Here is a 53803-nt window from a genome sequence, read left to right as displayed (position 1 = left end):
TTTTCTGTTACACAAATAGCGGGACCATTCTTAGTGGGTGGCAGGGTTCATTTTAAGGCCTTTGATCACTGCCAAAATATGCAGAGAATCTGTGTATAGAAAAATTGCTTGCAAAATAAAACATTGGAATCGATTCAAAGTCGTTTTAGACTGTGAAAAAGTTGTGATTCCAGTTGTGAAAAAAATTTATGTCTAAAACAACTTGCTTCTATCTTGAAAATCTTTAAATAAGAAATTCTCCTGTTTTCTGACAAAATTGTTTTATTCAATTTACTTAGCCTATTTGATTGAATCCTATTTTTGCATGTCAGCACCTTTATTAATTTCTTCTTCTTTTTACCAGAATTTTGTCGGAAAATCTAACTTTCTCGTCCTTCCTATGAATTTTCCGATCCACGCATTGTCTTGTGATAGAACATTTGTTGAAAACACGCAGAAACTGACAATAAAACAATGTAATAAGAGATTTCTTGAGAGCATAGTTGCGGACCGTATGCAATCAATCTCTATATACGGTTAGACTCGCCCCAGATTTTTTCGCCCAAGAAAATTTTATTCCTCCCCATTTATTGATGCAAGACTATCCTTACCCGTCTTTCGCATAATCACAACAATGTTTGTTTAATTTGTCAGCCAGTGAATGTCTCACTCTCTGGAAAACAAGTCTTATTCTGTTGTAAACTTTGAAGTCTAATTTGTTATTCCAAAGCAAAATAAGTGGAATTTTCCCTTTTTGAAAAAACGCACAAAACCTAGCTTGCCTATTAAAGCCTTGTAAAATAAAAAACGAAACGTAAAAAGCAAAGTGGCAGGGCCCCCTCCTTGCGCTAGCCTTGAATGTTGTCATACAAACTCACCCGAAGCCCTAGGGCCCAGGTTAGGCAAAACCAACCTTACTGGACAAGCCAACCTTTTTGTGGCTTTATACAGGACAGTCCATTTTCATCTACACAAACCTTTTATTGACAAGTATGACTGCAGTGAAACTCTAGGACAACTTCCTTACATTTCGTAACACACACGTTCAAATTTTTTTGCTAGCAGCTTATCGACGTTCCCACCAGAAGCGTTCGCTATTTATAAAAGGTTCAACAAGAAGTTCTTCGAAATAAGAAGCTTGACATATTCACAAACAATTGCCCTGCGGTGCTTTCATTCTCTAGCATGAATCAGACTTTTCATGGCAAAAACCACGATAAACATCAAGTACTCTCTTGTTTTTGATTTGAAAGAATACGGATATGATTTCCCAAGCTGTCCTTCATTGCAAAAGCAATCAATTTTCAATCTAAGTTTAACACAGTAGATATCTGATCTAATCAATCTCAAATTAACTTTTCATTGATACAATTTCCACGTTGTTAGTTTGGGATTACTGTTTGCGGTTTCTATTTCGGTATTGGTGAGTAATGTGAAATTTGGAAACAGCATCTTTATCGTATGGCAGCAAACTTGATTCAACGTCAATGCCCATCGCTGGGTATCGAGGGTTTCAGCAAAACCTGGCAGAGCAACAACGTGATAATATTTTGGGTATCAGCATACCGAATCGAGATTAAAACCCGTGGAAAGTGTAAGATTTGAAGTAAGCATGAGAAACAATCAGCCAAAGTTGGTACATGGGACACCAAAATACACAGGAAAACAAATAGCTTTTGGAAATGACAATACATCGAAATTAAAATAAGTCAGCTATATACATTATATTCAAAACTGCATCGAATGTTTACGAATGCGAATCCAAAATTAAGACACAAGCTCTCCTATCACTAAAACATTGAAAATTGCATCCAATTGCTACACAACAATGTGTCGTCTCTGTGCACTGATATACTCGTAAGCTCAAATGAAAATATCTAACATTGGAAAAGTTTATGTCGAAGAGTTAGGAGCTACACTTTTGTCCAGTGATCACGTGGAAGTCCTATTTAAAACATTGCAATATTCAGACCAGGGGTGTAGCGCTAGGGGGTCATATGGGGTTCGGGAGGTCTTATCCCTTTTGTTAATGCCAAACTCAGCCCATTTCTCCTTTTGCTATTGCTTTTGCGATAATTTACGTGAGATTATCACATTCTTTTCATAGCACAACACCCCTGCTTCAGACATGTAGGTTATCAAGATATATATTCCAATTGAGCATAGAAGTAGGACCAAAGGGTGCACAGATCGCAACTTCAAAAATGTTGCTCCTCCCCTACTTCTAAAATTCTTTCTACATCTATAATGAAATAGAAGAAAATAAGTAGGGCATAAAAAATGGAGTAGAACGAACCAAATATAATAGAAGGACTAGTCGCATGGTAGAAGAATCAGTTACTCGTTTCATTGCTAAATACTCTTCCAACTGAAAGGGGGTAGGAGATATACTCAACTATGTACCATACGGGGGGAGGGTTTATCCACTTAAATCACTTTTCATCCAAAACCATTAGATATCGCATTTATCAGGTATAGGAGGAAGTACATTGCATGCATTCTAGTAATCATTGGATCGATGACCCGAGGTAAAACGACGTGTCATGGTGCATTTCGTTCATCATTTATACCTATAATACAAGAATTTTCACTATCGGATGACTCCTTTACGTAAGTTGCGTTCGCGAGTGCCCCTTGGACATCTTTGCCATCGCGGCCTAAAACAATACTAATTCAGAAAACAGTATAATTTATATCTATGGATTGATTATGACATATGACATATGATTATATGGATTGGGGTTGGCAAGTCATACCGAGGTTGCAATTTGGTGTTTAGGCAAAGGAAATACTTTGAGTTCAGTTAAGACATCTTGAATTTTAGGGGAAATACGAGAGAAGCATGCCAAATATTGGAAAAGTGGTTGTGGAGGCATAATACAGCAACAAGAAAGGTTAAAACTACAGTTGAATCCCAGTAAGTCGGATCTCCAATGGGGAGACCGGGGCGGAGGCGAGGGGGGGGGGTTGTTGTTCAAGAAAAAGGTCTGACTAAGCGAATTTCCTGCTAGTCCCGGATACGACTTTTGATTTGAATAAGGTAGAAAAATCCAATGGTAATCGAAAATCAGTCCGATTTACTGAAAGTCCGAACTATCCAGGGTACAACGTAATGGGGTTCAACTGTATAGGTCTACGTTGATTAACCTAGAAACAATAGCGTTGCAATTATAGAGAAAATTGCAGCATGGTTAGAAATAATTCGGATAGAATTCACACTTCGAGTGACAGTTTTACCCGGGTTTGTCATTATATGTTGAAAAATAAGGGAAGCTTTAGGAAAATACAATGGACAAATTAAGATAGAGAAAGAAACGAAACTTCTTTAGGGAGTGAAATGTATAGACAACACCGTAACATGGACTAAGATAATATAGAACAACTAACAGAGAGGCAAAGTAGTGTGAATAAAGAAGAACGTTTGAAGGGAGGTTTGGATGAATGCCCAAACGATGTACAGGTGGATAGTGTGGGTAGGGCTGTTATCCTGTCATTTAATGAGGGCGAATAACAAAGGCAGTGCGTTGAGAACGTCTAGCAATAGTCCCACTTGCTACGTAGACTACACTACAAATAAGACGTGGAAAGCTTCCTGTTGCGCGAAGCGATCTCTACCGCGTTCTTACGTTAGAAGCTTTGATCTGACTTGCTTGCAATATCTTTGGCACGACCCAAAATGTTCGTTATCAATGTCCTTGGGGTTCTCGAACATCCTTCTTTTGTTGGAGACACTGTTGGAATAAACAATTCACTTTATTAGAGAACATACTTTTCAGACAGAATTCATGCACCCAAAGAAGTATTCTAACAAAACCTAAATTCGCCTTCTATACTACTGTTAAAACGCCTCACTGCTTATAGGGGTCATATAACTCATTAGGTAAATTTCAAATCATGGACAAATCTGTCATAACTGTTTGAAAATGCACTTGTTTATCGGCAAAAAGCTTAATCAAACAATGCAAACCATATCCCCAGGAAACTTAAAATCTAAGAACCTAAAGTGAAATAGATGTGGTCAACATTTAGTAATCACGTCCAAAAATGACAAAGCGAAACGTTGTTTGTGTTACGAGGTAGAGGGGAAAGCTCAATGCACGGCCGATTGAGTAATAACAGGCCTTAGTAGGCATCGAAGTTCAGAATGATTCCGTTAAACATTGCAGTGGCATAACGCAGTTTAGTGCACCTTAGTTTCATATCCAAGGGCCCCCGATCAAAAATGGCAACAAAGATATCCATGTTTTTAAGAGTTCGCTTAAGTTTACCTTGTTTTCAAAAGTCTTAAAAATTGTTCGAAATGAAACGCAGTTTCTCCCTAGTAAACGAGGAAAACTATCATCCTTTCATCTAGCTACTGTGTTTGACATCCTCTACACGCTTAGATGGGACCTAGACATCCATTAATAGGGGCTCATCTCCGTTTTTTCTCAAGGGCCCCAGGTGCCTTCGTTACCCCACTGGCACTTTCATTCAATTTCACCAAAAACGCAAGGGTAAATCACATTACAGGATTTAATTCTCTTTGGACGACAAGGTCAAATTGGATAAGCATAACTGTATTGTACACAAATTTTTAGCACAATTTACTATAAGGGTAATGAAAACCATATTTCGAGACAAACTTAAAATTGAAATCATGCCAATCAGTGTTACGCATACGAGGGGAAGAAAAAGTAAAAGTATCCTTTAGATTAGGTGAAACTGAATGAATTAGATTTGGTGAGACTAAATGACTAAGATTTGGTGGGACTTAATGATTTGGATTTGGTGAGACTAAATGACTAAGATTTGGTGAGACTTAATGATTTGGATTTGGTTAGACTAAATGACTAAGATTTTGTGAGACTTACTGACTTAGATTTAGTAAGACTGATTGACTTAGATTTTGTGAGACTTACTGACTTAGATTTGGTAAGACTGAATGAATTAGATTTGGTGAGACCAAATGACTAAGATTTGGTGAGACTTAATGATTTGGATTTGGTTAGACTAAATGACTAAGATTTTGTGAGACTTACTGACTTAGATTTAGTAAGACTGATTGACTTAGATTTTGTGAGACTTACTGACTTAGATTTGGTAAGACTGAATGAATTAGATTTGGTGAGACTAAATGACTAAGATTTGGTAAGACTGAATGAATTAGATTTGGTGAGACTAAATGACTAAGATTTGGTAAGACTGAATGACTTAGATTTGGTGAGACTAAATGACTAAGATTTGGTAAGACTGAATGACTTAGATTTTGTGAGACTTACTGACTTAGATTTAGTAAGACTGGATGACTAATGTTATCCCCTGTGGACAATAGTATTAAAATATGTGCATAAATCATATCTAGCCTCTATTCCAGTTAGCACGTGTTGTAAGTCAGTTTTTTGTATGTACGATTATGATGAAGATAAATATATTTTGAAGTCATTTTACGTCTCAATATTTGGTTTATTACACTGGTGACAGGAGCGTTTTGACCCACATCATTTTACAATGTCATCCTTTAACATAATTTTTTCAAAACTTGAGAAGTTCACCGGCGACGGGGACATAAATTTGCACCAATGGCTTCGTAACTTCGACAGATGTTGTGTTATTGCCGAGAAATCTGACGACCTCGTGGTTGGCCAAATTCTAATGCTTTGTGTTGATGGCCGTGCTAAAGCCATCTTGGATCAATTTGAAGATGAGAAAGGCAGTCCCCAGAAATACAGCGAGCTTAAGGAACAACTCACCGCGGTTTTCGATTCAGAAACCGATCGCGAAGCTCACATGACTGCATTCGAACGCTGCATTCAAAAGATCGATGAAAGTGAAGAAGAATTCATGACCCACCTTTTACAGTTATTCAGAGCCGCCAATCCAAAAGCCAAAACTGACATTATAAACCATGCGGTGAAACGCAAGTTTTTACAAGGGATTTCTGATACACTTCGCAGAAATATATTCATCTTTTGCACCAACCCGTATGATGACAAAATTACCCACCAAGATTTGCTCAAGGCTTGCCGCGATGCATCAGTTCATCTTTCCTTACCATCTGCGACAATCAACGGTGCTATTGTCACTGGACCTTCTGATGCTGTTTTAACTGCTGCAAATCCATCTGATACAACACTGGACGCCATTCTTGCCTTGTCCACCAAATTTGAGCAACAAAGTCAACTCACAATGCGGAAGCTTGATGAACAACAAGACCAAATCAATGCACTCAACCGTCAACTTCCGTTTAGGCCCTCACAGCAACTTCAACATCAGCATGGTGCCCCTGTTTTTTCTGCCCCGCAGAGCAACCGTCGGCAATCACGCAATGGTTTTCAACGCAATTTTGGCAGGGATTTTCAGCCTCGAAACGCAAGGCCAGACGGACGGCAACCTATTCAGTGCTATTTTTGCCACGGCTTAAATCATATCCAACGTGATTGCCTAGCTTACAAGCAGCAAGCTAATCTTCCTCAACAGTCGGGAAACTTTTGGGGCCCCCAGTAAAGGGTCATACTGGGAAAGCCGACAATGCTTCATTGACCCCCCAAAAAGAAGAATCACAATCTTTTCTGCAGAGAGAACCTAATTTGCTTTGGCTAACAGGAACATTACATGGACAGCAAATTCCAATGATGCTTGATTCTGGTGCCACCGTATGCTGTCTTGCCAAAAGATGTTTCACTGGCAGTCCTTACTTGCAAAACCTACCATTACAGGGTTATACTGGCCCAGGTTTGCTTGATGCAAATGGACAAATAATGAAACCCTTTGGTGTGATTAAAGCCCCTCTTGTAGTAGGGCATCCTGCTGTATCTCACATTGTTGAATTTATGATTATTGATGCATTGCCTTATTCTTGCATTCTCGGTTTGAGTTTTCTAAATAAATTTACCAAATGGGGCATTGACAACTCCAAGAAACTCCTTCATCTAGATCAATCCATGGTATTGGTATCTTCTCAGCCTTCTCTTCAAGATAACATTGCTTTCATAACACCGAACAAGTACACAATACCACCCGGACAATCATTGACTATTAAGACAGTTGCTAATGGGCCCTCCCTTCATGCATTCCGCCCAGTTTCAGAACCGACTGCACTGATTGATGGACATGCACCCTTTGAAGAACGTCTGCATGTAAAGGTTGTTCCGTACTTACACAAGGTTTCTCATCAACACTCATGTGTTCCCACCGTCCTTGTTAATACTTCTGCCGTCGCAAAGACCATCAAAAAGGGCACCAAGGTTGCTCTAGGGACGTATGACTTTGAAGAATTCTCTGTTCTTCCTAAAGACACAATTAATCTTCTCTCTACTCAGGACACAGATAATTCTACTCAAAACTCCGATCCTATTACGATTCTCACTTCACAGTTGACCCACTTGTCTCCCTCGCAGTTTCAACAAGCCAAGAATTTACTGATGGAATTTTCTGATGTCTTCTCTTTATCAAACACCAAAATTGGCAAAACCAACGTGACAGAATTTGACTTTGATTTGGCTCATTCGACACCCATTTCAATGCCTTTACGCAGAGTGCCACTTCATCAACAATCCATTGTCAAGGAACTTTTACAACACTATAAAGCTCATGGCCTAATTGAACATATTGATTCACCTTATCGTGCTGCTACAGTCCTTGTTGCCAAGAAGAATGTTTCAAATAGCTGTGATGTTACCGATCGTTTTCGACTTGTAGTTGACTATCGTTTTCTCAACCCTGCCATCAAAGATTCAGGTTGGCCTTCTCCATCCCTTCAACAATGTCTTGACTCTGTTCGCGGCTCTCAATATGTCAGCTCAATCGACTTCAACAGTGGCTACCACCAAATTCCGTGTGCTGATAGAATCAAACCGATCATTGCCTTTTCTCCTGGTTACGGTTTTGGTCAATGGACCTGGAACGTTATGCCTCAAGGTATCAAACCGGCCTCTTCTTTGTTCCAACGAACCATGGAACAAACATTTTCTGATTTAAGCGACTGTATTCTACCACCCTTCTACGATGATGTGGTTATTAAAGGATTAGATTTCACAGATCATCTCTCCAATGTTCGCAGTGTTTTAGCAAGAATTCGACAGTCTGGTCTCACTTTGAACGCCTTGAAATGCAAATTTTTCCAGACAAGTTTGCCGTATTTAGGTCATTTCATTGACAAGGGACACATTCGCCTTGACCCAGCTCGCATTCAGTCCATCACCGATTTTCCAGTGCCATCCAATGCTAAATCCTTGAAGGAATTTTTAGGCATGGCACAATTTTGTGATCGATTTGTTCCCCACTTCTCTGTTGTTGCTGCTCCTCTACACGAACTTGCAAAACCGACTTCAACGTTTGTCTGGACACCTGAAGCTCAAGCAGCCTTTGAAGCACTAAAGCAGCTTCTCTCTTCCGCACCAGTTTTACGAGCTCCTACAAGTACAGACTCTTTCATCCTAGAAGTCGATGCATCAGACAGAGGTGAAGGTGCATGTCTTAAAGCCCATAACACAAGTGATGGCAAAACATACATCGTCGCCTACGCCAGCAGAAAGTTCAATGAAACTGAATCAAGGTGGAACATTGTAGAGAAAGAGGCGCATGCTATAATTTTTGCTACCGAAAAATTTCGTCACTACCTTCTTGGTAAACCCTTTCTCTTGCGTACTGATAATCGCGTAACTTCATTCCTGCAATCCAAACGCAACCCTAAGAGTAGAAAATTGCTGAATTGGGCTTTGCAACTTTCAGAGTTCAATTATAAAATAGAACACATTCCATCCAAGAACAACGCCATAAGCGACTGTCTCAGTCGCATGCACAGTGTCAACTCAGTGGAAGAATTACAACCTAATATTACAGTGGCTGCAATCAGAGATTTCCAAACAAAAGATCAACACATCCAAGCAGCAATCGAGTACATGTCTTCTAATAAACGAAACTTCGATGTCTGCCGTCTAGGTTCCTTAAAACCATATCGCAATAAACTTTCTGTATCTGAGGATGGCATTTTGCAGTGGCACAACTGCACTGTAGTACCTGACGATTTACGTGGAACCGTCCTGAAACTTTGCCATGACCACCCATCCTCTGGTCATTTTGCTGTTGACAGAACTTGGTCTCGCCTTTGTGAACACTATTTCTGGCCCAATGCCAAACAGGATGTGATCAACTGGGTGAAAAGTTGCAAGATTTGTGCTTCTTTTAATCCACCCCCTCAAGGATACCACAAAGATCAGTTACAGCCAATACAGTCTACTGAACGATTCGAACTTGTTTGCTACGATCTAGCCGGACCTTTTCTGCCTGCATCTCAAGATGGTTTCAAGTATGCTCTTATCCTGGTCGACCACTTTACAAAATGGCCTGAAGTTGTTCCCCTCAAAGAGATATCGGCACCTACTATTGCTAGAGCGATTCACGACCAATGGATCTGTCGGTATGGGATTATGCAACGTTTGCACAGTGATGGTGCCTCAAATGTTCATGGCAATGTTATGCGGGAAGTCGCCAAAATCTTGGGTATAGGTAAATCCAAGTCTTCGCGTCTCCACCCACAAGGTGATGGCCTTTCTGAGGCAATGGTAAAACTAGTTAAGTCCTGTGTGCAGAAACAAATTGATCAACATGGCCGTAACTGGGACACGTTCTTGCAATCAGCTGTCTACGCCATTCGTTCAAGTGTTAATAATAGCACTAAAGTTACACCTGCTGAACTTATTCTTGGTGCTAAACTTTCTTTACCAACTGCGTTGCTGTTTAATAAATCACCACAGCAACAGATTCAACAGTCTGCTCCACACCATGTGAAACAGGCTCAAGCTTTTGCCAATGACATCGGTACGTGCCTTAAAAACTCCTTTACAAATGTTCGCAGTATCCTCAACCAGAGCAGAGAAAGAATGAAACAACAGTACGATAAGAAAACTACCCAACATCATTATAAGATCAATGATACTGTCATGTTATGGAACCCACCTCAGAAAAGGGGTATTTCACGTTGTTTTCAACCAAAGTGGTCGGGGCCTTGGACAATCACCCACTTGATAGGAGATCTGAATTGTAAGCTTGTTGACGCCAGTGGCAAAGCCAGTCCTACTATTCATGTCAATCAACTGAAGTATATACCTCCAAGATCAATCCACTTACTCAAAAAAGCAACTGACCCCCTACCTGCAAAGGAACCTCCTAAAAAAAAAGTCTGTGATATTTTTGCTGACCTAACCAATACCAAGACAACAAATCCCATTGATGATAGAGTACACGTTGAGGGTGCAAGAGGAGGAGGGAATACAGGGGACTTGAACCACGGAGAACAACCAGAAGATAATAACAACATGATCAACAGAAATTGGTGCAGAGTAGACATTGCAAACATACTACCAAACAGAACTCGTTCACATTCACTAACATAGGAAGAGAGATGGGGAGGGGGATAGTGTTATCCCCTGTGGACAATAGTATTAAAATATGTGCATAAATCATATCTAGCCTCTATTCCAGTTAGCACGTGTTGTAAGTCAGTTTTTTGTATGTACGATTATGATGAAGATAAATATATTTTGAAGTCATTTTACGTCTCAATATTTGGTTTATTACACTAAGATTTGGCAAGACTGGATGACTTAGAATTGGTAAGACTGAATGACTTCGAGTCGATAAGACTGGATGACTTACCTATGCTGGGTAAAACTGAATGACTAAGATTTGGCGAGACTGGATGACTTAGAATTGGTAATACTGAATGACTTCGAGTCGATAAGACTGGATGACTTAGATTTGGTAAAACTGAATGACTAAGATTTTGCGAGACTGGATGACTTAGAATTGGTAAGACTGAATGACTTAGAGTCGATAAGACTGTATGACTTACCTATGCTTGGTAAAGATGTGAGGTAGTCAGAAACGCTCTTCTTAAATTCTGACATTTTCTCTGTAAAATCTTGCACATATCGTGCCTGAAATCAAACACAGATCATACAACATGAACGGTGAACTGCACACTTTTTTAATAATTTTTGCTGAGCCTTAATGTTCTTAAATACTATTGATATTCCTATATAAAAAAGTATATACATTATCATGCTATAGACAGATATACAAAACCTTTTATCTTTCATTCTTGATACAATTTAAACAATGAACTCTAAAACTGTCTTGTCAGGGTCTATGATAATAAATGGAGACCACGCAGGCATGTCGTCTAACTAAGATTAGTGGGTTTCTATCAGCTTCAGCGACTTTTTCTAATGCCATCTGCAGCAAGATTTGAACATTTTTTTGACCAAAGTAATGTAGAAGAAAACTCAAATGAAAAACATACGCAAGCGATATAATCCAATTGATATTGTTTCAGCCGGTCGATAAAATCTTTAGGGTCCATTTTTGCTTCCATGAATTGTCGCTGTTCATCAGAAAGAAGCGAATGCTTCACATCCGGTGACACTTCCCCTGATTGATCCCTGCAAAAAAGAAACCATTTGAAATAACCTGTCATATGCAACGCGAAACCAAGCAAACATGTCTGGTGCTACCCTCAACCACTGTAAAAGTAACTATATTTCTAGACCAATGAAAGATGCGAAAAAAAGCGAAACGGGTGGAGTCACCCTACCTGCCCTAACGTTTATAGAATCGTTAGCCTCTAAGCGAAAAAGAGGCCTGCTTGTTTTAACAGAAACCCTCCTCCCCCATCCCCATCCACGCTTTGCGGTCAGAGTAAAAAGCGCAGGGCAGGGAAGGTCAATTACTATTTCTCCATCCGAAATTTGAAGATAATGTTATGGCGCCTTTAAAGTAGAAAGTTTTGCGAGGTAGCCAGTCAATTCTAGCTGCATACGAAAAGTTTACAGTTACAAGATAGTCAAAAAGTAATACTAAACATTATTGGATTGATTTGACACGTGATTCCTCTTGGGCATAGGCAGATAAAACCTTTGTATCGAGATAATTATGAATGGTACAATACAAAAAAGCGAGTCCCCCCCCCCCTTCCCCCCTCCTTCTTGCAGTCATCTAAAACTTGAAGCCCTTCTCTGCAAATGTATAGCAACAAATATTATACAGTTCAACCTCGTTCTCAACTTTTTCTGTTCTCTCATTGTCCTCCTTAAAACGTTGTGATTCTATTCGTCATTGTTTTAACATTTTTTGTGGTATTTTTTTAAGGTAGCAAAACTCAGATGAAAAATAGAGCTCTTGCTTTAGCATTACCTTTTCATTAAGGAACCCTATAGAATCCTAAAAATTCTTAAATATAGTCTAATCCCTTTCCTTCTTAATTAATATAGAGCGCCTAATGTATAAAAGATGATATTCTAGCTAACTGAAGAGAGAAATCGCACAAAGTTTATCAACAAACGAAGGTTCATTACCTATCTTGAGGCGGGTTCTGCGATTGAAAGTAGAATTAAAGCTGAGTTGAAAATAAATTTAGAATTTTAGAATATTTGCAAAGATGAAAAAGATTTGCACGGTTATTTAAACTTTATCTGGAAGATTCCTTTTCGCAAATTTCCAGAGCTGATCCTGTGAAGCCATGATTATGCGCCCAAAAGCAGGGATGACGTAAGTGAATAAATTGAGTGATGACGTAGCATCCTCATAAGAGCCATAATGCTTCATTCTAGTCCTGGCACACTAGATTCCTTCCTTTCCAAACTTAAGCAAGCACCCTCCCATTTGGAGCAACAACCCTTGCCAGAATACTTGAAAAACTTCCTCGAAAATTGTATCCGGCCTCTCCTACCTCCTTCAAACAATGTTGAATATTTTTATGCTATATAATATAAACATGGTTTGTGATCTGCAAAGTTGTGCTGCAATCAAATACGAATAAAAGTTTGCTAACCAACATTGTTTGAGGAGGGGCTAAGGGGAGGGGGTGCGGTGTTAGGAGTTCGTGCGTTGCCATAACTACAATAGACTTGCATCTCTTAGGAAGTGGATGCGACGTCTATGCTAAACCGAAAGGCACCAATGATCATAAACAGTGCTTTAGAAGCTTTCAAGATGATTAAAATGTGTCAATAGTGTCTGAAAGATAATGGATTAGCAACGCTACTTTCTCTTTCCATTCAAATGCTTACTTTATGCTCATGAGTCATAGATTAATTTTGAATGCACCCTTTCTTCAATTAAATACCAAATGCAGCTCCAAAGAAACCAATCAATGCTAAACTTCACTAAAACGTTTGATTCCTATTCTCAGTGTGTCGTCATCTCATAACTACTTGTAAACAACATTGAGACGGATGTGCCTACTCACGATTCAACTTCAGCCAGGCGACTTTGATACGATTCATAAAGAGCAACCCATTCCTCTTGTTCCTTCTTCAACCTGAAAAACCAAGATTAGCAAAGGTAAATCTGATTCGCTGCAAAAGAAGGATAAACCTGTTGTGACAAAAGGCGACTGTTATCCATCTGCCAAAAATAAAACAAGAATCAACCAAAAACCAGTGAGGTTTAATACTTGACAATGTATTAAACGTTGGAGATGAAAATGTGCTGTTTTTAGTTCATACATAATTAAGGCCTGGTTCAAACGTCGCACTTCTCATGTGTCGAACCTAACTCTGTTTGGAGCGACACTTGAGCATGTTTAGCGCGACTCCCGTTTCAAACGTCGAACTTAATCATGTCGCGCCAAATGGGTTTTAGGATTGTTACATGAAGTATCTTGGTTAAGGCACACAATCTCAAATATTTGTTTGAAACGCACCCTCAAAGAAAGAAATGAATTCTGGGAAGGAAAATAAATTAAATATAATTATGCATTGAGTTCGGTACATGACAAGTTCGACGCTTGAAACCGTGCCGTGCTAGAGCCGTGCAGCTCGGCAAGCTCTGCCGATCCAAACTAGTCTGCCGCTTCTAACTAAATCTGGCGTACCAAATTGATTCAAACGTCGCGCCCCTCATGTACCTAATTCTCGAGTTAGGTTCGGCACATGAGAAGCGCGACGTTTGAACCAGGCCTAACACGTAATAGTTATAGTTAATAATAGGGGTGGTTTCACGAAACAAAATCAATATGCATTGAGTTAAAGGAAAGCTCATGGACATCTGGGAGGGGGGGTGTGGTTCGAGGCTTTGACAAAACAATCCTTCGAGTCAACAAAATTTGAAATCAAACGTATTATCTACATTTCCTTGCAATAAAATAGTCTGAAATGTGCCAGCATGACATAAATATGCTGCGTAAACTATCAGATATCCATTCTTGATGGTACTCATCGTAAACACTGGGGCGTTGTGGGAGGTAAATTCTTTGGGTGCTAAAGCCAATTTTTCCTCTTAAAAATATAGAAAAAGTATCAAAATTTCCGCAGCCACCGTGACTTCTGTCTTCAAGCCACTACGTCTCTGATTAACCACAGAAATAACTTCGTTGACAACTCAGTCTATGATTTCTTTTGGTGTAATTTAAAATATCCTCTTATTTATAATACAAATACATGTAAGCACTGCAACAAATTAGCAGCAAATGGTTTAAGAAGTTAAATTACCCTATTATTTTCTGTAGTGTGAACAATGCCTCTGTTTGTATGTTTCTTATATAGTGTGTTTTGATTATTCTTTCTCAAAGTGACGTCACTGCCAGATTATAGTCAACTTTATAAGGGACAAAATAGATAAAACGTCTCAGAACATCAGCTAATCCTTTGGAAAAGACTCGCGAGCAAAAATAGTGGGCTGAATACCATCAACATTGAAACTACAAATTAAACAGCAAAATGCGTGAATTTCACACAAAAAATAAATACTGAAGTACTTACTCTTTAATTCGTTCCAGTGTTTCTACCCTAAAAAGGAAGAGACATGAATACAGTGGCTAACTATGGAAAACGTTTAAAAAAATATTGACAATGCTGAAGATTTATTATAAATGAATAGATTTTGAACGCAAATGTCATTCTTAGACCCGAAATGTATGGCGACCATGTGATCAAATGAAAGAAAAATAAAACCAAGTGTAATCGATGTCGTTGAATTTTTCCTGCAAACATGCTACTGAATGTGTCTCTGATGAGTGTGGCCTTTATTGGAGGGGGGTGCCTTTTAAAACCACACTCTTTTTTATAAGAACAATTTTATAAGAACACGAGCCTCAAAACTCAAAACTGGTCAAAAGTTAAGAACAAATTAAGAACAAGCTGAGGCTGAGCTTTTGCAAATTGCAATTTTGAACAACGTTTTTTCTCAAAATCGAGGATTTTTAGCGATGTGTGGGTGTTTTTTTGGTGAATATTCAAATTTGTCAGCAAATTAAGGCTGTCTCATTCACTTTGTTGGCAAATGAGGCCTGAACACCTACTTAGAGCGAAAAAGCTAGCAATAGCACTGCTTACACCCTCTTAATTTAAGAACAAATTAAGAACAATTCAGCCTCAGATTTTTGAAAAAAATAAACAACAGTCAGCCTGAACTTAAATTTACTGGTTCTTATAAAAAAAGAGTGTAGTCGTGTATAGACGGAAAAAAGGACCATCTAGTTTTAAAACTATAAGCTTTATAAATCATTTGTGCGAAATTCCCTCTCCCCCATATCTGCTTAATCTTTTACAGTTTGTAGTTTGTATTACAGATTATAGTATGTTTGGTATTTTCCCAGTTTATAGATTGTAGTCTATGCTATAATCTATCAGTTGATAATCCTCATTAAAAGATTCTATGCTCAAAGCAAAGCCATAGGGATGCAATGCATTCTCATCCACTCTGTGGTGTCACCCTTTAAATACTTGTTGCTTTTGTTAAATTCTAAATTGATTTGTAAAAAAGTCATGAATCATGGCTGCAAAAATATTGGAACACAGAAAATAGAGTTCTCAACCGATGACATCACAAAAATATATTTTTGAAAACTGTTTAATTTAGATCCCATAACCTGAAAGAGATCATGAAATACCTCTAAATGTGCAAAATCAGTCAAATGTATTTTGCATTGGCCTAGATATAGCCATACCAGCACAGGTTCTTTCCCCATCAAACCTCTGTTATTTCGCCTATAATCATAACTTTATGAACAGAGCCAAAATAACAAAGATTCGCTTGCACACTTCAAACCTTAATCACCAAATTTTTTGCATATTTAACTGGTCTTGCATAATTAGAAGCATTTCATCGTGTTCTTTTATGCTATATGGTTGAAATTTAAAAATTCTAAAAGTAGTTTATTGTGATGTCACACTTAAGAACTCTATTTCCACAACTGGCAGAAAAATAGCGAAACACAACAATTTAGATAAAGGTCTATAGCAGGGGATATATTGCGCTTGAAATTTTCAATTAGTTAAAGTTGAAAATGTAAATCGCATTGTGCAATATCTTCAGCTAGCAGAATATTTTCAGAAATTTTAATAGGTATCAAGAAATCAAAATTTTTGCAGCCATGCCCTGAAATCTGGGTAATTAGAAAAGCTTTCTATATAGTTACAACATTCTTGCCTCAGTCTCATCTCAGCCTTTATTCTTTCAGCAGCCTCTTCTTCAGTTTCATTCACAGGTTTTACCTAAAAAATCATTTCATGATTTTTTGATGCTTTTTACTTAAAAACTAAATTATTTTGAGCTCCTCATTGTAAAAACATGGATACAAAAAACTGGGAATTCTTGTCATTAATGCAACTAAAAAGAACCAATGAAAAAAATTTGATACAAATTTGCAACATACCCTAGCCTTTACCCTTAGATTTTTTATCCCTGGTTCCTTCAATTGGTTTTCATCTTCCATTGTGGTTTGTCTTGTCTCAGTGTCCTGTACCAATGGAACCTCGTTGTCATTCATTTCTGACTGCTCAATTTCAGAAACCATCTCTGTTATTTCCTCTGCCCCCTGTGAGCTTTCGTTTTTCTCTTCAATATGAATTTGATTTTCTTCTTGTTCTACCTTTGCTTCCAAAGTGTCTTCAGCTTGTTGGTTAGACGGACTTTTTTGCTCCTCCTGCTCTTTATTGAATTGTGCATCCTTTTGAAAGTTTTTTAGCATCACTGACTCAGCAATTGACCTCCGCTTGCTCGCTAATAACTTACTTTTTCTCCCCCTTCTTCTTGCAGAGCCTTCTTCACTTGATTTATCATTATCAAGGTTTTTCAAAATATCTTTCACACTTCTTAGCCTGTACTTAAACTGTCCTGCCTAGAAAAAAAACTTTTATTAACTCAAATGGGCAATAAATATTGTTTGCATTCTTAACAACTTCTTGTGATCAATTCCCTTTTTAATTCAATTTCTAATAACAATAAGAATAATAATAATTGAAAAACCATATTCATATAGGTAGACTTGTTCAGCAAAATAAATTTGCTGCTATCAACCAAGAATCTGTTAACCTAGTGCTCCTAAAATATATGTTTTACAATAGATACAATTCATAAGCTGTTTACGTCTTGCTAGTAATCTATCATTGCTTGTAATCAATAGAAAAAGTAATGATAAAGTCTAAGGAAAAAATGATAATACAAATCAGAGATAAACAGGACATTTTGGTTAAAAAGTAGTTCATTCTATTGACAGGTTCTAAAGGGAGCAGGTTCTGAACACCCCAGTCAGTTTTACATGTTCTAGTGAAGATAAAATCATGAAAATATTGGCCAGATACAAGTTACTTCCTGAAAAGGTAGCCATTCTCTAGGCACTGTATAGCAATCTAAGAAAATGCAAACATTAAAAGTACTCAATTACGATTTTCTGGAATTTTATTAAAAATTGCAACATCACCTTCAGCCTAACTACTATGAACAGCTTATATGTCATCATCTTAAAGGTTTGTCCAAAGAGAAACGTTTAATGACCTTCTCAAACACAAATAATGAATGGTCCATGGAGTAAAAAATCATTCTCATAAGAATATATTGGCTAGTTTTGCTTAGGGAGGCTTCCTTTTGCTGGCTTGCTGGCTTTACGAACTAATAAAGTCAATCTAAACTTTCAATCTCAAAACTTCAAGTTTACACTATAAACTATAACCTAAATAAATATAATTATAACTAATAAATTATGCATCAGTTTCATGGGATAAATACTTGAAAAAACTCAAAAGAGCTTTCAATTCTCTTGCCTGGCAAATTGTGTTACTGTCCTTTAGATAGCAAAACATCAGAAAAAGCTACCTAGAAAATGTTATGTCAAAAATAAACAAACCTTGATTTCATATTTGGCAATCTCTTTTTTCTCATTTTCTCTGAAAAAATAGAAGAAAAATAGAGATAAATACATGCATGGTTCAAGAGCTTATCATACTATTGATAAATTATATCTTTTTTACACAAATTAAGCTACAAGATGCCCTTAATTACTCAGCACTTCACTCAAATTGAATTTATTTTTCAAAGTGACAAGACAGTATGCAATATTGAATATATATCTATGCAATGAACACAGATTTCTATACTTCGCTCTATGAGAAAGAACAGAACAAATAACATCTTATCAATAACAATGTATCAGATTATAAGCTCTGCCTGTGTACATATTATGGTTTTAAAAACTTCCACTCTTTGCATGGCTACATGTAGCATATCCTTACAGTCTATTTAGTAAATCTTGATACTGTCTCTCTTGCCAGCTGAACCAGTGGGTGGCTCTGATCCATGAGGTGTTCCATTCAATGCTGTGACATACCCCTGACACATGTATCACAAAGAATTTAGGCTTTATAGTTGTTTTAATAAAAGTTTTTGTTAGCTTTCTCTAAATTGGGATAAAATGTATCCAGGTTGAAAAGTGATTGTTAGCCTTATTCTCATCAGGTTAATCAGTTTTAGAGAATTGTGAACAGACCAGAGCAGAGCTACTTTTTACACACCAGAGCTATGAGAGAAATCAGTATAATTTGCAGCATTAGTCTTGAACTTTTTTTGTAAATGTTGTTGTTCTAATTGGATCAAAAGTTTTCCATGTTTAGTCTCTCCACTAACCCTCTACTGAGTAAAAAGATGCCCAGATTGATCTACTCTGAAACCTGAACCTAAAACCTGAAACTCTGAGACATGTTTTTAAACTCATTCCCTTTCCAAGTGGGCTAGAGGATGAGAAAATCAAAAACAGATAACTTTAAGAGTTTTTCTTTGTCCCAGGCTTGTGGAGAGGCAAAATTATGCAAGGTTTGAATTTTACTCCCCCTCCCAAAAAAGTTAACAAAATTTTGCACATAGTAGCCATTTTGAACCCCAGTTAGAATTAAAAAGAGATCTAAAGTTTGGTCCATAAAACCACACTTTTCATATGTGCAGAATCTGAATATGCTATTAAATTCACCATAACTGTAAATCTAGCCTTCACAGTATCATTTGTGCATCCTGTTCTTTAATTGGATATACTTCTGAATTTTATTTTTTCTACTTCTTTTCAAATTAGGCAAAATTTGGCCAGGAGTATCTTGAGACATTGTACTTTATATAAAAAACTGTAAAACCTGACTTCACAAGTACCTTTTTGTATCTTATTCATATAATCCCTCAACTCCAGGGTGCATTACATGTAGCAAATCGAGAAGATCTTTGGCATGGAGTTATGTTATTTAGCATGATGTTGGTGTGAGATAAGCATCTGCCAGTGTGTGGCATGCACAACAATTTTGGTTAAATGTTGTAGTGATGTGGTCCAAAGCTTTTTCTGTGATTGTTTATGCAGTATAATGATTGCATATGAACCTTGGTGTACACATGGTCTATCTTTGGTGTACCTTCCATATGAGGTTTATATGGAATGCACCTGGGCCTCCCCTAGCTCAGCCACTGATTGATAAATTGCAAAATTTGACAACAACTGGCTTTATATATCAGTCCTAATGCAAAACATGTTTCAAGAACTCAGGCCTACAAGAATGCTCTCCTAATTTTTCTCATGTGCATTCTTAGTTTTATGTCAAAATCGAAGACGAGCCCATTTTCATAGTGTGTTGATGGTATTGGTTGGTTATGTTCAAACCTGTTATTGAGAATATGATAGCTTGGTTTGAATCTGATCTGAATAGAAATCTAAAACCGGCTACAGAGACAATTTAGGTTCAGATCATTTATGCTTGTTGGCTGTGTTGTGTTAGCTACGTTGAATGTTTTCTTATTCGATCATCATGTTTTGCTCATATTTTTGAACTACATAAAAACCTAGAAACGAGTGAGTGTGACAAAACATTAATCTACACTTAGGAAAAATATTACAATACTAAACTGCAGTTTATAGATTGTCAAAGGATTCAACAAATTTCTCTTTGTTGATCCATAAACGAGATAGAAGACTATCACAGACTGCAAACAGGCCTTCCCGTAGCCTAGACTAAACTAGTCTCAAAGAAGGTGCAATTTATATGGAACTCAAACATCAATGATTATAAAAGATTTGAAATAACTTACGTAAAGACCTTGACATTCTTTCTCTTTGAAACTTTGAAAGGTTTCCCAACACACGGGGACGTAATGCCTAGACGAGAAGAGGATCGGGTCGTTCGCCCAGCCATTTTGTTATTTTGGCGCCTTAACGGTACTCCATGTTAAACTCCGCGATTAATTTCCAAAACAATATTGAAGTGAATTGTTGGCTAAAATCCTGCTTGTGGGCGGCAACCTGTCCCTAATAGAACCGAAAATGAAAAAATTCCTTGAAAGCGGCTCTATCAAGAATATATTTTTTAATTGATTAGGAGCTATTTCTGGTTATATTGACTTACAAATAATAATTTTGGTCATCTTAGGGCTCAGTCTCTCAGAGCAGACTGTTTGTAAAAAATGCGTGATGCATTGATTATCGTAGTGCAATTACAATTTTCATATTTGCTCAAGGTAGGAAGATACTACTTCTTATAAAAAGAAGGTTGAAATGAACTTCTTTATTTGCACCTTAAAGAAGTCTATTTCGTCAAATTATTCTGCGTCCTTTGGAGGTTACATAGACGAATAGTAACATATATGTATTTTTGTACCAAGGTAGCGAACTAGCGTTGGAGCTAAATTTCTGCAATATGATTTGGAAATCCCGAAATATAAGAGATTTTTGGCAAGTGTTTAAAGAATCCTTTCGGGAACCTTTATATGACATCTTTCTTCCTCGATTTGCGCTTCAATTGCTAAATTATAATTGCTTGTTTTGTTTGAGAACGCACAAATCAAGGCTTGCCCAACACCCTCCTGCTCGCAGAAGTTATCCCCAACTCAACCCAAGATCTATCAAAAATTTTCTGTTTTGGCTTATAATGTAAATAAAGCCTAAAGCTTGATAAAGTCCTCATATTTAATTGTGTTGTTAAATTGACAGCAAAATTCAGCTCATAACATGTCGGATAGGCCAGTTAAGATAAATTAATACTCAAGTCTGCACGCTCTCTATAACATCTTTAAAAAAACCTAACTGTCTGACATCTTTTCCTTGAAAATGCTTCCTTGTTTTGTACTTCAAGTATAAAAAGCTTAAAGTTCACAATAATCGCCATGTGACCTAGTTTGAAACTGCATTGCTTCAACCTTACCTTATCAATGCCGCAGATCCTCGAATTGCTCCACCATCATTAAGCCCCCACTCTCGAATAAGCCCCACATCCTGACATATATCTTCCACCTACCTGACATGCCCACTTTTCAATAACCTTTACAAAACCTGAAGCATGTTGGAAACAAGAAAGCTAACATGTGCTCTTTAAATAAGATGGACATCAATGAAATGAATAAGCTGGTGTAACTCCCGGTTCATGGGCCGCTCATAAGCAAAGAAATGCACTGGACCCCCTTAGTCCACCTAGCAAACTGATTCTGACCAGGGATTGCGGAAGCAGGGGGCCTTTTTGGACTTTAACCCCCAAATAATTTCCAAAATGTACTTAAAATCATACCAAAATCGCCCTGCTCTTAGTCCTTAGCATGTTTAGTCCCCCAAGATGTTTTGGCCCCCTTCCTCAATCTGTAATTTGTTCCGCGGTCCTTGATTCTGACAGAAGCCAAAAAAGAGCTGGCAAAGTATTCTTGTATAGAAGCAGGTTTCCGAGTTTCACATTCATCGCCAGGTGGTCAAAACATTTGATACTTTACTATCATATTAGGCTAAAAAAGTACGAACGAGTTGAAGTCATCATATTTTCTAACGCACTGTTAGGCATTAGATGATGATAAATAAAACTAGTCTAGGCCTGTTAACCATGCATCGAACATTATGCAATGCTCATCATTAAACGAAGTAGAATATATCTCCTTGCTGCTCACATATTCTACCTTATTATCCAGAAAAGGCGTTTACTCGTCGCTTTAGAGAACATAACACACGAGATGTTAAACACTATGCAAAAATGACCACAATGATAGACCTTTTTCCACCTGATGGTCCGTCTGATCATGGCTGCTTCGCGAGGCAGCAGGATTTTTATTACCATGTTTTTTATGTCTCTGCTCAAGTTCAACTCATCCTCAAATGTTTTTAACCCAGCTGCCCCTAGTTAGGGCCCCCCATATTTTTGCGTGATGCATTTTTGGCCCTATTTTCATGCGTAAAATCGAAAAATCTCGATTTTTTATGCGTGATTTCGTGAATATAGATTTCTACGTGAAACATTTTCTTGTGTTATGTCGTGAAAAGGCTTTAACTACCCGTAAATTCATGAATGAAGGTTCGTCATAAACTAATAATAGTTGAATCTCGAATTATTATTTTGTTGAGTCACATCACACACGAGTCTCTATTAAAGTAGTGTTGTAGTCCTTCAAGCAGGATAATAGCTGATCTTACATTTATTGTTTGCGTGAGCGTGAAATCCAATTTTGCAATGCGTGAATGCGTGAAAGGTCAAAAATTGTGCATGAATGCGTGAATCTCAACCACTATGGGGGGGGCCTAGTTAACAAGACAAATTATCATTTTTACACCTTGTTATTGTGTTTGACATGCTTTACACCCTTGGATGCGACCTTCTTGCAGTCCATAAATAGGGGCCCGTCTCATTTGTTTCCTCAGATTCTGAAATATTTTTGACATTTCATAGAACACATAAAAAATCCACAAAAAAACAATAGGCAATAGCTTTGTAATGTTTAATAAACATTGTTTCTCGTAATAAAAATATACGAAACCTGCTCTAGGTCGGATTAAAATAGGTTTTTACTCGAAATTTTGACACAGCAAGATATTTCTGCAATTTATTGAAAATAGATGATAGAGAAATGCACTGTATTATTCTAGATATTAAGAAACGTCTTTCAAAGCAACTAACCAACGACATTGAAAATTCTATGTAAAAACTTAAAATGTGTACAAAAAATTCATAATATACCTTGATGCTTAGCAATATTTGATATTTAGGATATCGCTATAACGTAATAATGAAAATTCATGGAACAGTTTCCTGCAAAACTAGGCCAAAGTGCTATTCGAGGCCTGAAAGTTACTCAGCAATGGCCAAAAATGTCATAGTCTATCAACAGACTGCAATATCTATATAAGAGGCAAAATTATGTATTAGTATTGAATGATTAAACTTTGGGGAAAGATACTAAGACTTTGGCAAAATTGACTTTTGTGGCTCAAGGTTTTGCTCTCTAGGTAGTGAAAAATGGCCAACTTTGGTTGGACTTTGGCTGCTCAAAGGCGTACCTGACAGGGTGTGTGGGTGTATGGGAGTTGTCAACCCTTTCTCCTTATTTCTCATAAGTTTCTCGGGAAAAGTTTTAGATGGTCGGTAAATTCGCTAAAACTCTCTTTATCCATGTCTCCGTCTTCCAGCCTTTCATCACACTGCACCAAGCTCCGCCCGGTCTGAAGGGTTGAGATACAACTTTGATGCCTATATTACTTGACCCTGTTCGTGATGTAAAGCCTGAAGGGCCTATTTTGTAGTCCAGTCTCCATAAACCACTTTAAACAAGCAATAAGGCAAATTGGTATCCGCTCAACATGATTTTTAATCGAAAAGAGATTACCATACTAAAGGGTCATGGCACCAGCACTGCTGCAATGCCACTTTCGTAATTAAGCACCCTATGAGCTAAGTCGTATATTCTGTTATGTTCATCATTCTGCAATTAAGCTATGAATTGGGCACTGTTCTTTGAAAGTATGTTAAGGCAATACCCTTGTACTGCAGCTTAAGGGATCCTTTTCTCTATTAAAAAAAAGAAGAGGGGTGTAAACACGTTGTTCAAAAGCCTCTTCAGTCCACTGAGTGACGTTGCATAGCAAAATACACATCTATGCATGTGCACGAAGGCTAACACATGAATGCATAAGTACAAAACATAAATGCAAGGTCGTTTAAATCTTCCAATACCGTAGATATACCCCTAGTTAGGTGATCATGCGTCAGTTAATTGGCTATAAGTAGATTATTCTTAATAAGAGAAACTTTTGATCTGGCAGCATTATCAACATGGGTTATTTTGTCAACAAAGGCGTATCTGAATTAGTAAAGTTTTAACCTTAAACGATTTTGAGCCTTGATGATCAAGATGAATACGCAAGGACAAAATTGTGACTATAAATATGAAAATTGTTCAATTAAACTACTAGAATTGCGACATAAAACCTTTTTTAAGCTCTCACCATAACCTCTTAGTAAAGAGCTGAGTATTTAGTCTGCTGTCACATGTCTACAACTGGTCATTTCAAACTATCAAGACTATCACATCTTAGAAGGAGCACTTTAATAAAGTTACTAGATTCTCTCTGGGTTTTTATTTAATATTCGGTGGCAATTTTTTACTTCTTTCTAAATCTCAGTCTATAATAATGATTTTTCACGGAGACGCATATGAAGGAACTAGCAACGAAAATCAAGCATCTTAACTGTTGTTGTTGTCACAAAGTGGCTTTACTAAAATCTTTGTGAAACACAGGATGCAAAAAAAGATTTGCTAATGTTTACACCACGAATAAAAGTCCAAAATCCCTGTCTCACCCGGAATCTCCTTGCAGCTTCACGACGATTCATTTGATTGCTCAGGGGCCTAGTCTGCGTGCTCGATTATTTTCTTGATGACCACCTCCGGGAACTTGTGTCTCTGCGTTGCCTAAAAAAGGACGATCCTCGAATATTTTCCTGATGAAATTTTCTACTGAATTATGCGAAGACCGAGATACAACTTTCTCTTTTGGGGGAGGGGGGTGGGGGGCAGCCCTGTAATCATTATTTGAATTATACACATACCTTAACATCAATATGGTGAATTGACGTCCTTGGCCTCTCGTATGCATGGATTAGATTACTATAACATTTATAAACATTTCTCAATGTTCCTTACAGCCATAACAATATATACTGCCCAATGTAATTGTTTATCAATTGAAAAGTGAGCAAAAACCATTTCAAATTCAGCAAAAAGCTCGTAGACAGACATTATGTTTACGAGGTAGTGATAAACAGTAAGTATCCTGGAAAACACAATATTAGAAATAAGCTTGTAAATGATGCTTACCTGGGAATTTCGCTGCTACACAGATACCGTTGATTCAAACCAGCATCCCTCTGCCTTGCAGTTCCATTGACTCTGCACCACTGTTTGAAAAACCTTCTGGAAATATGACGCATTTGTAATTCTTGCCACTTGCTTGTCCATACAGCGTAATTGGCACAAACTCGACATCATGTTCCACATACAAACAAAGCTTATCGTACACATCAGTAAATTCGTGCTTCAAATGAATTCCATACTTTCTTAGGCCATATGAAACTTCACGACAGTAATAGCGCCTTGCCTCTGTTTCATTAACAAAGTGGTGATTTCGGCTTCTTGGTAAGTAAAAGACTTTGATTTCATAACTAGCATCAGGAGATGGCTCAATCACACCAGCACTATATGAACCACCTAATGGTATTTTTGAACATCTCAGTAAGGCACTGGTCTTAAAGCGAGATCGGGGGGACACAACGGCCTGGTTTTGCTTGCCAACAAAAACTGTCAAATTAACAACAAATTCATGCTCAGGATCATAATCAACTAATGTCTGTTGTAATAACACTTGGTGCTTTGTAATAATTCCCTCTCTCGTAACATCGCTTAAAGGAGCGTAAACTGGGTCCTTAACAAAGGCATTTGTCCCAGAAACAAGGAAGAATTTGGCAGCCATAGGTGATGTAAACGTTATGTGAACACACCCACGACCGTATTCTTGAAAACCTCCAACTGCTACTAATGATAGTCTGTTGTTTATTTCGCTATTTGTTTCGAAACGGCGAACCAACGCCTTGGTGTAGTAATTTATTCTCCCGTAATAACACGTTAGTTTATGCTCCTTCCAATCGGCCTTTCGACACTCTTTGCTGCAATAATAAGTGAAACACGAAACACAAGACGTAAATTGTGAACGCTGTGCCCATTCCGCATAATCAGTGTTTTTGCACGGTCCAAAAGCACAAGCTATCAATCGGCCTTGCGGCCTTTTAGATTCAGAATGTAAAGGAACGAAATACTCGCCTGACGAAGCATCGTCGTTTTCATGAAGCAGAAAGTCGTCGAAACTTGGAGAAAAGTTGCCAGGTCTTGATGAATTAGGCAAGAAGAAGTCTTCGTCTTCCAGTTCATATCCATCTAAAGCCATTCCAACGTCCATAGATGAGTCCGAAAAACAAGCAGTAAAATCACTGTAAACAGTTTCACAATCAGCAACATCATCATCGATTTCAGAAAGTCGAGGAGAACGAAGTGGTGAGAGAACTGGAGATCGAAAGGAAGAGCGTGACGACTGGCGCGATCCACTCCGAGGCGATCTAAAAGAGACTGGAGAACGAGGTGTACGAGGTGAATGTTTTGATAAAGAAATTGTCGATGAACCACCTGATGGGAACTTTGATAACCTGACTGGTGAACTTGGTCCGTCTGTTGGCTTATCTATCAAGTCCGGCAGCGATCTGTGGGCCTTTTTCCTCTGATCATAGCTCCCAGTACTCTTACGAAACGGAGACTCCCTGACGTATCTTGGTGGTGACGTGGGTACTGACTGAAACTTCTGCACCGAAGGAGCATTGTTTTTGTTTTTGGGTGTTAAGTCTCGGAGGCTAGCAGCTCTGCGTTTTTGTTGTGGTGATATCTTTAACTCGCGTATTATTGGTGACGGCATTGACCTAAAATCTGTCACATCTTTACTTGGCTTTATCACTGTTTCTCTAGCCTGGTTGTGCTGTGGAGTACTAGTTGTGGGTGTGGCCACATTGAGTTTTGCACGTAGATTTCCATAGGATGCATCTTTCAGCCTTTCCATACTCAAAGACCATGGAGAATCTTCATAAACATTCAGTGCTTTAGGCCATAACCTATTTTCTGTGCCATATGTTTCCCAGCCATTTTGCTTTATCTCTAACGACTGTTCGCTGTTTTGAAGAAAAACTTCAACTCTACTGTTGTTGTCCATAGACCCAAGTGATTGTGCTCGTGATTTTTCTTCAAGTGGCTCAGCTTTCAATACTGATTTAGGAACACTGTTTCTTTGCGCTCTATTTCTTCTGTTTCTCACAGCAGAATTTGCCATGCTTATCAAGCCGTTAACGTCCTCTGGCGAAAAAAACTCAGACGCAATCTGCTCCTCTACACTGTTGACAACTTTCTCTTCTGAACTGACATTAAAATTCTCCTCCATTTTATGTTCCTCCTCCACAACGCGTTGGTGGACACGTGGAATTGCGACTTCTTCTGGACTCAAGATTTTCGTGGTATCTTTGCTGTTGATAGCTTTCAACAAAGACTCATAATCTTCCTGTCTTCTTGAAATAATATCGGTTTTATTCCTTGACTCTATTCTTTCCAAATGTATCTCAGCTTCTTCTTGCACTGCATTATGGTACAAATCTTGTTGGTGCTCCTCCTCAACATCAATACTTTTCGATTTATGCAAAGAGCAACGACTAAGAGAAAGACTGTTTAGAGAATATCGACTTCGTGTGTAGTCTGACAGCGAAGTGTCAGTTATATCAGTAAAAGCATCACTATCATTACCTTCATCGTCTGATGTGAAAGGGGATTTCCCCTTTTTCAACTGCCTGCTCATCTCGTATTCCTTTAGAATTACAATGGCATCCTGCTCCTTCTCAGTAACAACTAAATCCTTTACATAATCATCATAATCATCATCTTCAAAATTTATCAAGTATCGTAGCTGTGTAAGGAAATCAACATGCCTGCTTTGTAGTGAAGAATACCTTTTCTTCCGGATATCATTTTCCTCGTTGTTTTCCATAGCTATACCCTTCGATCTTGCAATCTTTTGTAGGAGTCTCGACTGATCCTCTGCATCCATGTCATCTATTGAAAGTCTGTCCTCAGACTGCAAAGAATTTTGTCTTTCCTCTAGCCATTTACGTAACCTTCTATCTTTTCTAAACGAATTCCTTGAGCGTGACTGCTTACTTTCTGCTTGCTCTTGACTTTTCTGCCTTTGTAACTTATCAGCACAATTGCAGCATTCTCCTACTGGCGACTTCTCCTGTAACTCCTTTCCACAAGACGCACAAGCATTACCCCCGTCATGGAAGAGACTATCCAGGCTTTCACAAGATCCTTTTAGGGGGGTTTTCAATAACAAATCAATGTCACTTACTTTTGTTGAACTTTTTCCCTGTGCCTCGTTTCCGTTACATTGTTCATACCAAAAATGTTCCTCTGACTTTTCTCTAGCTTTATTGATTTCATTCTTACTCGCCGCTTCTAATTCTGCCTGGTCATGGCTTTCGCTCAAAACCACAGTTAGGCCATAGATACTCGTCCTTTTGACTTCTTGTTCTTGAGAAATTGATAACTCCGGCTCACAAACTGTCTCGATAACACGTTCAGCCTGTTGTGGGATGTTTTTTTGTGCATCTTCTATACCACCATTTCTGTAAAAATCAAGCGTAGGTTCAAATTTTCCATTCTTTTTTCCCACATCGCCAGGAATGGCATTTTGTTTAAGTTGACTATCAATCGCTGAATCTTTCCACACATCAGATATCACCGGATTATTCCTCTCTGAATCTTCGGTTGTATTGATAATACCTAATTCTATTGTTTTGCCAACCTCAACATTGTTCGAAGTATTTAAATCCCGCTTTGTCTTTTCATTTTGTCTTAAAACCAAATCCTTTGTTGCATTCTCCACAGCATTTGTCGTACTTGATCGCGTCTCTATCTCATCGACAGCAAGTGATGTAGGCCTCACAATAGATTTGCTTGGTCGAACAATTGTTTCACGGTCCTCTATTCTCCGTTTATTGTTATTATCATCTATCAATCCAACAGCTTTATTTCGGTTTTGCAAATTCCTTAGATTCTCAGCTATATCCATAGACTTAGCATTCCGTACACGTAAACTTTGTTTATGAATTGTCTTTGTTTCTATAACCAATTTCCTCGATTCCTTTGGTCTACTTTCAAATTTTCCTATCAACGTCGCAACAGATCCACTTTTGTCATCATAATTGCTCCTTGATGCCAAAATTGTGGTACTTTTCGCTTTACGAATATCTGAAACATTCCCATTAGTGGCCCAAGCTCCCTTCTTGCCCACGTGGTTTTCGACAGTCTCTTTCCGCACAATATCGGCCCGTGAACTCTTTTCATTTATATCAGAAGTGTCATTGTTGTTATCAGAAATTGAACGTGGTCCTAAAAATTCAAGCGATTTGATCAACTCATCAAGGTTTGTCTCTTTAATCGATTTTCTCTCCAAATTGGTTGCAATAACAATCTTCGGCTTCTTTCGAGATATCTCTGCACTCTTTGCTCTCCTAAGTGTGCCATAGTCACTATACGTCGAGGGACCTTCTTCTAAACAAACCGAAGAAGGGCGATTTCTGTAAAACCATGCCATTGGTTCTGAATGCCCTTCAGGTAGGCAACTCAAAGATCTTGAGCGAAGTTTCACGGCCACAGATTCCTCCGGTTTTGTTTCCGCTAATAAGAGCTTCGTGTCCACATCTTCAATCAAAATCTCATTGTTTTCGAATACTTCGTCCCCTGTGTCATAAACATTGATACAGATTTCTGGAGAAGAATCACTTTGATTTCCCAATGATGTCGATTGCTCGCCATCTGAATGAATATTTTGATCTTCGCGATTCACTCCTTCGTTTTTATCGCAATCAAAACAGATATTCGTATTCACACCAGTAATAAGGTTGTTGCTTTTCACAGATTGGATTAAACTATTACAGTCCGCTCCATTTAATCCGTGTCTAGATTCTTCAGATACCTCCCAATCAATATTTCCAACAGGCTTGTTTTGCTCCTCCACAGTAGTGTCAATTTTTCCAGGATTTACTTCGGAATTTGTGCCATACTCTTTTTCGTTCCAAGTTACTGCGTTTGGACATGATTCCTGTTCTGCATCTATGATTTGCACAGCAACTGGCTCTAACACCACATCATTCACACATGTTTCTACTTTCAAATCGTCGTTAGAAACAGGCTTAGGATAAACACCACCATTAATGTCAGCAACATCCTTTGTAGTTTCATGAAAATCTCTATCATTGGCTGGGACAAAGTCAACTGACTCCGCCAAAACATGATCAGCAGCACTCTCGATACAATTCGACTTCACGTAAAATTCGAACTGATCTTTAATTAGAGTAGAGAGTTTCGGAACTGTCGAATCAGTCTCAATATTCCCATCTTTTTTGTTTACAAATTCATCTAAAAGTTTTCCATCAACAACATCAGACAGTTTTTCGTGATATATTTTTTTGGTATCATTACTCTGCTCAGGGCCACGAAAAACAATATTTCCTTCCTTAGCACTAGGCGAATTATTCTTAGATTTCGGCACATTGAGGGTAATTTCAATTTTACGATCGACAGTAATTATTGGCGAGAATCTTGTGTTCTTATAATTGATAACAGTATATTCGCCATGATTTTGAACTGATATCCCCTTTAGTAAATAATTCGAAACAGGCATGGCAAGGGTGCCTTTTTTCAGTCCAACACTCTGTCCCTGACCCATGTCTGTTTTTATCCCCTCACCATTAAAATCTCCAGGTACTTTTGACAAAGTTTCAAAACAATTGTCGCGTAAATCAACCGAGTCAGTTTGATTTCTTTCAAAATTTGTTTGTAAATTTCCAGGAATAGTCAATTCAGAATCGATGTTATTTTTGAGAAGTTCAGACTTTTCTTTAAGATCAGTTTGGCTTAATCCCTGCGAATTCAGCAATCTTTGAAAAAACTCGTTTTCGAAATATTCATACTTGCGTTCAAAAGGCACATCAAAACAAAGTTTACTTACTGGTAGCAGGCATTTTTCAAATGAACGGCTGCGTTTAGGGGTCGCATCAGACTGCAGGTCTCCTTCTGAATTTCTTTTTAATTTCTTCCAACGTTGCTCCTCATCTGTCAACGACGCAGAACTCCTCAGGTTTGAAAGTGAGCTACTTGTGCTGTCAAGCTGCCCTTTTTCCCCCTCCAGACATTCTTCAGTGCTTTCCAAACTTGTTGAAGATCCACTAAAATCCTCCGCATCAACAGCTGCCAACGATGTTAGAAACACAAAGTCATCAAAGCCTCGTGTTGATTCCCATGCATATTTTGGCTTTGTTTTGTTGTAATGTTGACTGTGAAATTCCTTTAGACTTTCAGTACTGATGGCAGGCAGTGTAGTTTCATTAAGATTTTTGTTTTTGTTGCCATTGTTTACAATCTCCACGCCGTCCACTATTATTTGCGGTTTACAAGCGCTGCTACTAACAACTTGCTTCACGACAAAATCGGCTTTCTCGTGATAGCAATTTGCAAAACAACCAGGTAATTTTATCAATCCCTCCCCACGTTTGCAGTCTTTTGTAGATTTGCTGCTACTAAACACAATCTCTTCACGCAGTTTGCTGTTTTCCTTTGCTGCGCACCAACTTTCATGAATCACAGCCGATTGAAAATCCGCTCTCAGTTTAAGCCTTTCAGCATAAATTTGAGCGTATTTAGCGACATTATCGTGAAAACAATGAAATTCCAAAGGGTTGTTATTGAAAACATCAACGAAACCTGCAGGGTTTAGTAACGACTTTCGAAAATAAGACAGAAAACTAAGACCTTCTGGAAAACTGGACAACGCCAAAGAGATTTCCCGCCAATTCAGCTTTATAACACTGACCACATCTCCATCAATTTTAACAGCAGCAATCGTAGAAATTGCATTAGTATCATTTCTGTTCGCGGCATTCGGCAATGCTACAGCCAAACATTCACATGACACTTCTTCATCACAGGATAATTCCTCAACCTCTTCAACAGTTTCCAAGATTTCCACACCAACTTGTAAACCAGGCCCTTCTTTAGTTTCTTTTGATTCACAATTTACTTCAAGTATGACGTCACTTGCGGCATGATTCTCAAATTTTGGCTGTATTGGAGAAGCTTCGAAGCACTCTTCATTATCAGTAGACACAAGAGGCTCGTAAGGGACGTCGTCGTAACTACTCGAAGATTCGCTTGTTTCAACAGTTTTTCCTTCGCTGAATTTGCTCAGATTTATGTCATCTAAATCACATCTATTTAGTCGATATTCTTCAGTCTCAGTCTCGTTTTCATCAAAAGCTTCAAGATCTCCATTTTCTCCTTGAACTTCAGCATACTCCCCCGCAGACACCATAGCTTCAAAACTAAAATTTTCTGGCATTTCTTCACAGATGGAAACATTTACACTTTCTTCAAACAATTCTTGTACATCATTCTTATTACCATCATTTTGTTGCATATCGACAGAGATTTTGCATCCATAGGCCTCCTCTGAGTTATTGTTATCATTCTCTGTACTAGAAAACTCACCAAACTCAATTTCTTCAAATGCCCCCTGTGCAAGAATCTTATCAACTCCCTCAGATTCTTCTTCAAATTTTCCATGATGACCTGTGTCTGTGTTTTCTTCGTGAATTGCAAACATATCTGCTTCCTCGCAAGCTGTCCTGCACTCCTCATCCTCCTCCTCCACAGAACCGATCCCCTCACTTTCATCACCTGATGATATCAAATTATCCTGTGGGAATTTTCCTGAATTTTTATCACTTTTTTGCAGTTCTTGCTCATTTTCATGGATATGCTTATATTCATCGTCAAAAAACAACTCTTCTTTAATCTCCTCACTGAAATATCCTTCGTGCTCCTTCACAGAGGTATCGTTCACAACCAACTGTACCATTTTATCAAAGTCTGCAGTGTCATTGCCTTCAGCAATCTCTTTTACAAAATCTTGTTCCTTGCCATGGATTTCATCTGCAAGGTTAATCGGAGGTTGAAGTACTGAATTTTCATTCCTTGTATCAAGTTTCACACTAAGACCTTCTGAAAGTTTACCACCAGCATTACTGCCACCCCAAATATCACTTACATTGCAGTCAATATAGTCCATATTTGAGTCATCACATACATTTTCATTAAATCCATCTCTCACTTCACTGCTAGTATCTTCAGAATCACTTGATACCCCGATTACTTTGTTCTCGTCTTCAGCTGCTTTATTGCCAAGTACTAGTACGCGCATATTTATGTATTCTTCCCTTGAGCAAAAATTTAAGTCAAGTTTTTCTTCACAAACATCACTATAACCATCTGGAAATTCACTGTTAACATCAGTGCTAAAACTGCAACATTCAGACATTTCGTTGACGTTGTCAGCAATTTCCTTGAAATCTACACGTGTTTCACTGTAGCCGACACTTATATCATCGTCCAAATACATTTTGTAACAGCTAGCCTCGCTTTCATTATCGCTAATCTCGCCTGGGATCCCAATCCATTTTGCAACTTCCCGCGCATTTGGCCTGCAAGTCTGCTCCGTAATATGAGAAGCATGTTTACAAATTCCATTATTTGATTCAAAATTGGTTTGTTTTTCAACAGCAGCAGGTGCAGATTCGTCAGCTTTTTCACAAGGAAAGATTTCGTTTCCTTCCCAAGCATCGATGCTGTTGACTAGCTCAGAGATTCCATGATTCTCGACTTCTTTCTTCTCAGACACAGGATTTACAGCACTATGATTAAAATCATTTTTAACTTTCTCAGCCACCAAATCAAAGTCCCCCTTATTCTTGACTGTAATGCTGTCAACAGGCTCATCGAGTTTCTCCATATTCATTGACCGTAGATCAACCAGGTAACCAGAGACTGCGCTTTCACTTTCAAAAGGCATATCTTTTAAAACAGCCGTATCAGTTACAAAACCATTTTGACGCCCATTGCCTTCATCACAAATCTTCACACCAAGGTCTCCATAACTAACTGCATGATTTCGTTCCGTAGTTTCCAGCTCCATAACTAAGTTATCATCAAATTCACGGACACCAAAATCAGCTAGATCTGATCCCTCACACTCAATAGGCACCATCTTCTCTAATTCAAGGGGACTTTCTAACGACCCTGATTTCAACCTCGGTACAGAGCCACCATTATTAGCGACATGTTCGTCTTTAGCACACCATATAAAGTTTTCTCCAACATAATTTGATTTCTGAACTTCGTTTGAAGCCCCAGAATTGATATCAACATCACTATCGTCACCTATTACAATAACAGGTACATCTTTGTTAACTACACTTTCTACACTATACGGTGATCGATCTTCTCTAATATCACAAGTTTCACTTAAAGCTTCATCATTAATTACTTCACTAAAAATATCATCTTGTGTTGAGGGTGTCTCCAACTGAAGTTCGCTTACAAACCCAATTTCTATTTCTTTCTCCACTTTTTCCCATGTTTTATCAACCTCAACCTTACGATATTTCAGTTCAAAATTAATATCCTGGTCTTCATTAAAAACAGCTGATAAATCACTGCTACCAATACCCAAACCTTTATTTAACAAAGAATCACAAACATTATTATCCTCAGGCAGTACAGAGCCGCTTTTGACATTTGTACTCTGTTTACAATCTCCAACTTCTCGAGCAATTTCACACGATGCAAATTCTTCGCAGGTTAGTGTCGCACGAGGGTCTGAAGACTGTTGTCCGTCAGTCATTCGATCCGTTTGTGTTTCTCTGTCTGTGCACAGAATTTCACTGTGCGTACCGAAATCCGTGGAAGCTGGCTCAAGATCCAGATCGAATGCCTCATTTTCGTCGGCATGCTCAAAAATTCCACTCGAATCCTCTGCATCTCCTTTTTCCTGATTATCTCTGTCGCTATCTGCTGGATCATCTGCGTGATTTCTGAAATGAACCCAAGCTCCAACTAAACCTAAATACGTAAACATGATAACCCATACGTGGAATACATAAGCAGGGCTAATATAACCGAACAGCGTAGCTGGTTCCCATAAAAGTGAAGGCCATTCCGCGTCCAGCTCCATTTTTAAAATCGAATCGAGGATACTCAAATGAGCAGGTTGTCGTGGCTTTGAGCATACCAAACATGATCATGGCGAACTAATCCATTATTGATATTTCAACCACATAGCTTGTCAATCACGGCCAAGCATTTTGTGGTCAATTCACTGAACTTCATAAAATGGTGATGTGTCTTGACTAGGCCGTATCAAATCGCATCACCGACAGACAATGCCCGCCCTATGAAAACAAAAGTATCCCCCATTAGCTTATTTTATTTTCCTGTCGAACTGAAGCGGCAAACACAAGAATCAATATCAAATTAAATCAACAAACAGCAATTCTTTGTCTTTATGTCACGCATATCATCAAGTATTAACATATCGCGGTCGAATTTCAACGCTTATAAATGTATCCACTGTTCAATAAATATTTCAGGATTTTATAACATGCACGGCTAAAGGTTCATTATTTTTCAACAGTCTTTGTTTAGATGCTTCTTCACAACGGATGACCTGTCACTTTAATAACCCATCGTCCAGGTAAATAAAATTTCACGCAAAGAGGCAAAACAGAATTTGAGTCTGTCGTCAAATAAATACTCGGGAGGTGCTGTGAAGGAAAATCCGAGCGCTTGCAGAGTAAAAATTGAAGAGGAAAATGGGAATAAAGAGAAACTTTTCCTTTTCCCTCTTTATTTCTTTTCCGCAGACATCTTCCCATTTCTCAACTTGGATTTTCCCTTACAACAGTGGACATTTCTCCGTGGATTTAGCCATAGATATGGATTACGCATAAAAATAGACCTAGGGAAAATCTACAAAATGATGACTTCGGATTTACTTTTAAACAGGAAAGGGCTGCGTGCATAGGAGGTGCTATATGGGATGTGGGGAATGTTATACCACACAAAAGTAATGTATCTGCTAATTATTCGGCATTTTAAACTGCTTGCGGCACTTGTTATGCGGTGCATTGGAGGGGGAGGGGGGGGGGGGCGACGAGAGGCTGTCGGAGGCCATAGGTACATATACAAGAAAAGATCTCCTTGCGAGAAAAGCGAGCATTTTTTTGCAACCACATCCTTTTGATTAGCTAAAATACATTTCAGAACATTTCTTTTTAGTCATTTTTTTGCAATCGTTTAAAAAAGCATGCCTTAAAAATGGTAAAATGCTTTAAAATTTAAAGCATTTTACCATTTTTATGGCACGCTTTTATTAGATTGATTAATTCCAATCTTAAAATGGTATTCATTACTTTTTGAGGCACTATAGACCTCGACTATTCCTTGAGAACTTTAGCAACAAAATGATTCATCACACTATTCTTTTCTTCTATCTTTTTTCTTTTATATTTGTTTTTTTAAAAACACATTTGTGCAAAAAAGTGGGGCTGAAGCCCCCCAGCCCCCCTCTGGCACCGCCCAGGATTCTGTTTAATGATAGAATGAAGAAAATGTTGTGTTATCAGAGAAAGTCTTAAGGAAAACCTATAACCTTAAATGACAACTGAACATTTTTCTTAAATGTTTTTAAATTACAAATTTAAAATAGTAATTAAAAAATTGTTTTCACTGTCAGTAATAAATTTGCTCAAGAATCTCAAAACAATAGCATTGAGTCTAAAATGACGTTCGTTGAGACGTAGGCAGATCTTCAAAAATTGCTAAAGGGGGAGAGTCTCTTCAATACTCGACATCAGAGTATGCCTTCATTCTACTTAATTGTAAAATCTTCTTCTCGGCCAGGGGCGTAACTTGGCCAATAGGTTTGGGGGGGGGTGAAAAGGGTTTCTGCCCTGCAAAACTGAGTGGTGCCCTGCAGACCTCGTAGCAACGGTTTGTCTATAGGTTACTAGTGAAAGCTTTACCAGTGTACACTGGTCTTTACCAAGGACAAACTTCTACGCAATAAAAACAAACTTGAAACTTCATTGCCTATGAAATATTTATTTCTCTACTTGAGCGTAAATTGTTTTTTTTATATTCACTTCATTTAGTGTTGGTTTGCAAAATACTAGCTAATAAACAGCTAATGGGGAGAGGGTACATGATGTAGACAGCGCAACGAAATTTAGCCCAGTGGGGCTAAAAATCAAGTTTAGTGAGGTAGGAGGACCCACCATGGTTGGGTCTGACGTGAAGAAAATTTTTGAAATTATACCTTGTAAAAGGGCTAAAAAGCATCTTTCAGACAAAAATTTAGCAAAATACTATTGTCACTTTGGTCAAGATAAGAATTTTTTTATCATTCTTTCTATTACTTTTTAACAGTGCATGAACTAAAAAACATAATAAATCGTTAAGATACCGATTTTGTTTCATCTGATTGCTAACTTTTTCACGTATATTTTTATTATTTTTCTTTTATTTGCATTAATTCAGTAAATCACTTTCTGTATCATTGCAATGTTTTAATTTTGGATCTGTAACATGGCTTTCTCGAGACAAGAAACTGCACATTTCTGTTCAGGAAATAAAATTTCCTTCTGCCTCTGCCCCTCCACTGGGCCTTCAGCCTCTTATTCCCCTCCAGTGACGCTGTGCTTGTCATGAAAATAATTTACAACTCAAATTAATTTGCATGGACTCAACCTTGCCCTCATAAACATATGCATCAATCATTGCATCCATTGGCTATGACTTTCGGTAAGACATGCTTTCGCTTTGCAAATAACGGAGCTTTTCCTTACATACCTGTTCCGTTCTCTAAAATGCAATGTACCTTATCTTAACCTTATCTTGTACCCTTTCATAACCTTATCTTGGAAAGCCGTAGTACCTCTGGAAATGAGATGCGAAGTATTGAAACTTTTAGGGCTAGGCATTTGAGTATATGAAGACAAGAAAGCATTCTGTCTTGGTTTAAATTTCTGTAAAGAACCTTGCCCATTTCTTTGTTTTTCCTCGTGTTTTTTGAAAATTGAAACTATTCGAGCGAAACAACGTTTGGACAAAACCAGATCTTGGTAAGCTAACAGTTTAGCTTTGATTGTTTCCGCCTTTAATAAAGAATGCCCCAAAACTTGCAAGAAAGCACTACTGATTTTTTGCTTGAATTCTGGATTTGCACAACAATAATTCTGGGGCATTCAGAAAGATATTCGTTTCACCCCCGTATTGACTTGCATTTATTTTATATTATGGTTCAAATCAACGATTGCAATTCATACAAACAAGAACATCATGATCATAACTTTTAAAGTTAGTATGTTTACTTCCAGAGCTTTTCCCGACACCTTCGTCTTAACCCAAACATCAGTTTTGCAGAGGTTCCCTTTCCAGTGCAAATTATGAAACGTAACGGGAAAAACTTTACTTTCCCATGTGTTCATATATACTTATTAAATTCAAGTTAATTTTCACAATGAGAAAAGCAAATGGACCCAAGAACGCATCTTGAATGGAGATTTAAAAAGCCTTTGTTTAGTTGATAGAAAAAATTGATGTTTTATTAAAATATGCAAATTTTTAAATTAATATTTTTTCATCAAATCACGACTTAACTTGAAACAATTTATAGTCAAAACGCAATTTGAAAATGCATGTCTTGATAATATTATATAAAAGTACTTGGTAGAGAAAATCAAGACGTGCCACTTATGGAGTTTTGAATTCTTTGCCCCTCTGATTGATGGGATATTTTACAAGGTTGTGTTTTCAGCTCCTTGAATAACCTCTTTATGTTGTCAATGAAAAAAGCCAGGCCCGGGAAGCCTCCACTCAAGGAGGGCACCGAGAAAAGGGGCAAAACAATAGTTTAATGAAACAATCCTAAATTGTGCAAGGGCAAGAGGTAGGTGTCCTTTTGTGGGGCAGCAATAGGAGAAATAAGAGAAAGAGCAGAACAATTATAATCTTAATTCGGACGGTTCTGAATGGAATCGAATCAGGCCCACGGTATTTGCGGCGATACGGTAATGGAATAAGGCGAAAAAAATATATTTGGGGCCAAACTCAGAAATCCTGAAATTAACAATTAAGTTTATTTTAGAAACATAATGCCTTAGCTAACTTATCTACGTAGACCATGTAAATGTCCCCTTTTCCCAGCCTTCTACCATTTTCTTTTATTACAATGGCTTAATCCTTGTTTGTGGTTATGTTTATGTAATTCTATTGCTGCTCGTTTTTTCCTATTGTTTATTTCTAAATGAATTGGCAATGGGGGGTAGTTGTGCTATTTTGTTTCATAGGGTACGGCCTTTGTTTTTCATTGGTCATTTCATAATATTGATAAAAACTAAGCTTATAGTTCTCAACCCTGGATCGATTGAAGAAAGCCCAGGGAAAGGTTGGCACGGCTAAAAATCCTAGCAATATGATTTGAAAACCTTGGTCATAGAGTCATCAGAGAAGAAGTTCAAAATAATATGTACGGTAAAAGCATTCGACCAAATAAAAGATGTATTTAAAGACGTTTTTGAAACAGTGGCGCTCCTAGCAATCTTCTTAACTGCATACTGTTGATCTTGTGACGAAATATGCCCGGTCTTGCAAAACTACCAACAGAACCCACCCAGACCCGTTCCAATGAAACCTGGGTCTGAAAGGCAACTATGAGGAACAATATAAATTCTGAGAGCATGCTCGATTTGTACGTACTAGCAAATGCATTTATTGATATTTTGACTGTATACGAGCATGTACACGTGGAAAATTAAAAAATGGTAGCAAATGGCGATATGTGGAGCCAAAATGATGTTTACGGTTGGAGAAAGGCGATGAAAAGCTCCACTAAAAGCGATTTTTTCTTTGATTTCCTGGTTTTCAAATCACAGTGATAGGATTTTGAGCCCTGCCAGCCTTTCTCTGGGCTTTCTTCAATCGATCCAAGGTTGAGAACTATGAGCTTAGTCTTAATCAATATTATGAAACATCAACTGCATCAAGGTCATCAGCTCCAGATGCACACACAGTAACGAAGTTGTGATATGTGCACGGGCCGGCCTTGGCCGAGTACACTCTTTTTTATAAGAACCAGTAAATTTAAGTTCAGGCAGACTGGTCTTAATTTCTTCGAAAATCTGAGGCTGGATTGTTGTTAATCTAATAGGGTGTAAGCAGTGCGAGTGCTAGCTTTTTCGCCCTAGGGTGGTGTACAGGCGTCATTTGCCAACAAAGTGAGTGAGACAGCCTTAATTAGCTGACAAATCAGAATATTAACCAAATAAGCACCCACACATCGCTAAAAATCCTCGATTTTGAGAAAAAACATTGTTATATTTGCATTTTGCAGAAGCTCAGCATCAGCTTGTTCTTAATTTGTTCATAACTTTTGACCACTTTTGAGGCTCGTGTTCTTATAAAATCGTTCTTATAAAAAAAGAGTGTTGTTGATCTGAAATTTAGTTTCCCAAGCCCCCAATTTTACTTTTGCCCACATAAACAAGTTAAAAAAAGTAATAATGCAATAATAATAAAAAGTGACTTACATAAACCAAACCAGTGAACTTCCCTTCTCGCTACAAGTTAGCCTGATAGCGCCTGGATTTTCTATGTTTTGCCCCTAGTCACGCAGTACTTCCTCCAACTAACGACATTTGGCTGCAATTGGGCCAGTGGCTAAGTTGTTCCTCACATTCTGGCTTGACGCGAACGCTCACAGAAACATGATACATGGAAAGAAATCTCAATTTGTACGTGTTAAAGCTCCTAGGATGTGGTTGCTGGTCAGAAGAAAATAGTGAATCTAAATCCTCACACTAGACAAGGTTACCCTTCCGTTGATCTTTTAATGGTATTCGCGGTAATACGCCGTCAACCAGGTCGTACTTCTTTGAGCTAAGGGATTTTAAATATCATGAAAATACATGGCAGATCTCGCCAATTTTTTAAGGCATCCAGTTACAGTTTCTTCTTTACCGAGGACATCATGCGAAAGTTGGGGGAAAAAGGGCCTATTGATATGCTTTAAGCGACTACGTTGTTACTGGAAAAGTGTTCCTTCTTTGAGCACGTTTTGAAAAATATAAATTACAAACAGTACCTTAGGTACCAGAGCCACATAAATTCGAGCAGAAAAAAATCTACAAAAATTCGAGGGCTCCTATCTTCTATTTCTTCGCACAAAACTTTGTGGCTCCGGTACCCAAGATATAGAAACAGTTAATTTATCGAGTAAACCAGGGTTGGGGGAGGCGCATATGGCTGTAGAGTCCTTAGGATGGCAACATGCAGATTTAAAGTTCTGGGGTATGTTCACAAAAATTACAAGGAAGCTCGGCCTATTTTGAAGATTTGAAAATTTTGATTTCTTTCTTTGTGCTTCGATTAAAACAGTTATTGGGTACCATATTACATGGTATAATTTTTGGGTTCAGAAATCGAGTTAAAGTGGTTTGTAAATAAATTGTCGCTATCATTTTATATATGTTTTATTTGAGGGCTTCCAGTTAGTTCCGAAGCAAGCAGAAAATCTCTCACGATGGAGATTTTCCATGGAGTAGAAACCACTGTATACATACGATACGAGATAAACAGCTCGATATTGAGCTCACGTAGGTTGCCTTTTATACTATTCTTTTTCGAAGCATTTTGAGAAATCACTATTAAAGCCGGTGTAAAAACAATTGAAACCAAAATATTACATCTAGCCTCGATGCTGATGCCTAACATCAACACCCCATCTCAAATATCAAGTTTATTCTCATTTTCCTAGTACAAATTCGAACAACCTGTCAACTTTTAAACTTTCTCTTCAAAGTAGAATGAATGCTGAAAATAAACAATCCTTATTTCTCAGTTGATTTAAACCTCTCACAATCTAAACGGCCATATTCGAAGTTTACTTTGCAAAGCATAGCATAGCCCTCAAACAAATTCGGTCTCCTACGGCTTTAATAAAAAGGAAGGAAAACATCAACTCACGTTACGTTGTCTTCCAGCCATAATCATGGCAACTGAATTCTAAATTCTCGAATCATAACATAGGTAGGCTTATCTACGCAAGAATACTCAAAGATCAAAACAATTCTATTCGATTTCCACTGAAATCTATTGTCTTGAGTTAATAAACAAAAGGCCTTAAAGCCGTTTAGAAAACAATGCATTCAATGGAAAACGAAAGATTAACAAGTCAAAAAAGCAACAATATATGGTTAAAACAATAATGCATTACAACAAGTATTTGAAATTATCTTATCGTTTTATTTTTAAAAAAGGGAGTACGGCGACTCCTTCCCCCCTATAACCTTATACCTTAGACCGATCAATAAATAAGAGTTCATCAACCTATATGGAATTGCAAAATTCAAACATCGCGATCCCATAAATTCACTTGCTTCCTTGTTTCATTTCTTCCTTACGCCGTTTCTTTGCTTCGTGAAGAGATTTTGTGGACGATTTCGCCTGGAAAAAGGAAAATTGTCTAAAGTACTTATAAATTTGTATAAACTGTTTGCATTCAACAATGCTTTAAATAAAGTCAAAACCAAATTGCAGCACTCAGACAAACGGTACTCTTTGGCAACTATTACAAATAATTTCCACATTTTGGGTTAAAAGCTATCGAACTGACATTTTTTGACTGCAGGTATAAAGTTTCACTTTCACAAGGAGATTTTGATTGAGATTGAGACTTGCTAATTGCCAGGGACGACAGGGAAGTCGGAACCGGGGATGTTTTGGAAAAATGATCAGAAGTGCCCCCTATAAATCTTTTGGAAAAGTGACCCCTTTCCTAAAAAAATTTCCCCTTACTACCTCTGCCCTTCCAACATTCAAATGTTTTACCAAACGCTATTCTGTTATGAGGTAATATTCTTACATTAATTATATTCTTACACCGTATTATAATAAAGTGTATCGGAGACCTTATCATGAGTAGCTGCTATTCTGTCATAACTTGTCATAGACTTTTCTTTTTAATGTCATCAATAGACATTTTATATTGTCTTGCCTATCCCTAATGTTGACACACCTTTTTCTAATCAAAGCACAAGGCACTTGAGGTTTCAGCAATGGATCATATGGTACTTCCTTCAAGATTGGCTGGCAACTTCCCACCACTTGTCAGAAAGTTGGTGAGCGAGAAAGGCTCAAATCAGCAATTAGCTGATTCAAAACATACGCCATAATTAATTTTAAATTATTTTAAAAGCTTAGTTTTCCTTTAGTTTCCGGGGCCTGCCCCCATATACTGAGCTTGCTCTAACAACCTTTGAACTCCCATCATTCCAATTTTTACCACCTCAACAAATCAAATAAAGGCAGGCTGTTATAAAATAACTCCTTACCTTTTCCACCATTGTTACAAGGTCTCCTTTCTTGGCCAGAATTTTCAGTAGCTCCATTATGAATGGTAAATAGTTATGCTTTCGACGCACATTCTCAATCTGTGAAAAAAGTGAACAACAGGGTTACTTGTATTAGATTTTATTTGCTTGCATTGAAAAGCAGGCGCAAGAGACCACCTCAACTGGAGTTGCTGCTGCCAACGGAGCAACGAAACATTCAATCAAGGCAGGGATCATGTATCCTGTTCATGAATTAGTCTGTTTCTCTATTGATATTTAAAGTAAAGAACTAGAGATTTAAAGTTTTTGAACGCTTCAGAAATATGAGGTAGACAGAAAACAATCCTTTATCTATTCTCAACTAGTTCACAAATTCAACGTGCGATATCACGTGCGATATGCATTACTACTGTAACCCCAAACACACAGCTGTAACACGGCTGAAAATCGCGAGAAAGGCCAATGGAAACAAAGAAAACGTCCTACGTCCAAGCCAAGTGTTGTTTTAATTTCCTTACAGAAGAAATTCATTGCTGGGTAGAATCCGAAGGAAGGGTGTACATTTTCCAAAGGTTTATTGAACGTAACCTACGCACGATAGCGAAGGATGGGTAGATTTAGCACAGTATGGGTTGCTAATAAAGCAGGCACTGAACATCATCAGCAAGACTACATCGTTCGTTACTAACCATTGCACTTAACGCTTCACTACAGATAATATATTGACGCAAACACTAGCAAAAATGAAGCTCATTCTAAGTGATAAACATAAACCTATATCAAGTTGCTCAGCAAAGATCGACCACAAATTAACACTGGTTAGTGTCAATATGAACTTGCATAGTAAAGTTAATAGGAATAAATTAGCAATCACCATTTGTTCAGGGTTCTGATATGTCTTGATTTATATCTGTTATGTCTTGATTCTGTTATAATCGTGCAAGCTTCAACCAGCTTGTCACTAAAGCTCAAATGCTTAAGAATTTACAAAAAAGGTCTATCCCCTTATTCTTATTCTAAGATACAAAAGTACAGTAATTTCCGTGCTGATCAAGTGTCTTACCTAAAAGGGCTGTCACAAAAGGACTGTCATTTAAGGCAGTGAATAAATAGGTGTGAAGGTAAAGCGAAGCCTGGGTTTACCGTATATCTTCTAAGAAGCACATACACACCTCAAAGCAATCCCAAAACGCACCCATCCATTTAAAGCTACAATAGCAGACAAAGTTGTTGCAAAAGAGAGCAACTATTGCAATTTTCTTCTTTACGTTGCCCCTGTAAATTCTGATCCCCTGTAAATTCGAATTGGCTTAAGATATCTTCTGTTTAAATCGTGTTGAGTTTGATATGAAATTCTTTGCCATCTCTATATATTTTGAGCTATGTGGCGCAACCCCCCCACCCCCCTCCCCCCTCATAAGCGTCCATCCAAAAGTTATTTGGAAATAGAGACTGGGCACCAATTAGAGGAAACAGGGTGTCTGTAAAAAAGTCTGCTTATATAAACTATAATATAAACTCACTTTATAGCGGAGCATTTTGTCTTCCTCGTTGGTAATAAGAGACTGGAATCGCACAATCTCCGCATCCATGCCTTGTAGCAGCTTTGATAGTTCTTCAGGGGAATGTCGGCCCTCTAAACCCACTGCCTCGGGTGGCTAAATAAGGAAATACGAGCAATTAAATTAGCAGAGCATTTACATGAATACTCTACTAGGATCATAAAAGATGGAGATTATTAATATTAAAGTAGAATTACATATTTCAGGTTAATATAAAACATATAGTTTAAATAAGTTTGATGTATCACAGAGTTTACATCACATAAATATTGCTGTGAATCAACATTGCTCATAGGGGAGAATGAGGCCAGACATTTGGAATTTCTGTTTGTGCTGCAACACTTGGCCGCGATCAGCTGTGATGTAAAAAATCTTCTCTCTATGCCATGTAGCTTAAAGAAATAATTCTTCCATCTACTGTTTTATCTATTGTTTTACCTGTCTTCATACGACTCTCTAATACCACCTGGCTAAATTCAGTTCTACCATCGGCACTAGGAAAGTGTGCCTATAGGCAACTCCATCCAGATCCACCACTCCAGATCTCGAAGTATCAAATGGCGTCTCCTTGTACAAAATTGCGATTTATGCAAAATACCGCCTCTTTTCAGAGAAGTTTGGCAATTAGTAATACCTCAAAACCGAATCTATGAGTTGCTTACCAAGTTTATCAGCTCATTCTTTTTGTTATGAAGCCTATCGATTTCTCTCAGGTATAAATGCTTTCTGTCTGATACCACAGCCATTAAATTAAAATGTATTTCCTCAGCAGAGTACCTAAAGAAAATCGAGAGTTGCATTGCATAAAAAGCTGGTTCTCGTAACCAACTACTCGTAGATACCTTCTTAAAATATACTATTCCAAAACAGCCCGAAAGAGTTGAAAATAGCATACAATAATAAAGTTCTTTCCGCCTGATACTTTATATCAAAGTAAAAATTTGATAATATAGTTAGCAAATGAATTGAGTACCAGAATGGAATGAATTAGTTTGATAGTTAGAAACACGACGTTTCGAGCATGTACTAGTTATCAAGTGAATCGTCGTGAATTATCAAACTAGTTAATTCGCTAACTATAGTATCATTCTTATGAAGTACGACAAGCAACGAACATATTTAATTGTATTTTTAGGAATCAAAGTCACGTGAGAGGGAAAATGGTGCATCTGATTGGCTCCATAGAATATCATGCTAGCGACTGAGCTAGCAGAGATACAATGATCATTTAATGGCAGTTTCTTAGGGCAGATTTTTACAAAAACATCAAAATGTACCTGTATGTTTCATCTAAAACATAGAAAGCGAATACAACATTACAGATCAAACAACATTCAACTTATGTTACTGAAAACACTGAATTTCAAGATTTTCCAGCTAGTGGAACAAACGATCTCAACATCTGCAATATTTGATATTTACCCATATACTTCTGTCTGTACTGTAAGACAAAGTCATGTTCTGCTAATTTCAGAGACTGATAAAAATACTATCCCTGAAGATATTTTATTTCAAAGATGGGACAACAAGAACTTACTTTTGCATTCTGCCTTCTATAATTGGTTTGCAGATTTTCAACCACCCTTCGTGTGTGCAAGCTCCTGCAAAAACAAGCTTTATTCAAAATTCTGATGATAACATTGATTAACATTGTCAAATGTTGTCTAGCTTTGAAATACAACCACGATTAAGCAAGAATAAAACATGATCAACAAAAGGAAAAAATGCCAAAATTCAGTGGACGATGAATAGCAAAAAGTTATGTATTCTGTAAATTATAATTATGTTATTTACAAAATATGACCTGAGCTGATGAAAGACCTGATTGGCTTGTTAGCAATGTTCTTTTAACACTTAACACTAAAAATAAAGCAACCATATGCAGATCACTGTTCCTTCACTTTGAAGGAAACAAAAGATTTCTGCAAGATGAAAGCTACAATCGATATCACTCAATGATAGAGGGCAGTGAAATTTTAAAAGACATTTAGAACAACGAAAACAAATGGTACAAGCCGGAAATGAATTAAAAAATACATACCATGATCAATTGGTCCCTCTTTTAAGCCATCTAATTCATATAATCTTCCTTGAATAGGCACAAAGGCAACAAAATGGTACACGTCATCATCTTTCTCCTTCTTGGTGTTGTCAAATTCAAACATAGCTTGCCTGAAAGAGTGGTAAAATCAAATTAATCATGGCTTGGCATCATTTGACACAAAATATAACAGGTAAGTTCAGAATTTTGTTTCTCCCTCAATGAAAACTGAAAACTTTGAATCAAAATTTTCTCAAGGCCATAACAAGAATATGTAAACTTGACAATTTTAGGTTACACTGGTAAGATAACTGAGTGTAGTCAAATTTGCAAAAGTTTGAAATTATTCCTATTTACAAGAGAATAATTTAGTGACAGCATCATAAAAATCCAATCAAGCTGGGAGGTATAATCTGGAACAAAACAATTGAATGCATCTAAATGTCTAAAATTGGTTTAAGAATGGTATCAATAAGGCCAGGATGCTTGGCCTGCTGGTCACCTGGACTTCATTAGCAGGGTGTTTGTGGTCCTTTGAACAAAATGAAATGGTACAAAGATATAAACCTGCATTTGTGTTGGTTCAACAGATTTTGGCCCATTTCTGCCTATTTTTGCCTTTATTTTTCATTCAAAAACATTTTGCAACTTCAAAAGATTGCATTAGCTACATCTTCATGCAATGAAGCAAGCCATATTTTCTATCATGTGTAGCTTTTAAATGCATAGCTCTAGTGACAAACCTGGTAATTAATACCAAAAGAAAAGCCCTATTCGCAAGCAAAAGACTCAATCTCAAGTTTCATCTGTTGATTTTCCCACAAAATCATAGTACTTTTAGTTTAATATGTTTCTGCTTTTCTAAGCTATTTCAAAACTAATGAATAGATAAATGATTATTGCTAATAACAATTTTACCTTGCAAAACTGTTATGAACTTGCTTGATGCTATCAGAATTGGTTATAGATAGGCCAGTCAGTGAGGCATCAAACTGTGTTGTAAACTCTTTAAAAGTTGTAAGTGTTTCACCAAGGCGAACATCTGGATGATTGGAATTCAAAAGAACACTTAGAATTGCCTGTGTTGCACATGCATTGTTGATAACCTTAGACAAAAAGAAAATCTATCAAATTTCATGTACATTGAATGAAATTACAAAATAAGCCAACAAGCCAACAAGTCATAAATAAATAAATAAATAAATAAATAAATAAATAAATAAATAAATAAATAAATAAATAAATAAATAAATAAATAAATAAATAAATAAATAAATAAATAAATAAATAAATAAATAAATAAATAAATAAATAAATAAATAAATAAATAAATAAATAAATAAATAAATAAATAAATAAATAAATAAATAAATAAATAAATAATATTTGGATCTTATCAAAATTATGATAGAAATCCATTTTTCAGAGTTGCAGCTCATATGCAATTTGTTTTAATTATGTTTGCTATAACAGAATTTACTTCATTAATATCAAATTATTGCATACAATCGGTTAAGCCAATCATTATAAAACAGTTCTGTAGAAGCAGACTTCCTGAGTCCCTTGAGCCCCAGTTGTAGCTTTGCACTGTGTGTTCCCTGTGTTTAGGGTTTGCTTTAAGTTGTAGTTTGTTAGCAAAACATGGCATTTATCAAGCTTTTTATTTAATTAAGAATCCATTTATATCTATGGCCATCTTCTCTTATAATACTACACAACTGACAAATTAAAGAACACTATATAAAAACTATGAATAAACATACTTAAAAATATATCCCAAGGTCCTTAAAAAACAGTGGAAATGGATGTTGTGAAATCAAAATTGTTGATCAACATCATGCTGATCAACAGTCAATCAGACTAAAATTTGGCCAAAAACTACTTATGTCAATCAATGACTATTTTGTTATGGGGTTGAAGAAAAGGAGCCTTTCCAATGCCGTCTTTGAAACCAGTTAAAGTAATTTGCAAAGGTGGGTGATCTAAAAACAACAAGGGTTGATATTTTTTGTGTGAGAAGGAAGAACCGTTGGATAGGCTGTCCGCCGGATTCTGTGAATCTTGCAATGAGTGTTGTTATGAAGTTATACAAGAACAAAGCAATACGACGACGAGAATCCAATGTTACGAGATGAAATTTTCAAAATAAATTAAATTTAAAGAATTTGATATTTTTTGCTGAGGAATTACTTTATCCCTTGGTAGCTGAAAAGAGACACTACATCAGATTATATTGCTTGTATACTTTGCTAGGAGGATGTGATTTTTATTATGTTATTCTGCACTTCTAATGGATAGTAGGCTCAATTTCTACATATAGATTTCTTTGCTTGTTGCAAATGTAAGCTTTTATCCTAGACCTAGCTCAAACCCTTTAAGGTGTTTGTTTTGCTTCGTAAGCAGCACATAAAGGATTCTGATGCAGACTCATTAACTGAAAATTTTTAACATTAATGCTCTATTTGCTTTTCAAACTTGTTTTTAAATTTTAATCCTACAATTAGTCTCAATGTTACTTTTCTTTACTTTAAATTTTCTTAAAAGGATTTGCTGCAGTGTGTTTATGAAATGACCAGCATCTTTCTGAGCATGTAAATCGAATCACCAGCTCTATCTAAAATCATGGTATTCACTGTGATATAATTACAATCATGCCAAGATGTCTAGTTGATCAACATTTCATCTGTTGTTGCTAGAGCTTTGCTAGAACTGTTGCCTTTTCCTTTTGTCATTAGGAGATTCAGTATGAAAAAGTCAAAGGATTCACCTGTCTTGCAAAAAATATTGACTCTAGTCTTGAATCTTTAACAATTGAGCCCTCAGTTTCCTCACCTGGCCTCCATTTGAACAGAAAAATCAACCCATGGACTGGCCTAAATGAAACAGAATTTAAATTTCACGGGCCTTAACAAAAAAAACAGATAGAGTGATAACAAAATAATTGCACTTTTGCGGGACAAGAATCATCATATTCTTTAGAAAGGAGTATATTTGCTGGGATTCCACAAAAGAGGTTTAAACATTGGAAATAAGTTTTGGGACAACTTACTATTATTTCAAGGTATTTGATAAATAGAAATTTTACTGTTCAAAGTGTTTTATGTCAGGGCTATTTCAGCTTTAGACGAAGGAGCTAAAAAACCTTTGCAAGTATATCTTTACTTCTTATTAAATACATTCCTTGCAAAAAGCACAGCTATGTTTAATTAGTTCAACAATAATTGAAAAAGAGATCATCAATGAAGATAACTGCACTTATGGTTTACTTCAAGTTACGATGTTAAACAAATAAGTTTACTTCGAATTACCATGTTAAAGAAATATACAGAACCTTAAAAGATCTAAAGTGTGATCATCAAGTGACCAAAGCTCTTCAACTTGCACACCAGTGCATCCTATGAAACAATTTACAAAACATTAATATGTCAAAAGACAGGCAATGTCATAATACCAAAGACAAACAAATATCTTCTAAGGAAAACCTTACAATTACATAAAAACTACATTTAATATTATCATCGATATCATCCTAGGTCATTCATTTCTACTATATCAGCAGGAAAAGGTGTTAATCACTAATTAGAACCATGTCCATAACAACCATGAGCATCTATTAACAGGGGTGAGCTCATACCAGCGTTGTCACAAAATCATATCAACCAACTTAACCAGCCTTCAGGCCATTCCCGGAGACGAGGTCTATAGCTGACGCCTGCCCAAACCCAACGCAAAAAAGCTTTGTGAGGGATTTTCTTCACCCGCTCAGTTGTTTATAACAATGCTCTCATTGAATTCTTTTGGTCTCACTCCCCAATGTTTTAACTACTTACCGCTATATACAAGGGTATTTATGAATAACGTTGTGTCAAATAATGAGATATATGGTTTTTATAAATATTGTTATAAAAAGAAATGTCCATTTCGTTTGACATCCAATGTTAACAACTTTAGTATTACCTGTTAAAACTAGCAATGGAATAGGAAATGAGTGTGCAGGAAAGGAAAAACAGATAGCGTAAAATAGCAAAAATGAGAGTTGTTACATGACACTGTAAAGTAAGAAATTTGTGTTACAAATACACTCATATTCTAATAAGAAACATGCTACAAGAAACAGAAACTGGGCAATCAGAAAAAAATTAACAAACTTTCAGAAATAATTTGTTTTTGCTCTTTGACTCTTCAACTGGGTGAGAGATAAATGGTTGTTATTTGTCAAAAAAAAGAACCAATCATTCACCCTTTCTGAAATCTCTCGTTACTTTCAATCCACATTTCTGCTTCTCTTTATGCTTTGAGGTTTTTGTGTATGTTATATGCCAATTTTTATCATGTTATTTTTTCGCTCTTCCATGCTGTTTTCAGATTAAGAAACTCTTAAGAAAGAATGAGTATTGGAATTTGCTATACCGTTTAGGAACTGGAGTACTTAAAGTTGACCTTCATTTCATATAGAAAAAGTGTATTTCGGTTTTTCTTTCTTGAATTTTTAATGCAAATAAATTTAATCTTCTATTATCCTTTAAATAACAATGTACTGCTCTTTATCTTTTTAAATAAAGATGAGTTTTGTTGGGTACTACTCAATAAATCTGTGTTTCTACATAAAACATTGCTATTTTCCAAAAAACCAGATATCGCTTTTGTCATTTTAAGGAGTAGTAATGCACACAAAACAACTGTCTTCTTAAGATAAATCATGTTTACAAGTTGACAAAATAATATATTTTTTGGCTTGTATTCAACAAATTCTGCCAGGGCTAAATAGCCCACACAGCCAAACCAGCAGAGGTCTTTTTTAGCCTGCCTGCTTTTTACTCCTGGAGAGGCCTGCAACATGTCATATTATTTGTTCTTTTACTTGAGGGTATATACCAAGGCAAATTTATATAGTTTCCTTTTCAAGCTTATTCTTTGTGCCTGTAGTATGAAAAAAATTTGCCCTTTTTCCAAAGAAAAAAACAAAAGAAAGAACCCATTAGGTGAAAGTGTAAGTATCACAAAGTTTGAATCTCATTTCTTTGAATTAATGGGTTGAATCAATATTTTTATGCATCAAAAGATTACAAACATGTTGAATCCCTCTGAAGACCCACATTAAAAAGCTACAAAGTGCTGCATCTGTAACAACCTTAGCACAACTCTAAATCTATCATTTTGACTTAAACATTTGCATACAAAAATTTGCACTGAATTAGTTCAATTGTTGAAATAAAAGTGCTGGCATCTGGAAAACTATAGCCAAAACAAAGTAACACAGCCATGTACCGGGGCCTATGGGTATGCTTTAAATTGACCTAAAAAGCTTAAGCTGAAGTTACAACTTGGGTTTGATTAAAGGGTAGCAAGAAACATTACTGAATCACTTGTAGATAAACTTTGAAACCCAGGCATTCAAATTATTATTTTTATGAGCAGGGGTACGGATTATTTGCATAGCAACACCCTTAGTTACGAAGCCTTCTATTTGAGAACCCCTCAGAAAAATTTCTGTATCCGCACCTGAGGTACAGCAGAAGCTTCAATGCCATTAAATTAGCCAATAAAATATGATTGCTTGTTTTGGCTGGAGAGACCCCTAAATTCAAGAGCTAATACAATCAACTGCAACTTTGCAAACCTTAAATTTCTATTACTTAGAAAAGCCGGCCTGGAAACTTGGCAGAAACGCTCGTTTCATCACCTTCCTTGTTTCCGCAATCATCAGGGGCAGAAAACCCATGTCTATGAACTGCACAGCTAACGACATGAGCCCTTTTCTACAAAAATATTCTGATTTAAAATTCTGAGCCTCATCTAAGATAATAAATGATTACGGGTAAGATTCTTTAAAGATTCCTTTGCAATAGCATCCAATTAGCACACTGGCCCACGCGATGGAAACCTTTTGGTCTCATCATTTATGACAAATTCAGGGGAACATATAGCACAATTCAGCAAAAAATATTGAATTTAAAGACGAATTGATAAATATTCACTAAAAAGAACTCACCAAAGCCGCGAATAAGCTCAGTAAAGACACCAGGATCGCTCTCGATCAGGCACCAGTCGCCATGTGAACCTTCTCCAGCGGCCATCTTTCTTGCAAATGACAGACAGCCTCGCTTTGGAACATGGGCTCCTTAAGTTATATAAGAAACTTCAGGATTAGAAATTTAGATGGGAAAACATTAAGAAACAAATGAATTTCGAAGAAAACTCTAAATTTCCAAAATTTCGCAAAATCTTCAAAAATCTCATATATTCTTCTGAACCAACTTCGAAAGTGCCTGTAATAGACAAGTCTCAAACCAGAAAAATCGGAAACATTTTCCAGTAAAGATTCTGAAAACGGTTTAAGGGTCGCTAGACATTGTAGAATCAAACTTTACTTGGGGAATTTTGAATTTTTTCTTTATTTTCAAAATGGCGGATCTGTTGCAAAATGGTGGCTTTTTAACAAAAAAGTAGGCATTAAAATAGGCTAATGGACATCAACTGCAGGTTTTGGATGTTTTCAAGTAGATACCTATTTCCTTTTTGTAAATAATCTATAAAAAAGTGTCTATTATATTAACCATTACCTTTTATAAGGGTGGCATTAATTCAAAATGGCGGATTTTCAGAATTTATCATTTTCGATAAGTTTGCTTTTACTGATCCAATTTTGTCTAAAATCTGTGAATGAAGTATTTGAATACGAATATTTTAAGATGTGCTTGGGTCACAATACCAGATGAAATTCATAAAGGTGTATTCGAAATGAATGGGGCATTCTCTCAGCACTATCTATTCTAACCAATGATATGGTCCTTCTGCCATCAAACCAAATGCGATGT

General features: G+C 37.1%; 3 protein-coding genes across 4 annotated transcripts; all 3 read right to left on the bottom strand.

Annotated features, from left to right (window-relative positions):
* Positions 1-1612: 1612 nt before the first annotated feature.
* LOC135693485 (uncharacterized) lies at positions 1613-22780 on the bottom strand. Its single transcript, XM_065211989.2, has 9 exons — positions 20299-22780; positions 18086-18125; positions 16616-17080; positions 16390-16454; positions 14721-14747; positions 13208-13279; positions 11264-11402; positions 10814-10898; positions 1613-3710 (listed from the first exon to the last, which is right to left on the bottom strand). Exons 1-9 carry the CDS (start codon positions 20400-20402, stop codon positions 3607-3609), a joined length of 1101 nt encoding a protein of 366 aa, XP_065068061.2. The 5' UTR covers positions 20403-22780; the 3' UTR covers positions 1613-3606.
* Positions 22781-22935: 155 nt separating this feature from the next.
* LOC135693191 (uncharacterized) lies at positions 22936-42119 on the bottom strand. 2 transcript variants are annotated; one of them, XM_089111377.1, is made up of 3 exons: positions 42016-42119; positions 25333-35384; positions 22936-24927 (listed from the first exon to the last, which is right to left on the bottom strand). In XM_089111377.1, exon 2 carries the CDS (start codon positions 35165-35167, stop codon positions 25367-25369), a length of 9801 nt encoding a protein of 3266 aa, XP_088967503.1. In that variant the 5' UTR covers positions 35168-35384; positions 42016-42119; the 3' UTR covers positions 22936-24927; positions 25333-25366. The 2 variants fall into 2 exon arrangements, with proteins under 2 accessions (XP_088967503.1, XP_088967502.1); XM_089111376.1 differs by having other exon boundaries at positions 40581-42071.
* A 121-nt stretch (positions 42120-42240) lies between these two features.
* On the bottom strand, positions 42241-53129 carry LOC135693200 (ubiquitin carboxyl-terminal hydrolase isozyme L5). Its single transcript, XM_065211594.2, has 10 exons — positions 52978-53129; positions 50317-50380; positions 49753-49858; positions 47904-48091; positions 46986-47116; positions 46482-46545; positions 45607-45721; positions 44906-45040; positions 43383-43481; positions 42241-42495 (listed from the first exon to the last, which is right to left on the bottom strand). Exons 1-10 carry the CDS (start codon positions 53060-53062, stop codon positions 42421-42423), a joined length of 1062 nt encoding a protein of 353 aa, XP_065067666.1. The 5' UTR covers positions 53063-53129; the 3' UTR covers positions 42241-42420.
* Between the last annotated feature and the right edge of the window lie 674 nt (positions 53130-53803).

This window comes from Rhopilema esculentum, chromosome 11 (genome assembly GCF_057945365.1).
Source record: "Rhopilema esculentum isolate cy_ngs chromosome 11, ASM5794536v1, whole genome shotgun sequence".
Classification (NCBI taxonomy): domain Eukaryota; kingdom Metazoa; phylum Cnidaria; class Scyphozoa; order Rhizostomeae; family Rhizostomatidae; genus Rhopilema; species Rhopilema esculentum.
The sequence above is the reverse complement of the archived record's forward strand: the minus strand, read 5'-3'. Positions and strand labels throughout refer to the sequence as shown.

Excerpts from the sequence above, each read along its gene's own strand:
- LOC135693485 (XM_065211989.2), bottom strand. The coding sequence starts at position 20,402 with ATGGCTGGGCGAACGACCCGATCCTCTTCTCGTCTAGGCATTACGTCC. Across the intron at positions 13,280-14,720 it reads ACACTGGAACGAATTAAAGA|GTTGAAGAAGGAACAAGAGG; the intron begins GTAAGTACTTCA and ends TTGGTTTTTCAG. Across the intron at positions 10,899-11,263 it reads AATTGGATTATATCGCTTGC|GCACGATATGTGCAAGATTT; the intron begins GTATGTTTTTCA and ends GTTTGATTTCAG.
- LOC135693191 (XM_089111377.1), bottom strand. The coding sequence starts at position 35,167 with ATGGAGCTGGACGCGGAATGGCCTTCACTTTTATGGGAACCAGCTACG.
- LOC135693200 (XM_065211594.2), bottom strand. The coding sequence starts at position 53,062 with ATGGCCGCTGGAGAAGGTTCACATGGCGACTGGTGCCTGATCGAGAGC. Across the intron at positions 45,041-45,606 it reads AGAATGAGCTGATAAACTTG|CCACCCGAGGCAGTGGGTTT; the intron begins GTAAGCAACTCA and ends TTCCTTATTTAG. Across the intron at positions 43,482-44,905 it reads ACAAAATGCTCCGCTATAAA|ATTGAGAATGTGCGTCGAAA; the intron begins GTGAGTTTATAT and ends CTTTTTTCACAG.